Genomic DNA, 55401 nt, shown 5'->3' with positions numbered 1-55401 from the left:
CGGCGTGTCCTCCTCATTTCGGAGATATAAAAATACTAATGTGTCATCGTGTGAACTTCCGGTAAAAATTATAAGCCGTCATTAGACAGGATTCTCGATGAGCACCGAATAGGCGTAATTAAAATCTACATTTTCCCCCACGAAAGAAACCCTGCGTTATAAAGTGCGCATGAACGCCTCCCTTTGCCGCTACGTTTTGCTTGCGAGGAACAAGCGGCGGCCCCCTCGTAGCTACACTTAATCCTCCTCCATTGATTTCTATGGCCAGTTTTCAGTTTTGTCTCGAGCGGGGGAAATGTAACCCGGAAGCTCCCTACACAGCGTAAGAAAAGCTGGGTCACTCTGGGCTCTTCTTATCTCTGGTTTCCCGCTACTTCCGGGAGTGGCGCTACTCCTGCCGCTACGGAAGATGGCCGGGCGCTGATTCCTTCCGGTGCTGCAGCTGCTACAGTCGCTATTACGGGACGCCCTCTGGCGGGGTCTGGTGTGTGTCGGCGTTGGCCGCTGCTGCCTCGGCTGGTCTGCTTGCGAGATGGCGGCCGAGATCCACTCGCGGCCTCAGAGCAGCCGACCGGTCCTGTTGAGCAAGATCGAGGGGCACCAGGACGCCGTCAGCGCCGCCCTCATCATCCCCAAAGAGGATGGAATCATCACCTCCAGCGAGGACAGGTGAGAGAGGAGCCCGGCGGGAGGGAGACACACACACACACCCTCGCGCCCAAAGAGCCGCTCCTGGGGTGGGAGGAAGGAACTCGGGCTCCTCTGGTCCTGGGGAAGGGGCCGCTCTTCTGCCCTCTGCCCCGCGCCGCCGCCTCCTGCCCGCGCAGCCTCTGCTCTGGCCATCCACCATCATGCAGCCCCAATCAAGCCATAATGCAGCTGATTGGTCTTAATTGGAGGGTCTGCAAGACCCCCGTGTGTGTGTGTGTGTGTGTGTGTGTAGCAGCTTCTCTTTTCCTCGGAGGAGCACAGTGGGACACGCCCCCCCTCCTCCTCCAGCTTTGCTTTGGGCAGCAGAGCGTCCGGTACAAGGAGGGCTGGGAAGAGGACCTTGTGGTTCTTGCTTGCTTCCCCCCCACCCCACCCCACCGGCATACACCAAATGGGGGCCGGGCAGCAGCCTTGTCGGCCTCCTGGAGCAGATGCCGGTGGGGAGCAGACTTCTTGCAGCGTGAACGTCCGCGGACAGAAGGCAGCATGGGGTGTGTGAGCAGAGGTGCGTTACCTGGGGAACATCGGAAGCTGCCTTATACTGAGTCAGACCCTTGGTCCATCTAGCTCCCTGTTGTTTACACAGACTGGCAGTGGCTTCTCCAAGGTTGCAGGCAGGAATCTCTCTCGGCCCTATCTTGGAGATGCTGCCAGGGATCTTGGAACCTAGATGCTCTTCCCAGAGTGGCTCCTTCCCCTAAGAGGAATATCTTACAGTGGTCACACATCAAGTCTCCCATTCAGATGCAACCAGGGTGGGCCCTGCTTAGCTAAAGGGACAAGTCATGTTTGCTACCACAAGACCAGCTCTCCTGGAAAGCACGAAGAGCTCAATGGGAAGCAGCCGTGAATGGCTGTGCAGTGCAAGAGGGAGAAGCGTGGTCCATGTGGCACAATGAGAATTAAAAGTGCTCCCTCCAGGCTTTTCTAACAGGCTGCTGAGGAGAGTGGTTAAAAACCTGTCTGGTGGATGCTGAGTAGCATCAGAGAGAGAAAAGCACTTCCTATAGACATAGAGGCATGTGCTCTCCCTATTGCTATCTCCATTTATATATTCTGGGATGGTACCTGGTCTTGGGGTAGATTCTCCCAGAACATGAATGAAGCCCTGGTGAGACCATGTCCCAAGGGCTCTGCTTCTCTTACTCCTTCCCCCCCGCCCTTTCCTTGCCAAGAATTCACGCTTGACTTGCCAGAGTTAAAGAAAAGTGTGAATTTCTCTCTCCCCCCCCCCCCATTACTTGAGGAGATAGGAGTGAGAAACTTCTGGGTGGGAAGATGCACAGGATGAACAAAAGGAACATAGGAAGCTGCTTTACACCATGTCAGACCATTGGTTCATGTAGTTCATTATTGTCTACACCAGGCCTACTCAATTTAGCCCCCCCAGCTGCTTTTGGACTACAACTCCCATAATCCACAGCCACAGGAGCCCATAGCCAGGGTTTATGGGAATTGTAGTCCAAAAACAGCTGAGGGGGCCTAAATTGAGCAGGAGGGCCAAAGTTGAGCAGGTCTGGTCTACACAGACAGGCAGCAGCTTCTCCAAGTGACTGGCAGGCAGGACTCTCCTAGTCCTATCTTGGAGATGCCAGGAAGGGAACGTGGAACATTCTGCATGCAAGCATGCAGATGTTCTTCCCAGAGCGGCCCTGTCTCCTAGAGGGAATATCTTGCAGTCGGGGTGGGGGAGTAAAATTTGGTTACGGTATTATTCTCATCCTATTTATTGAACTGGCATAGACTCTTTGGGGAAGAGCAGCTCTGCCCGCCCACCCACCCACCCCCATGAGAAACGGGGCTAAGTTCTGTGTAACTGAATGCTTGCATAACCCTGTCTGCTGACAGTGCCCGAAAACTATTTCTGAAGTAGCCAAAGAGATATGTGGAGAGGCTCTTTCTTCTCTTCTCCCTGGCACCCTCCTGTCTTGCACAGTTTCGCTGCGGCCGCACAAATAAGCATCCCATGTCCTACGTGATGGCTAGTGCCGGCAACCATATGTTGTGCACTCCACCATGAAACAAAAAATAGTTTATTCAGCCCACACAGTCTTGGGACAATGCAGATTAGAAAGCGTTTCTGGCCTTAAGTGGATGGCATGTGTGCCTTTAATGGAATAGGTGTGACCCACCTTCCAAGAAGGGTGAGGCAGTGGACGGCGTGGGCTCTTGGGTACAGAGCAGCTGGGGTCTCCTACTTTGGCTTGGCATATAGCAGACTGGGCTTGGGGAAGGGAGCAGTGAAGCTAAACAAACTCCTGTTTATAGGAAAACACGTCCTTCCTGTTGCACATCCCTCAAAAGCTTCAGTGTTTCTGTTTCTCAGTAGAAGTGCCCTTTGACACTGGTTTGGTGTAGACAGAATTGGCTGTGTGGAATAATCCTTTTGTGTTCTGTGATCCATTCAGTTCCTGTGTAGAAAGTTTTGCCCTGTTGTGGCCTGTGAATTTGCCCTCTGAACCTTTCTTTAACTACTTTGTATACAGCATCATTAATATGCATAGCCCAGTTTCAGCTCAGAAGTGCTTAATATCTGTTCTTTAGATTATTGCTTTTATTATGAATGCTACTTAGTGCTAATGTCATTTACACACAGGTCTTCTCTTTAGGTTGAATATTGTCAGCTGCTAGTACTTAACACTGAGCTACTGACTGTGTTTGTGGTGGAATAGAGTTCATAGAGGTGCATACATGTTAGTTTTAAGCAGATGGACCATGAGAGACTGCATAGAGAAACTGCCCCTTGAGGCTGTGCCTAAATTGGATGATGATCTGTTTCATCAGACCAAAGGGTTAATTGTTGCTAGTTCACAAGAGCCTTCAGGGATTACAGCATCTGTTGCATTCAGTAGTCCCTCTAATTTTCCCCCATCTCTGTGTAGAATGAGTTTTGTTCTGGGCAGCAGTATCAAGGCAGTGTGTGCACCTGCATTCAGAATAGGGCCTTCCTGATTCAACCTGAGCAGGATCTAAAATGAATTGAGTGGACATCCAAAAACTTGTTAGTGTGCACACACCTTAGAGGGAACAGTGGTTGCACGGGATTATGTTTAAGCCAAAAGAAGAATGCTAGATCGCTTGAGGCGCATGGACTATTGTCTTGCATATGGCTTAAGGATACAAGACAAAGGATTTCATTCTAAACTTTTACTCCCCAGTGATATCTGAATTGTGAAGAAGAGAAGTTGCTCAAGGTACATTATCTGGATGGGTGCACAGGGGCAGGTCTCCTGGCATCAAGCAGAGTAGCACTCCGGATGGGTGGGGACACTACCACATATTCCAAGCTTCCTTGGGACTTAATATCATGAAGGAGGGTATACATTTAAAATAAAGATTCATAGTAAATAAGTGCCTGCTGAGAAGTACAGTAGGGTAGTGGCTGAGTTGGTTGACACATTATCTGAAATCTCACCTCAGCCTATGAAGGATCTGTTCTGTCAGCAGTATAGAGATTATATTATAACACTGTAGTTCTTGTTCTCAAATACTTGAACTCTTTTGTATTGCTGTTTTGGGTCATTGTTTTATTGTGTTAATAGAATAACAACACGTAAGTACCATGTTTTAAATGGCTTGAATCTTTCTTTAAAACATGTGATGAAGCAAGGCATGGATGAATGTCTGTTGTGCTCCCCAGAATTGTTAAAATTGTAATCTGCTATTCAAGCATGGACGGCAGCTTGTCACATCTCAATATGTGATGACACAATATGCGACTCTTAAATAAGCCTTCCCTGGACCCCTTAGCGATGGATAGTTACAGGCCAATCTCCAATCTACCTTGGTTGGGCAAGGTGATTGAGAGGGTGGTGACCAACCAGCTCCAGGCAGTCTTGGAGGAAACTGACTATCTAGACCAGGCCTGCTCAACTTCGGCCCTCCTGCAGATGTTGGCCTACAACTCCCATAATCCCTGGCTATTGGCTGCTATGGCTAGGGATTATGGGAGTTGTAGTCCAAAAACAGCTGGGGGGCCAAAGTTGAGCAGGCCTGATCTAGACCCATTTCGAACTGTGTATGGTATGGACTTGGTAACATTTAGAACCACTGTGAAAAATATCTACCTGAGTAATCTTGTTGAAAAGTTTAGCTACTGGGCCAAACCCATAGACTCAATGTTAGATAATCATGCACAGTTTGCATCATTTAACTGTTTGTATAGAATACAATTGCATATAAAAAGTCAGCTGAATGTCCAGAGAAATGTATGGCAGTGGAGGCACAAGAATATAACCCAAAGATTAATGCTCAAGATGCTCATGAAGATATGTACTTGTCCTTCACTACTTGAATTTGTTTAATTTCCTAAGTTCCACCATAGGACAGCATTTCTCCTAAGGAATTATACAAGCTCTTTTCTCTTCCTAATATTCACAGGACAATTAGAGTATGGCTGAAGAGGGACAGTGGTCAATATTGGCCTAGCATTTATCACACCATGTCATGTAAGTACATACACATGCTGTTCCACTGGCATCATTTGCAGAGCATCTCCGCAATGCAGAATCCCATGTGAACATGGGGTGCAGTATATATATTTTCATTTGGCAACAAGTTGTCCATCTTGTGTGTGCTAGGAAAGACACATGTACCATCTTTACATAGTGAAGAGATGCGTGTCTTTTTTCTGGAGCTAGGAACAAAATACGTGAAGCTGCCTTATGATGTGAAGGCAGCCCAATTTAAAGTGCTGTTCTTAACCTTTAAAGCCATAAATGGCTTGGGACCGGGTTACCTGAGAGAGCGCCTTGCCCCATATGTCCCTACCTGTACTTTAAGATCATCTTCGGAGGCCCTCCTCTGGGTGCCCCTGCCAAACGAGGTGAGGGGGGTGGCTACCAAGGAGAGGGCCTTTTGGTGGTTGCACCCCATTTATGGAATAGCAACTCCAGTGAGGTTCGCTGGCTTCATCACTTTGTTCTTTTAGACGCCAGGTTTTGTTCACTCAGGCCTCTTAAATTTGCGTTTTTTAGATTTGATTCTGATTTTTAACTAATTTCAAAATGAGTTTTTAAGCTGATCTGCATTGTATTTTGTATTTTCTTTTCACCTTTTTTGGCCTGTTATGATTCAATGTGTTATGTGTTTTTATTGTATGTTTTAACCATCTGTTGTAAGATGCCCAGAATAAACATGTCCTGAGGAGTCACATCTAACTTGGGATGTTTCTGCATCAGCTCCTTTTTGTGCAGTCTGATCCTATAAATAGCACATGAAACTGGTGCAGTCTGCACATTATCCTTTGTCATGTCATTAATTTAGAGGTCCAAATTAATCAGCGGAAGGTCAATACAAGTGTTGTTTGGTGGCCCTTCGACTGGCTACTGTTATGCTCTTTCTTTATCTTTATTGCACCTGACATTGTACAAATGCACCAGTTCAGTATAGATGTTTCTTTTGCTGAGTGAAGGAGGGATTGATGCTGTGTTTAAAGCATTGTTTATATTAGTTTTGTACATATTTTGCAGTGCATGTTGGCATTGCATACATCATGCCTGTCACGTGGTTGACTTTGCACGACCCCAGCTCTTTCACAATCCATAGAAATCTGTCTCCCTTACTGTGTGTCTTGTATATGAAAGGTGCACACATTGAAATCCCTGCTTTTCTTAGCATAGGGGCCCAGCCCATTCCAATTCTTGCTTCCATGAAAATTGCTTTTAAAAAAGCAGCTCTTTGTAAACTTGTGCACTAATTTCATCTAACATAAAGTACTGTGTTAGATGTAAAATATACATTTTTTTAAAAAAGGCCATAGATCTACATTAGTTTGTACAAGAGTGCAATGTTTTAGTAAATAGGTTATTTGGAAAGTTACTGAACACCTGTTTGCTGGCCCACTTAATGCATGCAGCTACTGTACTGATTCCTGTCAATATGTGTCAGTCAGAATAAAAGTAGACACACTTCTCTCAATTCCTCTTTTGCTGAGCTTTTTGTGGCTCTGGACAGTGCTGTTCCTAAAACTTGTAAAAAATCTTCCAGTTTTGAGATCTTTGTTGAGGTTCTGGTTTTAGCAGTCTTCATATCCACAAGACTGTCTTGTGACAGTGCTGAATCTTGTGGGTTGCTCAGGGCTCAGACCATGAAATGGCAAAATGACTTTGACCTTCTACAGAAGAATGGGAACTTTACAGCAAGAGAAAGCTGACCAGCGCAAGAATGCCCTCCATGCTTTGTGCATCTGTGTGAGATGAAACATTTGCTTCTGGAGGGCTCAGTCACTTAACTGAAGTGTTTCCTTATTTAGTGTCTTGCAGATTCGTGTCAAACAACTAACACAATGACTGCTTTTGTTTTACCACTTATGCCCTATGCTCAATGCTTGAACAAGCCCTTGCTCAATCCAAAAGAAAAAAGCAGATGGGGGCGGGGCATGCTTACTATTGATGAGGTCATAATTTTCTTGCCAAACTATTCTCAGAAGACTTGGAATCACTTAGCTGGGTAAGCCTGATTTGAATAGAATCAAACAAGTTTTTACTCTTCAACATGGTACAAGGAGAAAGGGCAGGGTTGGTCTGATCCAGTACCTTAACAGCAGTTTCACCTGCAGAATATAGACAGTGAAATTTTTCATGGCAGTAATATTTAAACATGATTGCCTGCTAAAATCTGCAAATCAAATAGCTATTAAAGGCATAGGACAGGAATAGGAACCTGTGTAAAAAGTTGATCTTTGTGGAGAGAAAGGGCTAAATCCTCCCTCCAGCTATGCCATGGCCTTGATCCAAATAGGCTCCTATGTGACTGACTTTCAACAAAAACAAACCCAACCACGCAAAGGCCCAAACTATGCATCTATGTGGCTTGGTTACATGAAATGTAAAGTATGGTTTCCAAGTGTGTGTGTGTATCATAGGATGGTGGTTTGCAGATTCCGTTCTAGTTCTTCTTGTAAGGTGCATGGATAAATGAATAAGAATGTCAGCGCAGTTTAAACTATGGCTAGCTTTTGTTACTGCTTTAATAGGCCAAAGAGATTCAGCACAGAATCATTTGATAATACTTATATTGCAAAATCATATCTCTTTGGGCAGCTCCTTGTTCCTCTATGGCTTATCATCATGACAGCAGACGGATATTTGTAGGCCAGGATAATGGAGCTATTATGGTGAGTATCTCGTTTTCTTTGAGTATCATTCTCTTACAGGAGCACAGCTGGTTTTCATTATACCCAAATTTGTATATGCAGCTTTTAAAAACTTGTAAAAAGAAATTTTTGCAGCAGTGCTCACAAGGCTGAGCTTTTGGGAGATTCTATTTGCTCAGCTATGGGTCTTGATAAAACTAAACAATGTTGTAAACTTTAGTAGTATGGAGCTTGTGAGTATAGCCATCTGAAGTGCACTGAAGTTTGTAGGTCCTTGTTGAACTCGTGCTTGTAACCTTGGAGAAGCTGCTGTCAGATTGTGTAGATAAATACTGAGCTAGATGGTAGGGGTGTGCACGGAACCGCAGAGCTGTGGTCCGGCACTGGGGTGGGGGGGTTCCACACAAAACAGGGGGGGTTTTACTCACCCCTTCCATTAAACTGTCATATTTTTTCTAGTAATCCGGCGGCAGGGTGCCGCCCGCTTCAATCTACTCTCAGTGGTCCTCATCCATAATCGGGGCGGCAGGATCGCTCCCAGTCCCTGCCGCCCCTTCAAGCTGTCCCCCTCGGCTGGAGGCCGCCCCCTGAAGCTTCCCAGAGGTCCCCCGCCGCCCCCTTCTTTCAAAATCTGCCCCATTATAAAGAGGACGGCAGGAGAACTCCCTGCCGTCCCCTTCCCCCTTGCCGGCTAGGCTGCAAATGGCTTCTAGGAAGCCTTTCGCGCGCCTGCGCGAAAGGCTTCCTAGAAGCCATTTGCAGCCTAGCCGGCAAGGCAAGCAGACGGCAGGGAGTTCTCACGCCGCCCGCTCGCTAAAGTAAAGTAAGCGCTTACTTTACTTTAGCGAGCGGGTGGCAGGAGAACTCCCTGCTGTCTGCTTGCCTTGCCGGCTAGGCTGCAAATGGCTTCTAGGAAGCCTTTCGCGCAGGCGCGCGAAAGGCTTCCTAGAAGCCATTTGCAGCCTAGCCGGCAAGGGGGAAGGGGACGGCAGGGAGTTCTCCTGCCGTCCTCTTTATAATGGGGCAGATTTTGAAAGAAGGGGGCGGCGGGGGACCTCTGGGAAGCTTCAGGGGGCGGCCGCCAGCCGAGGGGGACAGCTTAAAGGGGCGGCAGGCACTGGGAGCAATCCTGCCGCCCCGATTATGGATGAGGACCACTGAGAGTAGATTGAAGCGGGCGGCACCCTGCCGCCGGATTACTAGAAAAAATACGACAGTTTAATGGAAGGGGTGAGTAAAGCCCCCCCTGTTTTGTGTGGAACCCCCCACCCGAACCAAAACCACCCCGTGCCCGGACCGGTCTGGAGGCCTTTAGAATGGCCTCCGAACTGGTCCGTGCACATGACTACTAGATGGATCAATGGTCTGGCTTGATAGAAGGCAGCTGCTTATGTTCCTTATTGTGTGAACTCGCCCAGCATCTAAATTGTGTGTAAACTTTGTGTTTTTCTCTGCTCTTGGTTTAGGGGCATAGGCCACTATCTCGTCTCTTTTATTTATACTTCTGTTGAATGTTCTGGGGAGGAATAGTCCTCCTTTAAGACAGGATATGCAGAAGTAATTTCATGTAAGGGAGAATAAAAGTAGTGATTGACTTCCAGGCTTACAGCAAATGCTGTACAGCTGTCTACTTAGAAAAAAAGGATAATTGTCTTCAGGATCCTTTTCCTTATTTAGGACTGACTTTCATGGATGGAAGAAGAATGTGGTGTATGCTATCTAATGGCGCAGCAGGGAAGTAACTTGCCTAGAGAGCAAGAGTTTGTTGGTTTGAATCCCTGCTGGTATGTTTCCCAGACTATGGGAAACACCTATATTGAGCAGCAGCGACACAGGAAGATGCTAAAAGGCATCTTCTCATGCTGTGCAGGAGATGGCAATGGTAAACCCCTCCTGTGTTCTACCAAAGAAAACCACATGGCTCTGGTTGCCAAGAGTCGACATTGACTCGACAGCACAACTTTACCTTTATCTCCCTTCTGGGACTGTAAGACTTTGGAATGCTTGAATGGTCTAGTGTTGAAATATCCTATCACTGGAAAGCTGGCCTGTTGGACAGAAGATCTTCAGCTCTCCTTTCTCTGCATAGGGTGTTCATATGAGGGCTGAAATATCCCAGCATGTGATTTGCATTACTGCCATTCTGAAGTCCTACAGTCTCAACGGAGTTGTGCCACATACTTTTCTTGAAAGAGTTGGTGAATCTTGTGTACGGGACATATAGGCCGCTCCTGCTGGATGTCCTCTGCATTTGTATGCATTGCTGACAGAGCAAGGAGGTTATCTGAGGTATTAAAATGGGAAAAATAAAGCAGTGGTCAGTAATTTCAGGAGCCTCATGCTTGATTTGTGTAATGCGCTCAATTGTACTGCACAGCAGTTCTTAAGATGTCTCTCAGGTCATTCTTCAAAACCCCAAATGAAGCAGAATGGATGGCAGTTAAAAGAGAGTTGGCATTAGCTAAACATTCCTCAGTATAAAACAACAACTTAAGCATATGCAACTTCATCCATGAGGTGTATATTCCATTTTAGCCATCCATACCCACTTTTCTGGTTAGTTCAAAGTGGCTTAAAGTTAAATGCAAATATGTAAACATTGCTATTGTAACACTGTCTATAATAGGCTTAAGTGGCCTACTTGAAAAAACAAAATTATGGTACCAGGTAGGTTCACCCTCCTCCCCAATTGCCACCAAGAGATCTTAAAGGACATTGTCCTGTCCCAAATAACTAATTACCAGAATCTCTTCAATAAATCAGTAAAGCCCAGTCCCTGAAGGCAAACAGCCAGGTTTTGCAAATGACTGTAGGGATCCACTTCTGCTTCTATTTTGTATTTGAGGGGTATTTCTTTGCTGTTGGCTAATGGAGAATATTTCATTACCTTGATTTTGAGAGAATATTGTGCTTCTCTTAGTAACTGTTCTGTTGTTTGCTTTCAGGAATTCCATATCTCAGAAGACTTTAATAAGATGAACTTTGTCAAGACTTACCCAGGTAATGAAACAGTGAAGTGTGCCTTGCTTCACAGGTGAGAGATCTTAAAGGAATAAATTCAGATGCTAAATCAGTCTTCAGCTGCATCAAATGTTCACATAGATTACTGTTCGTTTGGAGGCATGAGTATAAGCTGCCTGTAACTTCAAAAATTTTAAAGTTGTTTTTTTTAAAAAAATGATATAAATATTACAGTAATTAAGGGTTCGCAGCAGGGTCCTGGAGTCAAAGTGTAGACTTCCCTGTTAGAGTCCTCCTATGTTCATAACCCAGAAATTCTGCTAAGCCAGGTACTTCAAGGGAAAATTAAGTTCCCCTCTTCTGTGTGCATGCTCCTATAAAATAGCCTTATCAACTTGGATGCTTTTCTCCTCCTTGCACTTTGTTTCCAATTCTTGTTCTCCCAACGCCATTATTCTGGATAGTAGTGGTGGGATAGGAGCTACTTGATGCAGATAATTTATCAGCATATTACATTGCCCTTTTCCTCCTCAACGTCGTCATCATCTTTAGTAAATCGTAAGAGGACTGGTAGAGGAGGGACAGGACAGGATCTGCCATTAATGGAAGTATCTATTGTTTCCCACTGCTCCATCAACCACAGGAAATGTAGGATAACCAAGACCCCCTCCTCCTTTTTTCTTCTATAGCCTTTTACCTACACGCCATTCACATGCAGTGACAGGACTCTTCTCTTGACTGAATTTGTATACCTCACTCTTCTGCCTAATGTGTCAACATGGGTTAACATTCACAGTGACCATGGGCAAGAATATATGTGCAGTGTCGAATAGGGAAGATGTGGGTTTAGAATAGGTGATAATAGAGAAGACATAGTACAGAATAGTTCCTGTGCACAGGGAGTGGGGAGGAAGAGTATACAGCTGACCTTGACCAATTTTCTTAGGCTCTAGAAGCCAGGCTGCCCTCGGTTGCATTGGGGGTGGGGGGAGGAGAGGGGGAGAATCGTCCAACTTTGCTAACAGCTAATGAGATTGTAGGTCTGATTTGTATCAGATACTGCTGGAATGGGGGAACTGAGGAACTCTCTCCGATTCTGCAGGCCTTTGGTGTATGAGTTGGCGGCAGCTCTGATTTTTCCCCTTTTTCCTTTTTTGGGAGTGGGGGATTGTCTACCACCATCTTTGCTGATCCTGGGGGAAGGGTTGGAGTGTGGTGGGAGCAGAAGCTGTGTTTCCCAAGTCTCTCCCATGTTCCAAATGGGAGAGGACCCTGAGCTCTGGGAGGGCCAAGAAGACGAAGATAGGAGCAGGGCAGGAAGGGGCTGGCGAAGAAGTGTGGGAAGAGTAAAGTGCCTTTTACTTGTTTGGTGGAAGGAAGAAAAAGGCACGCTTCACATGTGTTGGCACCATGTTAGCTATTCCTGGGTTTTTTCTTCCACCATTTACTGCCGAACTGTTTCTTGCATTACCGTTAACTGCAGAGTGTCTTCTCTTCATCTACCTAAGAGCAGGGATTAAAGAACAGGGGTTCCAAGGCAGATAGAATCTTTCTTGGCAGAGGTGGTAGTTGTGGTATCCCTGCCTTAATTTAAGTGGTGTCACAGATCTGTGTGATATCTATTGAGCTGAAGCACCATATGATCAGAGTTCCCCCCACCCACACCAAACAAATAAAAAGGATAGTGGTAGGGAGAGAGAGAGAGAGTTCCTCATCCTCCCCCAAATCAGAGCTGCAGCTGCCTCATACACCAAAATATCATAGAAAGAGAGAGTTTCTCAATCCTCCCACCTAAATTAGAGCTGCAGTCTCCTTATTAGTTGGTAGCAAAGTCTGAAGAATTCCACCCCCCTCCATATCCCCCCCTCCCATGTAGTTTCTCACTTTAATAATTTTAGGGCCTGTTAGCTGGCAGCAATGGAGAAGGCAGAGAAACCCCAGCAGAATAAACGGCAGTATCTCTGCCCTAGAGAAGAACAAGAAAGTGATGTAGTAATTGCATCAGCGAATGAGGTGTGTTTTCAGTCTCCACTGTTGCTAGGCTAACTTTAAAATATATTTTGTTTAAAACTATAAAGGTTACCACAATGATTCTTTTTTTCTCTACCAAATGATTATGTGACTGAATGCAGTTATGGGACTGATACAGAAATCTGAGAGTTAGGAAAATCACCCATTACAATGAAGGCAATCCTTTGTCTTTCTGAGATATGTGACTTTCTGAAAATGCCAACTATTTTTGGAACCATCCAAAAATATTTTAGAACAAAAGATGCATTCAGTACATACTTCAACTTGTGTCAGACACTTGCCTCTTTCCCATGCAACTACATAGGAGGTAAGCAGAGGAAAATGTAACACAACAGTTGTTTCTCTCTCTACTTTTTTGCTGATACCACTGACTACTTGCGTGAATGCAAGTAACTAGCCCTATTCACCCCCAGCACAGTACCTCCAGTGACTGTTGCTAGTGTCTATCTTGTGTTTTTTTAGATTGTGAGCCCTTTGGGGACAGGGATCCATCTTATTTATTTATTTATTCCTCTTTGTAAACTGCCCTGAGCCATATTGGAAGGGCAGTATAGAAATCAAATAAATAATAATAATGCAATCAGTGGAATTTCATCAGCCAGCCAGACTTTCCTTTCTCCTCAGGAGCCACAGAAGTCTGGGAATTCAGATGCATCTTGCATTCCCTGTCTCCAGCTGTCATTATATAAGACAGGGGCGAATCTGACACTTTGTGGAGGTAGCAAGTTATTCGTAGAGTAACACATAGTATATCCCTACTGGTTGCTACCCACTCCTCTAGAAGTCTGGGCATCCTTTATTTCTGTCCAAATATATAAATGTTCAAGCTGAAGTGTTGTACTACTTGTTTTTCTCTGCAGCTCATCAGAATAGAGTGTCTGCAGTCATCTTCTGCTTCGAAGCAGAGTGGGTTATCAGCACTGGCCATGATAAGTGTGTCAGCTGGATGTGTACCAGAAGTGGAAACATGCTGGGAAGACACTATTTCACTTCCTGGGCCTCTTGTCTACAGTATCCTAAAGCAATTGTATCATGAGGAATGTGGGTTTCCCCCCTATTTCCATCATGTATTCTGTCAAGAGACTAAAAGAGGTTTGACTCTCCATTGTTTGTCTTCATTACTTTTATAGAGCTTTAAAAACTCAGTTAAAATGAGTAGATAGAGGTGCCAATTTTAACTATTATTATTTGAGCCAAGTCTTATAGGTCTAAGACCAGAATGCTATTCACTGGATCACACTAGCTCTCAAATCTCAGCTTTTTAAATTTGTAGGTTTTAATTTTATACTGTTTTAAAATTGTTAATCTGTTTTAACCTTTTATATTTGTTTTAATTGTTTTTATGTCGTTGTTAACTGCCCAGAGATAAAAGTTTGGGTGGTATGCAAGTTAGATAAATAAATAAATAATAAATCTACTAAGAGTACAGTACTGTAATATTTTTCCTAGAAGGCCTTTTGTCTTTTGCTGCCAGTTGCACAGGTTTTTTGTTCTTCAGATGGAATTTCTTCCTGGCACCACACTTCTTTCTCAAATCATTAACAGCAAGGCAGTGACTATCCTTCCAGTACCTTTTTGTCAAGAGTCTCTAAAGTACAGAAACGAATGAGCCGGTTAGTGAAAGTTAAACAAACATGAAATGCTACAGCACCAGCGGGTAGAGTTAAGCTGCTCAGAAAAGAAAATGGCGACAAAATTTTACAAGTGATGATGGTAGAAAAGTGGACATGGCGATAAGTTGGTTAAATGCATATACTATTGATCTAGATGAGTGGTGGATGACCTTTTTGATCAAATCCAAGGTTTGAGGTATTGTACTATAAAGCAACCAATGTACCTCTAAATGATTTTAGTCTCTTGTGAGTTGGGAAGCAGGCCTGTGAGGCTATCTCTCCTATCCATGAGTATTGCCCCATGTCAGTGCCACTTATCACACTAAATCGCAGGTTGGCCAGCCCTGCTGTAGGTCTTAAGATCATTCTGTACATAGTTCCTGGCATGGGATTTACATTGTTTGCTTAAAGAGAAAGATGAGAACAAACAAAAGGCAAGCAGATATGGCTTTCTGAATTAAATCTTGGCCAACCTTCTAGGACAGCAATTTGAGAATTCCTATTTCATTTGTGTATTAAGACCACCGTAAAACTCTTACCAAGGCGGGCATAAGTATATTTTTTCAGAAGCAAGCCCTGTTGAATTCAGTGGGGCTTACTCACAAGCAAGTGTGCCTAGGACTGCAGCCTCTTTGTTGTAATTCAGGGTACTATCAGCTATTGTCCTTGCTTTTCTTTTAGCACATGCCAAATGTGCCAAGGTCTGACCATATTCCCTAGTTTTGGGAGTAAAAGCTCAAATGTGATTTTTAGGATTATGTAAATGTCCATGGTTTTGGATTGTCACACATCAACTGGCATGTTTGAGTTAGCATCTGAGATGATGGAGGAGGAAATGAGATTCAAGGTGTTCTAAGGAAATTGGATGTATAGGGGTTAATCAGTTGAAATACCTGTATCCTACCTACTAAGTGAAGTTATCTGGGTAGTTTGCAGTATATTTATAAAATACACCTCACCCCACCCCAGATTTTAGAGTCCCTTACAGGGAGTGTTTCTCCCAGGTTGACAGTGATGGCTTATGGTTCCAAGTGGCAGGCACAAGAGACAATGGGGTGAGGTGGACGGGGAAAAATGTTTACAAGCCTATCTCCAGTCTCCAGATATTCCAACTGCCACTCTGTTGCTGCCTCTTTAGGCCACAGGAAGTTTTTTGAGAAATACCTCAGCCAAGAAATTGTTTTCGAATCAGCCAGATTAACCCCTCACAAGATGACTTCCTCACTTGGGCTGCAGCTGATATTTCCCCAGCCAGCCAAAGTTGTTCAGGAACGAAGCCCTTAGTGCAGAGGTAAGGAATGACTCTGGCACCCTTCCAAGCTCTCCCTTTCAGCAGGACAGAGCGGTAGCAGGTTCCACTTCCAACTCATGCTGACTATGTGGCCGGCATAGAAGTCCAGCCACACGTGCTTCCTCCCATCGCTCCAAAGCCTTGTGAGGCTTCCTGTTTGCACTGACAAGCTTGTTGTCCTGTAGCCCAGGAGATGGAGTTAGTTTTTCTCATGCTGCCATGGTAGTGTGCTTGTTTTTCACTTCCTGCTTTCAGGGCAAGTGGCTGCAGAGACCGAAAACCATTAAAGTAGGTATATAAAGTGAAACTCCCGCATGTGAAAACACTTGCCCATTCTTCTGTTGTGAAGCTTTTAGCTTCACAACAAAGCCTCAGCAATAACTTTACTGTGTGTGTTGAGGCTTTTGAACATAGTCATGAGTAGAACATTTTTATTTGCTTTAAATAAAAGTAGCAGCCACTCAATCAGTGCAGATATGCACAGCATCACTACATTGTTATACATTGCTACTTTGAGGACAAACTGAGGTGCTGCAATTCTTACCTGAGAGTAAGCCTTGACACAGTGAGACCTATTTCTCAGTAAATGCTCCTAGGATTGTGCTGAAAATATATTACTTTGGTCACAACCAGCAGACACTCAGCCCTCTCTTTCCCCAGTTTTTATAACACTCAGGAATGCGTTTTAGTCTGCAACCAGAAATATGCAGTCTCAGTGCATGAATCTTAATCGCTTTGTCTTTTTGTTGACTCCATGTTTTTATTGTCCAGGTAATGCAAAGTCTGTGCTGCTTGAGCAGTCAAGACCTAGAACCTTACTAGTTGCTCCTTGACTTGGCTGTGCTCAGATATGACTTTGAAACCCAACATGCTTTTATCGGTGACTATTCTGGACAGATCACACTGCTGAAGCTCGAACAGAACACCTGCTCGGTGATCACAACTCTCAAGGGCCACGAAGGTAAAACTTACTCCACTTCTTTTCTCAGCGAAATCGGCTCTTATTAGTCTGCTTATGTTATTTAATGTTAAGGATACTTTTTGCTAGTGCATTCCAAAGTGGGTACTATGCTGTATCACTTGCTATGAGCATTTCTTGTTGAAAAGTAGCATATAACATTCTTAATACAGCATAATATAATTAAATCGGCAATTAAAAGCAGCAAATGCAGTATATCTGCAGGAAGAAAGGCAAATGCATGCTGAAATGGCTGAGAACAGGGGGGTGTTTTTCTTAAGCTAAAAACAGGCGTGGGCTATATGAACCTCCCAAGGGAATGGCTTTCCAGAGCCTGATGTGTCCACCAGGAAGGCTCTGTCCCACATTTTCAGCCTCCTCTATAGTCTTTGCAGAAGATTTTGGGTCGATTCACATCTGCCTGGGTTCAGGCCTGAAATTGTTTGGTGAATGACTTAGGCCAGCAATTAACAGGAGGAGTGCATCCCTCTTGATTCTACTGGACTTCATGACTCCATTGATCATGATATCTTTCTAGATCGCCTTTCTGGATTGGGATGTGTCGGGGAGGATGGTGATATGGTGGCTCTGGTCCTAACTGGAACACTTCCAGAAGTTGATGCTGAGGGATGCTTGCCTGGCACCTTGGTCTTTGACCTACAGTGTCCGACAGAGTTCAGTCTTGTCCCCCTTGCTTTTTAAGGTCTACGCAGAACTGCTGGGAAAGTCCTCTTGGGGTCCAGTATGAGGTGTCATAGTGCATTGATGACAGCCGGTTGTATATCTCCCCAGCTGCAAAAGGAATTATTGTTCTGAATCTGTGTTTGGAAACAGTGAAAGTCTAGATGTGGGCTAATGAGTTGACATTAAATCTGGACAAGATTGAGGCCCTCTTAGTCATGAATGCTGATGCAGCGATGCGGCACTGTTCTGGAGGGGGTTCCACTCCCCTTGAAGGAACAGGTTTGCAGTTTGGGGTCAGACCTGGATTTGAGCTATATGATCCAGTGATGGCTGTGGCTCGGGGCTTTTGACCAAGTCTGGTTGCTATGCCAGCTGCATCTGTTTCTCTCAGTCAGACCTGACCATGGTTATCTATGCCCTTGTAACATCTAAATTACTGTTACACACTCTGCATGGGGGTCCCTTTAAAGAAGCTGCAACTTGAACAAAATGCAGCTGCTAGAATCCTAACAGGGATAGGATTCCAAGAGCATATAACACGGGTTCTGTGGCAGCCACATTGGTTCTTGTATACTTCTGAGTGCGATTCAGAGTGCTGCTATTGACCTTTAAGTCTTAAACAGTTTGAGCCCAGGGTACTTGGACCACTTTGCCCCAAATGAATCAGCTTGTCCATATAAGAAGTTGTAGAGAGACCCTCCTCCTGCATGTTCTAGCTTTCTTGTAGCCTTGTCTCAAGCTGACATGGAAATATTTATTTCTGTCGTTGCCCCCATATTGTGGGTGATAGTGCCCAGATCTGCTTGACCAACTTAAGTATATTTAAATACAACTGACCTCTCACCATTTATTTGAGGAGCAGGATTGGCCAAGCTTCCTTGAGTTGTGCCTGCCTCCTAGTTTGTCTGCTACCAGTTCTTTGTGTGTTCAACATGAGATACTGTTTTCCTCAGTTTACGTCTCGGCTGGCACAGTTAGTTTATCAGTAGTGACATGCTCTTCCTTCCTTCTCTAGGGGAGGGCTCTTAGCTCAGTGGTACAGTACATTTTTTTTATTTAGAAGATGTCTACTGTACTGTTCAGGTCAGCAACCTCCCAAGTGGCTAACAGAATTAGAATCACAGCCCCAATCAGTGATCCCTCAAATTTTTTCCATCTCTATGTGGAATGAGTTTTGTTCTGGGTGGCAGTATCAAGGCAGTATGTGTGCACCTGCATTCAGAATGGGGCCTTCCTGATTCAATTGGAGCAGGATCTAAAATGAACTGAGCAGACATAAAAAAAACTTGTGAGTGCATGCACATGTACAGAGGGCCCAGTGACCCCAATAAATATAGTAGCAATAAAAACATAAACAAGTAAAACAATCATGCAGTAAAAGCATCCATAAGATATTGGGTCCTATCGCCTGTTAAAATCTTAGGTAGCTGAGCCATGAAAGCTGTGATGGCTATATGGAACCTCCATACTGCTTTCTTGTAGTGCTTCTGAGTTTCTTGGGGCATCTGGTTGGCCACTAGGGGGAAAAGGACATAAGAACAGCCCTGCTGGATCAGGCCAAAGGCCCATCTAGTCTAGCATCCAGTTTCACACAGTGGCCCACCAGATGCTGCTGGAAGCCACAGGCAGGAGTTGAGGGCATGCCCTCTCTCCTGCTGTTACTCCCCTGCAACTGGTATTCAGAGGCATCCTGCCTTTGTGACTGGAGGTGGCCTATAGCCCTGCGACTAGTAGCCGTTAATAGACCTCTCCTCAATGAAGTTATCCAAACCCCTCTTAAAGCCATCCAAGTTGTTGGCTGTCACCACATCTTGTGGCAGAAAATTCCACAACTTGATTATGCGTTGTGTGAAAAAGTACTTCCGTTTGTTGGTCCTAAATTTCTTGGCAATCAATTTCATGGGATGACCCCTGGTTCTGGTGTTATGTGAGAGGGAGAAGAATTTCTCTCTATCCACTTTCTCCACACCATACGTGATTTTATAGATCTCTATCATGTCTCACCACAGTTGTCTTTTTTTCTAAACGAAATAGCCCCAGGTGTTATAGCCTTGCCTCATAAGAAAGCTGCTCTAGGCCACTGATCATCTTGGTTGCCCTCTTCTGCATCTTTTCTAGTTCTACAAGGTCCTTTTTTAGATGTCGTGACCAGACTTGTAAACAGTACTCAAAGTGTGGCTGCAACATAGATTTGTATAAGGCCATTATAATATTAGCAGTTTTATTTTCAATCCTCTTCCTAATGATCCCTAGCATGGAATTGGCCTTTTTCACAGCTGCCGCACATTGCGTCAACACTTTCAACAAGCTGTCCACCATGACCCCAAGATCCCTCTCCTGGTCAGTCACTGACAGCTCAGATCCCTTCAGCATATATTTGAAGTTGGGGTTTTTTGTCCCTATGTGCATCACTTTACACTTGCCAACACTGAAGCGCATTTGCCATTTTGTTGCCCACTCACCCAGTTTGAAGAGATCTTTTTGGAGCTTCTCACAATCCGTTTTGGATTTCATTACCCGAAAGAGTTTGGTATCATCTGCAAATTTGGCCATCTCGCTGCTTACCCCCACTTTTAGATCATTCATGAATAAATTTAAAAGCATCAGTCCCAGTACAGATCCATGGTGACCCCACGCCTTACTTCTCTCCATTGTGAAAACTTTCCATTTATACCTACCCTCTGTTTCCTGTTGTTCAATCAGTTAACAGTCTACACATATACTTGTCCCCTTATCCCATGACTGCTAAGTTTTCTCAGGAGTCTTTGATGAGGAACTTTGTCAAAAGCTGTTTGGAAGTCCAGGTATACTGTTTTAATTGGATCACCTTTATCCACACACTTGTTGGTGCGCTCAAAGAACTCCCAAAGGTTTGTGAGGCAAGATTTACCTTTGAAGAAGCCATGCTGGTTCTCACTGGACTAGATGGACCTTTTTGTCTGACTCAGCTCAGTTATGCTAATTACCTCTTCCTGAGATGTTGGAGAGAGAGCTACCTATGGGATTGGGTAATGTCAGGCTACATGGACTAATGAAGTGACTCCATATAGGCTGCTTCATATGCTGACAAAGAACAACAAAGGACCGATCAATTTATTAGGCTCTGTGCATGCTGGCAGTTTGATTATTTTATAGATCACATTATATACTTCCCCATATAAGATCTCTGGGTGATTTACTATTAAAACTCAACAATATCTTAAATCTTATAAAACAAATTAAAATAACTACCTATAAAACTTTTAACACATCACAAACTAAAAGCCTGATAAAATAGGTGCATTTTCAAAGGTTGCTTAAAAACAGTCAGAGATGGGTGAGGTTCTGATTTCATGCAGAAGCATGCTCCAGAACCCTGGGGTAACCCTAGAAAAGGCCCGGTTTTGGGTTGCCACCAAATGAGCAGGTGGTAACCACAACCTGACCTTATTAGGCATCAACCTGACCTGATCTTATTAGGCATCGGGGTTCATGAATAAGGCACTCACCTAAATAGAGGAACTTGTTCAAATGGCTGGTCCTCTGATAGAAATTCAAATGTGGCTGATGGCCAGGCTGCATCTGAGGCAGGGGGGCATCGTTGGGACTTTGAACAAATTCTGAAATGTAGCTCTCCCTGGCTTCAGGACTTTGTGTACTTGAACAATTTAGCCACTAGATGGCCACCTTTCAAATGCCATAGCTCTGCGTACATCCATGAAAGCCATGTATTAACAGCAATGTATGTTCCGTTTGTTGAATTGTGTTTACCCAGGTTATGCTGCTCTGTATGAAGCAAGTGCAGGGACATCTGCTAAGCTGTCTGGGGTGACACTGCCTTTTGCATATAGTGTAGAAGCCCTTGGTCTTGGAAGCTCTGTTCCAGGTGTCCCCCGGGCTCATTGCTCCCCAATCCCTTTTTGCTGCCTCTCCTCACCACCCCCCTCTTGATGTGGTGTTTACTCATCTGATGCTAATCTTCTCATGAGGCTTTTGGTACCATGTGATGTTTCTCGGGGTGTCACAAATTCACTTGACTATGTGCTAGTGAGCTTGACGAGGCCTTGCCTTCAGCCTTAGAGAAAGCTGGAGCTGAGGGGTTTTCTGGAGTCCTTGTGCTGTGCTGTATAGATGCTCCAAGTGCTTCAAAAGCTTGCCAGATGCTAAAGACAAGACCTCTAGCACTCTGCTGAGTTCATTGGAGACAGAGGCAGGAATACGGCATCATTAGCTATGTCTGTCTACTAAGACCAGCTAATATTTGTGGGCCCTTGCCGTGTGTGAGAGCACCCTCTTATATGGAATTCCCTCTCGGTTACCATTTATTTGGCTGTTTCCTATAGATTTTTTAAAGCACCATTAAAAACTCATCTCTCTTTGTTTGCTTTGATCCTATCTCTCTTCTCTCTCATCACTCTTTCTTTGTTCATTGTTTTAGTCTGGGCCAGCAGTTAGCAAACTTTGCTTTCTCCCTCCTTTGGGCTAATGTTTAAATTGGTGCCTAACTTGCTTGCAGTCCCTAGCACTTCTTGGCCTTTCTAATGGTGGTGGTCTGGTCTAAATCCTTCATTCAGCTTAACGGAAAGCCTTCCCCATAATAAACCATGCACACGCCGCTCTATTCCTATTAAACCACATCATTCAGATACTCTGCCATAAATAGCATCTTCATGCAAGACATATCTGCCCAATTCATGACATGTTTTTCTCAGACAACTTGGAGTTCCAGCAAATGGGTCAAAGAGACACAGTGGCTTGCATAGAGAGTGATGCTTGGCAGAATGCGGAGTTGGTTGAACCACTGCTGTCCCCTGGACAGTCCTGTGGACGATGACATGGGCAGCTGCAGGAGGACGTGAGAGGGCTGAGGGGAAACACCTGCTCCATTCATGGAATGTGGTCTAGCTTCTGAGGTCTCTCCTTTCCACTGTAGTCTACACCACAACTCATGGCATTGCCAAGGTGCCTCAGCAAGGGTTTTTGGGGAGCCTCCAGAGGAGGTTATGTCTGTGTATTCTGTATCCTGTTGGCATTGCTCTGTATTTCAGCTGGTATAAGGAAGAACAAAACAATACTGGTTTTTTTTAAAAGGGGACCTGGGGAAAATTTCCTTAGACTTCCAAATAAGTCAACTGCTAAAACTGCCTTCTGTGTGTGAAGGAAGACTTCTCCATCAATCCCTTTGCAAGAAGCATTCCTTGACCTGCCTCAGCCCACCTGCCTTCATGACTTGCTTCTAGTCATAGCAATATATGCTGGCTGGACAAGAATTCATTTTAATTGTTTGTAGATGTTTTGCCCTACACTTACTGGTCTTCCTCCCCACCCCCAGTTTGCATGTGAGTTCATGACAGTATTGTTCTTTCTTCCAGGACACAGAATGACATTTGTGGCAGGAATGACATGCAGTAGGGGCATGATAGCTGTTTGGGATGTGATTCTGGCTATTGGGGCATTACATATCAACCAGATTCCCCCCTCCCCATCCCAAGAAGTGAGATCTTAATATTGTAATTAATTAAAAAGGCAGTCTTAAGAACAGAACATAAAAACAGCCCTGCTGGATCAGGCCCAATGCCCATCTAGCCCAGCATCCTTTTTCACACAGTGGCCCACCAGTTGCCTCTAGGGAGCGCACAGGCAAGAGGTATGTGCATGCCCCCTCTCCTGCTGTTGCTCCCCTGCAACTGGTATTGAGAGGCATTGTGCCTCTGAGGCTGGAGATGGCCCACAGCCACTAGACTAGTAGCCATTAATAGACCAGTCCATCTGTCTAAGCCCCTTTTAAAGAGGGGCTTTATAAGAGCCCCTGGTGGTGCAGTGGTAAAACTGCCGCCCTGTAACCAGAAGGTTACAAGTTCGATCCTGACCAGGGGCTCAAGGTTGACTCAGCCTTCCATCCTTCCGAGGTCGGTAAAATGAGTACCCAGAATGTTGGGGGCAATATGCTAAATCATTGTAAACAGCTTAGAGAGCTCCGGCTATAAAGCGGTATATAAATGTAAGTGCTATTGCTATTGCTAAGTGCTAAAGCCATCCAGACTGGTGGCCATCACCACATCCCATGTCAAGGAATTCCATAGATTAATTATGCACTGTGTGGAAAAGTACTTCCTCTTGTTGGTCCTAAATTTCCCGACCTTCAGTTTCATGGGGTGACCCCTTGTTCTAGTATTGTGAGAGAGGGAGAAAATTTTTTCTCTGTTCACCCTCTCCACTCAGTGCATAATTGTATACACCTGGATCATGTTGCCTCTTTTCCAAGGTAAAGATCTCCAGGTGTTGTAGCCTTGCCTCATAAGGAAGGTGCTCCAGGCTCCTGATAATTTTGGTTGCCCTCTTCTGCACCTTTTCCATTGCTAAAATGTCCTTCTTAAGATATGGTGACCAAAGCTGTACGCAGTACTCCAGATGTGGCCGCACCATAGATTTGTATAAGAGCATTATAATATTAGCATTTTCATTTCCAACCCTCTTCCTAATCATTCCAAGCATGGAATTTGCCTTTTTCACAGCTGCCGCACACTGGGATGACACTTTCAATGAGCTGTCCACCACAACCCCAAGATCTCTCTCCCAGTCAGTCACTGACAGCTCAGATCCCATCAGCGTATATGTGAAGTTGGTGTTTTTTGCCCCAGTGTGCATCACTTTACACTTGCTTACACTGAACCACATTTGCCACTTTGTCACCCACTCACCCAGTTAGGAGAGATCTTCTTGGAGTTCCTCACAATCTGTTGTGGATTTCACTAGCCTAAATAGTTTAGTGTCATCATCTGCAAATTTGGCCACCTCACTGCTCACCCCAACTTCAAGATTGCTTTGAACAAGTTAAAGAGTACTGGTCCCAGTACCGATCCCTGGGGAACCCGACTTCCTACCTCGCTCCATTTATTCCTACTCTTGTTTCCTGTCTTTCAACCAGTTAGCAATCTACACATGCACTTGCCCCCTTCTACCATGACTGCTAAGTTTACTCAAGAGCTTTTGGTGGGGAACTTTATCAAAAGCATTTTGGAAGTCCAAGCATACTATGTATACTTGTCTTCATAGTTACCTTATTTGGAGATGGAAAGCAATGACATGGCAAATAAAGTGCACATTCTTCTAACTTATCACACATGGAACCAGAGTCTGAATTGTATTGCCACTGGCTGGTTCCTTGCCACCACCAGTTCTTTCAACCCAAATAATTAAGACGGGCTTTCAACCTAAAAGAGTGCAGTTTGGATTGAAATAAGTGGAGGTTGCAGGGAACCAATGGAAATTCAATTCCCGCTCTGATTTATCATATTAGATGTTGGCAGAATGCTCCTAAAAGATGTATTTTGTTCATGTTGTTCCTTTCCATTTCCAAATAAAATGCCTCCCTTTTTAGTGCTACCTCCTTCCATGTAGTTGAGTGGCTTATTTAATGGTTTCCAGTGCTCTCCAGCCACTGCTCAGATCAGGCCCCTTTAGCTTTATCAGTGGAACTATATCCTGTGCCTTTGGACCATTTTCTGGGACAAGAACGTGTATGGAGTTTATTTATCTTCCTTTATGTGCAAACTTGCTAACAGTGATGTATGGGCCTGCCAGAGCAGATGATTAGTTTCACAGCTATAGTTGCACACTGAGGCGAGAAATAAGGAACCAGCACTGATTAACCAATGATGGTGTGCTCCTCTGAAAAATGGTAGTTTCTATGTACATCTGTAGTAGACTATATAGAATTGGACAATAGAATTTGGTAGCAACAGAGTCAATATTGGGGGACTGCTGTACAAATAGAGGTAATAACGCTATGATTATACAGCTGGTTCAGGTAAGCTGCCTTGATAAAGAGCCTGATCTTCCAGTGTAAACTTCAGAGGTTATTGTTCAGAGCAAGTAAAGCTCTCATTTGTAAACATAATCTGGTAACTAGTCAAGGACTGCAAAGGTGAGACTCTCCAGAAATGAAATCACTTTTGTTTTAGACCACTTCTGGGATCTTGCTTATCAAAAAAGTGCTTTCACACATGGCTGCTTAAAAATGTAATCTTTAGAGGCCATATTTATTTGGTTGAATTGTGTACTGTTGAGGGAGATAATCCCTCAACAGCAAAGATTATTCTTCCCCTTAACTTCCTTGAATAGGGTGAAGGAAGGAAATTTAGCTCTTGTCAGTTTCAAGGAGAACTGATCTAGGGATGTGCACAAACCGATGTTCGTGCACAGATTTGGAGCTCTGGGGAGGGGAGCGGGATCTCACTGCCTCTTTAAAAAGAGAGAGAGAGCAGCTTCTTACCTCCTCTCTGCCACCACATGTAGCTTCCTGCTTTGGCCCAAGAATTGCCGCGTGGTGCCAGCACACATATGGTGCCTGGCATGTGCGGGTGCCATTTGCGTGGTCCGCATGGTGTTGCTGACCATGCAAATGGTGCCCACACAAGTGTGGGTGCCATATGCATGCTAGCACTGCATGGGGGTTCTTGGGCCAAGCTCTGGAAGCTGTATGCTGTGGCAGAGAGCAGGTTAGGACCCGCTTTCCTTTAAAAAGAAAGAAAGAAAAGAAAAAAGGATTCCACTCCCTCCCTGTGGCACTGAACCAATTCAGACCTCGTTGAACCTGTACACGAACCTTGGTTCATGCACATCCTTAGGCTGATTCCTGCACACTATACCATCGTAGTGTAGTGGTTACTGTTATACTAAGACTGGGGAGACCAGAGTTCAAATGCTCACGTGTCATGAAACTTGGTGATTCTGGGCCAGTCACTTCTCTTAGCCTAACCTGCCTTTCTGGGTTGTTATTAGGATGAATATAACCATGTAAACTGGTCTGGGCTCCTTGGAGGAAGAGGGGGGTGGGGGGGAGAGAGAAATATATTTTAATTACTCTTAGCCCTCCCTTGACCTATTTGAACTGGAATTAAATACACTGAACTTAAGTGTATTGAGAGCTTCCTGTATTCCAGGTGCTTTCCATCTGCTTTTGCCTAGAATGCAGGAAAAACTTTCAAGTCACCACAGATCCATGCTTTCAAGTACTATGCTTTTTAGAATCGGAAATTTGCAACATACTTTATTTTCGATCTCTTTCTATATCGTGTTAAATGCCTCTCTGCAGTTGTGTGCATAGTGTGATATAAAAAGAGATTCAGAGTTACAAAATAGAATTAGTTCTTTTAAAAGGAGACTAAATTTTCTGAAGAAAATGTGAGTGTCCATTGCTAACATTACTTCTCTTGTCCCACTTTGCTTTGATGGGTCCTGGGTTGTAGGGCTGAGTCCAAAATTTATGAGAGAGAAAAATGAAAATAACATTTAAGTGTAACTGCTCACGTTCTCTTCTGAGCACGCTCACTTCTAAGTGGCAATTGTAGCAAAGTTACCTAATGTTTCCTTTGAAGGGAAGATATCAAAAGCCATAATTATTATCTTGAAGTGCTGTTTGCTCTGTTAAAGTTATTAGCTTAGAGATGCCTCAACTGGCAACTCTTGGTTCCCCAATTCCCATCTAACTTAATTACTCTTTCACCCCCTTCGTCCCAAATATAGGAAGTATTGCTTCTCTATGGTGGGATCCTGTTCAGCGGTTACTTTTCTCTGGAGCATCTGATCACAGCGTAATCATGTGGGATATTGGTGGAAGGAAAGGTCGGACGCTGCTTCTCCAAGGTCATCAGTACGTAGTGGTTTATTTTCACAGTGCATGTTTTTTGGTTGCTGAATTCCACACAGATAAAATGGCAAATGAACTGCCTGGGAGTGGATGGTTGAAGAAGTAAGAATTCTACTGTGGCAACAGCATCCTTCCATTTGGGATAGAAAACAAAATGGTTTTGAGCTCAGTTATGGTGATTGATAAAATCAGAAAAAATGAAAGGAGTAAATGTGGTGTGGGTCACCCTGATTTAATTTGATTTCGCATTCTGGAGTTACCTGTTAACTCTGCTCTATTCCACTCACTTCTTGCATTATTGGGGTTCTCTGCATTAATGAAAATTGAGTGCAACTTTAAAAGTGCTACAACCTGCACTGAATGGCTTAAATGAATATGTGAAAATCTCTCCTCTTCTCCTCTCCTCCTTTAGGTTTGCCAGATCATAATGCTGCTTATGATACCCGATATAAGATAAAGACAAATTCTGTAAATGATCTGATCTTAAACATTTTTTATACAATACCGGTCAAATTTATGCAGTTGTATACATGCTGCAATACTATTGTGTATTGTGTGATGAGAAAAGGGGTGCCCTTGAGGTAGCACTGTAAAGGCTCCAGGACTGTGATATTGCTAAGTTTGCTTTCTGCTTAAGAAGAAATTAGCTGATGAAAAGATGGATGGAGAAAACTTACTTCCAAAACATTTTTGTTACATGGGACTTAGTTTATAAAAAAAGTAGGAGGAGGAGGCCAGGAAGGACAACAACTTGAGACCTTACACTGAAGCCTTTAATGTAAAGTTGACTGAGAACGTCTTTATGACAGTTAGTAGCAGTTGTTTCTACTCTCTCTGAAAGCTAAGGCCACTTTACTTGTGATGCTGGGAACCTTCCACCGTAATCATTACGCTAATTTGTTTCAACTGCAATATACAAAACATGCATTAAAAATAACCATTTTAAAAATAAAACAAATTAAAAAAAATATTATTCCCAGCTGCAAAACCATATGACAGCCCTGGAATGTCATCTCATTTATGTTCATCCTAAACAGTACTTTAGTTTGTTTATAGCCCACCCATACTCAAGGCAACTAACATTCAAAATGGAGACATTTAGTATAAACCAGCAGATAGCATGCATAAACATGCCAGTGAGGCCACTTTTTAAAAGGTTGAAAATCTCACTTAAATAATAACTTAATAGGTGGTGAGTGAGGGACCAGGTGTGCCTCTTTAGGGGTGCCATTCTGTAGTTTGAGTGTTACAGCTGAAAAGGTGGCTCATCAGTTCTAATTTATTGCACTTGAAAAATGTGGTGGCTGAACTGATAACAGTTAACATAAGAACAGTTTGGCTGAATCAGGCTCAAGACTCATCAAGTCCAGCACCCTGTTTCCCACAGTGGCCAACCAGATGCCTCTGAGAAGTCCAAAGGCAAGAGGTGAGGGCATGCCCTATCTCTTGCTCCCCTGCAACTGGTACTTAGAGGCATCTTTCCTCTGAAGCTGGAGGTGGCCTATAGCCACTAGCTTAGTAGCCATTGTTAGACCTGTCCTCCATGAATTTGTCTAAGCCCCTTTTAAAGACATCCAAGTTAGTGGCCATCACCACACCTCATGGCAGAGAATTCCATAGATTATGTGCTGTGTGAAAAAGTGCTGCCTTGGTTTGGACCTAAATTTCCTGGCCTTCAGTTTCACAGGATGACCCCTGGTTCTAGTGTTGTGAGAGAGGCAGAAAAATTTCTTTCCACACTCTCTACTTGATACATATGTCTTCTATACCTCGATCGTGCCCCCCTGTAGTCGTCTCTCTTCCTCACTAAAAAGCCCATGATGTTGCCTTGCTTCATAAGGAAGGTGCTGCAGGCCTGTGATAATCTTGGTTACCCTCTTGTACACATTTTCCAGTTTTACAATGTCCTCCTTAGGATAAGGTGACCAGAATTGCACGCAGTACTCCAAATGTGGCCGCACCATAGATTTGTAGAAGGGCATTATAATATTAGCATTTCTATTTTCACTCCCATTCCTAATGATCCCTAGCATGGAATTTGCTGCAGACTGAGTCGATGCTTTCAACAAGCTATCCACCACCACCCCAAGATCTCTCTCCTGGTCAGTCATTGACACCTCAGACCACATCAGTGTATATATGAAGTTGGGGTTTTTTTGCCCCTAGATGCATCACTTGTTTACATTGAACCACATTTGCCATTTTGTTACCCAGTCCGCCAGTTTGGAGAGATCCTTTCAGAGCTCCTCACAATCCGTTTTGGATTTTACTACCCTAATTAGTGTAATCTGCAAATTTGGCCACTTCGCTCCTTACCCCACCTTCTAGATCATTTATGAACATGTTAAAGAGAACTGGATCCAGTACAGTTTCCTGGGGAACTCCACATCTTACTTTCCTCCATGATGAAAACTGTCCTTTTATTCCTACCCTCTGTTTCCTGTCCTTCAACCAGTTACCAATCCACACATGAACCTATCCCCTTATCCCAGGACTGCTAAGTTTTACTCAAGAGCCTTTGGTGAGGAATTTTTTCAAAACCTTTTTGGAAGTCCAAGTATGCTATGTCAACCGGATCACCTTTATCCACATGCCTGTTGACACTCTCAAAGAACTCCAAAAGGTTAGTGAGGCAATGCTGCTTATCCCTCAGCAAGCCTATTCTTCTTTCTGTATAACAATTTTATCCTTAAGTATGCTTTCTATCAATTTACCTGGCACAGTAGTTAAGTTAACTGGCCAGTAACTTCCCAGATCTCTACCCACCCCCCACAATCCCTTTTTGAAAATTGGGGTACATTAGCTACTTTCCAATCCTCTGGTACAGAGGAGCCTGATTGTAGGGCCAAATTACATATTTTTGCTAGTTGCTCAGCAGTTTCATATCTGAGTTCCTTCAGAACTCTTGGGTGGATGCCATCTAGCCCTGGCAATGTTGTTAATTTTTATTTTTTTCAAGACAGTTCAGAACATCAAATTGGCCCAGTTCTCCTCCTCCTAAGCCTGAGAAACTCAGTTCCTGAGCAGGTATATGGTCAATATCCTCTGCTGTGAAGACAGATACAAAGAACTCATTCAGCTTCTCTGCAGTCTCCTTATCCTCCTCTAATAATCTCTTTTACGCCCACATCATCTAAGGGTCCAACCGCCTCCTGGGCAGGTTTTCTGTTTCTGATATATTTAAAGAAGTTTTTGTTATTCCCCTTGACACTTCTAGCTATATGTTACTTACTCACACTCTTTTTGCATCCCTTATTGTCTCTCTGCATTTCTTTTGCCAGAGTTTGTTCTTTTCCGTTCTCTTCATTTCTGCAGGACTTTCATTTTCTGAAGAAAGGCATCTTCCCTTTTTATAGCTTCCCTCACTCTACTTGTTAGCCACTCTGGTGTCCTCCTGAACTTGGTGGTACCTTTCTTCCTTCTTGGTATACATTCCAACTGAGCTTCTATTATTGTGGTTTTGAATAAGTTCCATGCTTTGTGGAGTCATTTGACCCTCCTGACTTTCCCTTTCAGCTTCCTTCTATCAATCCCCTCATTTTTTAGACGTTTCCATTTCTGAAGTCCAACACATCTGTGTTGGACTTCCTTGGCAGTGTGCCACTCGCATATAAGCTGAACTGGCTGACCCTATGGTTGCTATTCCCCCAAATCTGATGTCTTGCACTGGGTCCTGGACACCACTCATGATTAAGCCCAAGGTTGCCTTCTCTCTGGTTGGTTCTTTGATCACCTGTTATAAAGTGTTCATTTAGCATGTCAAGCAGCTTGGTCTCTCTGTCAGTACCCGCACATGAATTTGCCCAGTGTGTGTGAGGATAATTGAAGTCATCCATTATTACAGCTCTGTCTCTTTAACACCACTCTGATTTGCTTCTCTAACTCCAAGTCAGCATTTTGATCCAGAAGGCGATAGCACGTCCTTTCATATCAGTCCTCGTATTGTCACTCATAATGACTCTGTGGAGGACTCCGGTCCTCCTAGGTTTTCTAGCTTGTTGGATTCTATCTTTCCTTTAATAATATATAGTGCTACTGCACCACCAATCCTTTCCTCCCTGTCCTTTCTGTAGCGTTTGAATCTAGGAATAAGTGTCCCACTGATTTTCTATCTCAACCATGCATTAAAGCCCCCTCAGCTCCACTTGTCTTGCTGGCTCTGTGTGTGGAACAGGTAGCACTTCAGTGAATGCTACCCTGGGGTTCCTAGACTTCAGTATGCTGCCTAGCAACCTAATTCTAGCTCCCAGGATCTCCCGACTGCATTGCCCAACATCGTTGCTGCCAACCTGAACCACGACAACTGACTCCACCCCTGTCCTGCCTGGCAGCCTGTTAGGTGTTTCAGGCCTGCCATATTGCTTGTGGAGGTATAGGGAAGCGTAGTAGTAGTAGTAAGTAGATGATGATGATGATGATGATGAAATATGGTGCTGAAATACAAAACACTGTCCATTTTCCTCTATAGTGACAAAGTGCAGGCCCTTTGTTATATCCAGCTCACACGGCAACTGGTATCTTGTTCAGCTGATGGAGGGATCACTGTCTGGAATATGGATATCAGCAGAGAAGAGGTAGGAGCTGTTACTAGATCAAAGGTTTTGCCAGTTTTCCACTTGTAAACTAGCTGCACACTGAGTTACCATAATAAGTGAGTTTGAGCAGAGCAATGTCATGATTGCAGCACACTAAATTATTTTAACTTTTATTAACTAAAGTTAATAAAAGTTAAGAAATATGTTTGTTACTAAATCAAAGTTAAAAATTAATAAATTTGTCACAATGACATTGCTCTTGAGTAGCTCAAACTCCCTCATTCTGGTAGCTCATGTGCAGCTAGTGATAGTCAGTATTGGCAATTATAAAGAACAAAGCGATATTGGACTGGCACTTGTAAAAACTAAGATAGGGTGAGGGAAGGTGTTCTGTGTGTTGCCTTTGCAACTGCCTCTCAAAATAAAATTTTAAGATGGGATGACTCCAGAAATGACCTTTCTCCATTTTCAACTTGAAGGAGCTATATATAAAAAATAACTCTGAAATCCAAAATTCCTACTGGGAACATCTCATGAGCTACAATTCTGTATATACATGTACCTTGGTAGTGTGACTGATTGCCCAACTAAGGTATATAACTGTTTTGTAGACTTTTAGATCAAAAAATGATTACTAAGAGTAAAATATGTCAAGTCACTGCTTATGGACACATTTATTTAGAGGAATTCATACTCATTCAGAACATCCTCTCCATAGTATTGACTCTCTTTAGGAATTTTAATCTTCAATTTTGTTTGAGCTTCTAGCTTCTGTTGAACTGTTCTAACTGCTGTTCAATGTTTTCAGCAGCTATGAAAGCAAAAAAAAAACTTGTTAAAAACAAAACACAGGATAGTGGTGAGAATTTGTAAGCTATCTTAAAATTGCTTGCAGGCCACAAGTGCATCTTGCATTGACCAGCTCTCTTCTGTTATGAATATGCGCAAGACTTCTGTTTTTAAAAGGTGCTTAATTCTAATCTCCTCATAGATGTCTAAGTAGTCCCACTTTGCAGTGAGGACAGAAATAGAAGCAAATGTACATATACAGAAGATGGACCTTCTAAGTAGTTCAATTAATTGCTGTAAAAGGCATCTAGTGCTTGGAAATGAGAACAGGACATGTTTAACGTCAGATTATGAGTGAAAAATGGAAGACATAATTATTAGACTGTGGAAGCCTTCAGCTTTTCCAGTTACTCAGTACCTCTTCTTAATCATCTAAACACTGAGGACTGGGGAGCTTCAAACCCCACAGCAATCTAATAATTCAGACATGGCTAAGAAGGGACTCCCTCATTAACAAGGTGGTAATGAAGCTATGGGCACAGCTAAGGGCAGAGTGTGGGAGGCACAAAAAATTCAGGAAAGCAGCCACAGTTTCAGCAGTTTCTCATGTACACAGCTTGACACTTGAATTAGTCTAATTACATCTGGAGAGTGGCAAATTTTATTAGGCACTCTTGTATTTCATGGACACTGCTTTGAGGTCTCGAGATGGAAGCCGTTAATGTATTTCCAACTTTGTTAATTATGCAAAGGGGGGAAAGCCCCTCCTTAGTTCTAGTGACACTTTATGGGGTTTGTGGAAGATGTGGTTTAGTGAGGGCATATTTAAGTCTTACATTGCCTTTTTCTTTCCAGGCCCCTCAGTGGTTGGAAAGCGACTCCTGTCAGAAATGTGAGCAGCCTTTTTTCTGGAATATAAAGCAGATGTGGGACACAAAGACCCTGGGACTGAGGCAGGTAAGGCTGCACTGTTGCTTAGAATTTTATTGCCAGTATTATTTGGTATTTAGTGAAGTTGGTAGTGAGGATTGATTTCTGGTACTATACTTTACAATCTCTGTATTTAGTCACTACCCTAAGAACATAAAAACAGCCCGGCTGGATCGGGCCAAAGGCCCATCTAGTCCCACATCCTGTTTGCACAGTGGCCCACATGATGCCGCTGGAAGCCTACAGCAGGAGTTGAGGGCATGCCCTCTCTCCTACTGTTACTACCTTGCAGCTGGTATTCAGAGGCATCCTGCCTTTGAGGTTGGAGGTGGCCTATAGCCCTCTGACTAGTAGCTGTTGATAGACCTCTCCTCCATGAAGTTATCCAAACTCCTCTTAAAGCCATCCAGGTTGTTGGTGGCTGTCACCACATCTTGTGGCAGAGAATTCCACAAGTTGATCATACATTGTGTGAAAAGGTTTGTTGGTCCTAAACTTCCTGGCAATCAATTTCATGGGATGACCCCTGGTTCTAGTGTTATGTGAGAGGGAGAAAGATTTCTCTCTATCCACTTTCTCCACACCATGCATATTTTATAAGACCTCTATCATATCTCCCCGCAGTCATCTTTTTTCTAAACTAAAAAGCCCCAGCTGTAAGCCTCCATCTGTTATGTGGGGATAGAATATGTCTGTTGCAGGAATTATAGCAGTATAAAACTTTAAAGATCTTTACTGGCTCCTCTTCACTTTCCAGGCACAGTAAAATGTTGGTTTTGATTTTGGATCAGCATGTCTAAAGAACTCGAAACAAACTTGCCTCCCAGTTAAGATCTCCAGCTGAGGTTCTTCTCCAGATACCTTGGGCTTTTGGAGATTGGTGGCTGGCAACCAACTAACCAAAGAGAGTTCCTTTTTCTGTGGTGGTGTCCCAGATATAGAAACGTCCCCACCAAACAAAAACACACTCACTCACCTGGGCTGTCTTTCTTAGATGCCGTCAAGATCTGTACTGCTTCCCTCTACTTTTAGTAGCAATTAACATCAACTACAAACCATCTTCTTTTGTTCCTTTTACTCTTTCTGCGCTCTTATTACTGTTTTATACTGGTTGTGTTTAATGCATTATTGATGACCTTTTGAATTGTATTGAGTAAATTTGTATACTTTCTTGAAGGGCTATTGTGACACAGAAAATGGGATTAAAATGTCTTATTTTAAAAAATACAACTCCCATGCACCCTATTCATTTTTCTTTTTTGTAAATTGGGTAGGGTGAGTTATCCAGCACGGCATAGCATAGCACGGAGTATTCCATCAGCAACAAACCTGTTTGAAGGACTGCATTAAGCAGCCAGGTATTTCTGGAGGAGCAGTTAATTGGCTTTTTAAAGTCAGCACTGCTGAAGCATCCTGAAGAATTGGGCATGGCAAAGTTATCATTTGTGATCTTCTGTAGGGACCTAGGAAACTTGTATCACAACATTACATGTAATTATTACAATGAAAAAGGATTGCATTTTCCCAGTTATCAAAATATTGCTGCTTGGCTACTGGGAGGGTGTGATAGCCCAGTAGGAAGAAGCTCTTAAGAAAAGGTGTCTGGTTCCCACACAACAAATGGGTTATGCAAAATAGTTATCTTGAAAGACCCTATTGAGGAATCACTTTGGTTTGGGCTGCAGACCTGCTGCTTTGTGTGAATTAAGATGTCTGTATGACTGTTTCAGTCTTAAGAGATTACAATCTATAGTGAGCTGTAAAGACAAGAAAACAACTTGAAACAGATTAAACCATATTCCGAGCCCAGGTGAGCATTCTGAGTCACTCTCCCCAGTTCTCACTATGCAGAATCTTATTTATTATTAATTTAAAATATTTATACCCTGCCCCTCCAGTACACTATTGCGCAGGGTGGCTCACAACACATAAAATAGTTAAAATATAAAATCAGACTAATAAAATTAACCAGATTAAACAAGTTAAAGATCCAAGCTAAAACCACAATCAGAATTAGCTTTTAAAATTTCAAATTAAGTTATTAAAAAAGCTAAACACTAAGAACTATAAAAACTAAAGAACCTACCAGATATAAGCAACAGTTGAAACATTAAAAAGCCTCTTTCAAAAGATGTATATTTAGCTGTTTTTAAACACGGAGAGAGGGAGTATGGTGAAGTGCTTCAGGGAGGCTGTTCCAAAGCTGAGGGGCCACAATCAAAAGGGCCCTGTCTCTAGTTCTCACCAACCAGATATCTGTTAGTGGCAGGGGTATTATGGTAGGTTCATATGTGTGGATGCAGTCCAACAGGTACCCTGGCCCCAAGCTGTGTAGCGCTCTAAAGGTCAAGACCAGCACCTTGAATCTAGCCCAGAAATGGGCTGGTAACCAATGAAATTTTACACTGGATGGGTGTAATACTCATGAAGTGACTTGTGCCCACGAGTATCCTTGCGGCAGCATTCTGAACCAGCTGAAGCATCTGAGATGTCATCAAGGGCAGCCCCACGTAGAGCGCATTGCAGTAGTCCAATCTGGATGTTACCATTATGTTGGTAATATGCTTCCAGAGATTAGTGGATGTTGAATATCGTCACCTGCCTTGCGTTAGATCATAATGCATGGTTTATTATAAGATATGAGGTTTTACCTAATGCTGTTTGCCTGGAATGTCCCCTGCATCTGCTTTGCACCAGAAATAAGTTAGAAGTGTGTTGCTTCCATTCTATTCATGTCTGTACTTAGGGGTCAAGTTGGCTTTGTGAGTTGCTGGTGTTACACACCCCTTCAGTCCTCAGTCAATGTCTTTTCTCAGATGTCCAGATACTAGGCTGTATCAGCGAGCCAACTTAATGCTCCTGCATACCAAGTTGTATCTGCAGGCTTAAAGGACAGGTGCTCAAGGTACCAGCTTATCCTGTGAGCCAACTTAATGCTTCTGTGCAATACTTGCAAGCCAACACACACTTCTCCAGGAACTGGTTTACATCAGCAGGCCACCTTAACACCTCTGCGTACTAGTTTATTATTTAATTTAATTCATTTATATAACGCCTAGTATAAAAATCTCTAGGCGGTGTACAGAATTAAACACAAAATATAACACATTTAAAATTCATCAAAAGATAAAAATCAGATAAAAACACATTAAAATTTAAAAATCGAATCTCAGTTGAAGGCCTGGGAAAACAAGGACATCTTCAAGGTCCTCCTAAAAGCAGACAGAGAAGGAGATGCTCTTATTTCAGCAGGGAGTCCATTCCAAAGCCCTGGGGCAGCCACAGAAAAGGCCCAGTCCCAACTTGCCACCAAACGCGTCTGTGGCGCCCGTAATTGGATCTCTCCAAGTGATCTTAATAGGTAACAGGGTTCACGACAGAGAAGGCACTCTCTTAAATATTCTGGTCCTAAGCCGTTAAGGGCCTTATAGACAATAACTAGCACTTTGTATTTCATTCGGAAACCTATCAGCAGCCAGTGCAGTTCTTTTAGAATCGGTGTTATATAGTACCTTCAGGTAAACTCAGACCAGTCTGGCTGCTGTATTCCGTACCAATTGTAGTTTCCGAACTATGTACAAAGGCAGCCCCAGGTAGAGTGCATTACAGTAATCAAGCCTAGGGGTTACTATAATATGTACCACCGTTTTAAGGTCACTAGTCTCCAAGAATGGAGGCATCTGGCGTACAAGCCGAAGCTGATAAAAAGCACTTCTGGCCACTCCCTGGTTTCTCAACCTGAGAAACCAGGGAGAGTTGGGGATCCAGGAGCACTCCCAGACTATGAACCTGATCTTTTAGGGGGAGTGTAACCCCATCCAGAACAGGCAAATCTAAACAATCTCTTGGATCCAGACCCCCTATAGACAGTACCTTCGTCTTGTTTGGATTCAACTTCAGTCTGTTATCCTCATCCAGCCCAGTATCGCCTCCAGGCAGGCACTTAGTGGGGTCATGCATTTGGTATAGAGAAATAGATCTGGGTGTCATCATCACATTGATAGCATCCCAGACCAAACTTCCTGACAATCTCTCCCAGCCGTTTCATGTAGATGTTAAAAAGCATTGGCGACAGTAAGGAGCCTTGTGGAACTCCACACTTCAGCTCTCACTTTTCAGAGCAATAGTCTCCAAGAGACACCGTCTGGAATCTGCCAGAGAGATAGGCATGGAGCCACTGTAAAACAGTGCCACCCAATCCCACTTCCTTCAAGTGACCCAGCAGGATACTACGGTCAGTGGTATGGAAAGCTGCTGAGAGATCTAAAAGGATCAGCAGAGTCACACTCCCTCTGTCGATTGCGAGTTGGAGATCATCCATCAGGCTGATCGAGGCAGTTTATGCCTACAAATTCCAATATTCCAAATACCAGTTTAAACCAGTAGGACAACTTAATTCCCTTGTGTACTAGTTTATATCTGCGAGCTCGTTTTCAAGGTCGTCTGAGGATTCCTGCCTAATTTTAAAGAGGGGTTCAACCAGTGGATGCATGAGGAGATACAAGAAACCAAACCAGAGATGTCTCTCATAATTGTATTTAAATAGATTTAAAGAGGTACAATAGGTATAAGGTCCTGGCAAACAAAGCTAATTTAACGAACTCTAATACAAGCAGGTTACCTAGCAATGGACAGAAGGAGGGGAAGGGGAGCAGATAACGTTTGTTACCAAAGGTGCACAGAGACCTTGAATGGCCAGTTCAAGGTATCTCCTGATGATTACAGATGCTAGGGTTCGATGAGAAGATGGGGTGCATGATGCTGGGGTGCGGAGATGCTGCAGTGTTGGAGAGGGAGAAGTGCATCTTCAGGACCTGCCCTCTAACTTGGGTCTGGAATATTCTGGTTTTATACTCTTCTGGGTCTTTGATTGCTCTTGGAGTCAGCTCCTTACATCCATTAAAGTGTATAGTTATGACAAATCCAACGCCACCTGTCTGGGCTTGGGTCTTCAGATGTTCTCCTTTCATCCTCTCATCCTTTTAGCATACACAGCCTCTTATCTGCTGCATCCCCAGATATTCAAAACAAGTTTACATTTTCCATTTAATTCAAATATTTGGCCTTTGGTCACAAAGTCTTTATCAGTCTTTCTAGTAAAGGAATTTGAGGAAGGAGGGCTTAGGCAAGATTACAACTATGCTAAATTGCTATAAAGAAAAAAGATGCCAGGTGTCTTGAAGAGAATACAGTAATACATAAAAGTACAGAGTTGCAAGCTGATTATTTCTTACAGAATTAAGGCTCATCCCCCCCCCCCCCACCTTATGACTAAGGCTAATAAGATAACTGGGACTCTGCCAATCTAATACTCGCTTTGTGGTTTGACCCAATGAGGTCATTCATAAACCTGCGGCATGTTCAGTGTCTGGTGACCTTTGATGTGGCTTTCTTTTCTGTGGTTGCTGCTGATACATTAGTCCACTATTTTTAACATGAATAGAAAAGAGCTGCAAAAGCCAAGAAATTATAACAGACAATTCCCTTTGAAGCCAGGGTACAAAATAACAAAATGGCAGAAGTACCAGGCAGAATATGGAATATGGGGGTTCGTATCACTGGGTAACTGTACGGTTGAGTGCAGTCATGTTCACTGTCTAATTGGGCAAGCTTGGAACAACACATCTACCTTACAAATCCCTCCCCTGCCACTGTACAAAGCAACCCAAAGTGAGACTCTGTATGTGCTCCATACAGACCAGATAGGTCTGCAAGAGTTGCTCCTGGTTTTTTCTTTCATCTTGATTTGTTTGGAAATTCATTTCCCCCCTGATTTTTTAATCCCTTCATCAAGCATCACTGCAGGAAATGTGGAAAAGCTGTCTGTGGCAAGTGCAGTACGAAACGCTCCAGCTACCCCATAATGGGCTTTGAATTCCAAGTCCGTGTCTGTGACTCCTGTTTTGATTCAATCAAAGATGAAGAGTGAGTATCCTTAGAACTGCTGACCCATTTGTATTCATTATATTGACACTATGGAGGGATTTGGCTTGCTGACACTTAATGGAGATCATCATGGCTGGAGGATATTTTTCCTGGTTTTGCTCACAAACGGGGACGCACAGCCCTGTTTATGATCAAAATCCGGCCAGCACAGCATTTGCAGTGTGGCTGGGAGCGGCTCTCCCTGCCTTTTAAAGGCAGAGAGAGCCACTCCGGCTATGCTGCAAATGTGGTGCCAGCCAGACTTAGTCCACAAGCGAAAAGAACGCCCCTGCTTCTGACGTCACACAGGAGCATGTCTGGGGTGTGGGGCTCAGCCCCTGAAGTGTGGGGGCCAGGGTTCTTCGCACCCATTCGCGCAATGGTGGCTTTGCCTGTGATCTCTGCAAGTTCTAAAGGCAACAACAGATTTTACTTAGGGCTCAGGTCAGCCAAATAACCATCTAAATTTAATTTACTCAAAGTGCTGCAGCATGCATACTGTGGAGGAGCATTTTTAGGAACAGGCGGATCATCAGTCCATGTCCCTCAGTATTGCCTATGGCAGACTGGCAGCAGCTTCTTCAAGGTTGCAAAGTAAAAGCATATCGGATTAAATTATGTTCTTCTCATGTGCAAAGACTTCCACAGATCGCTATGCGGCCAAAGGTCAGCAAGCATCACTCTTGAATGTTTAGAATCAATTAGGACTTTAACGAGCTGCCTAGTTCTTTAAAAGTCATTCAAATGATGATGCTATTCTCAGGCTTGACATATTGGCTTTTCAGAAACGTTATTTCCCTGAAGTGATTTCTTTAAGTAATTTCCTTTGCCTGGCTTGAGCTGTTTCTGGTGAGTGGCCCTTATTAAGCTCTCTTCTTTCTTCAAGCCGTACATCTTTGGCAACTTTTCACGAAGGCAAGCACAACATTTCCCACATGTCCATGGACATCTCGAGGGGACTTATGGTGACATGTGGAAGTGACCGTATAGTAAAGGTACGGTATTTCTTCGCTCTCTTCTCATATCTTGGCCAGAAAGTTGCAGACACTGGAAATAAACACAAATACTGTCTTGGGGAGTGGGGAAAGAAAGGGGTGACGGGTGCAGCAGAGACAGCGTGCCTGCCAGAATCTCTTGCACGGGGGCCTAGGATTTGGTGGGTGCATGCAACACCACAGTGGTGACACTCCTCTCCCACACACACACACACACACACACTTTACCTGGGGCTGGTGCAGGATTGCACCAGCTGTCTTTGGACTATTCCTGTGAGGCTCCATGTTGTGGAAAAGGCAACACACTGCCTTCTTTCCACTAGTGTTCAGCAGGCAGTTTTGTGTACTGAAATGGGCATTGAGTCCACTTGTGTGGGTGTGTGGTTCCACAGTTGAGTGATAGAACCTTTAGCTGCCACTGCAGCTAAAGACAGGAAGACTGTCTCTTCCTTTATTATGGTCTTTTGACCAGATGTAATATAACATAGTGGCAAAATGGAGAAAGATGATCTGTTGCCCTGGAGGCATGCAGAGAATACTTGTTTTTCTCTGAAAATCTTATTTCAGTTAATCTCCTTTGTTTTATGTAGACTGATATGGCTTTCTATCTTAGCCTTCGTTCTAGCTAAACCAAGTTCAGTGTAGAACTTTTGTCTGAGTACCTAGCTTATAGTAAGACATTTAAACAGTAAATATGGATGGCACAAATTTCTCGGTCTTGATATCTGACAGTAGGCTGATCAGGACAGATATGTCAGCCCTTCTGTTTTACATGGAGAATGTGTGTGTGCTTGCATGTTTTCTCCCCTCCCCACACCAACATGCCCTCCTCCTACCCCACACTCGTGTTTAGGGGCAGATGGGTTGGGCCATTCCCCTCATGCAGTTATACAATGGTGGGATGAGTTGAAGGGGGAAGAAATAAATGTGCACTTGTCCTATGTGATGCAGATGAGCCAGTGGATGTATCATCCAAATAAGCCCTCATGTGAATTTGTATGATGGTATTTTGTCTCATGGCCTCTTTTTCCTTTAAGTGTGTTGTTGTAATGACCTGCAATATGTGGACTTGGCTTAATGAGCTATAATTTGTAGTAAACCACCCTGGAGGCCTATATCTGGTTAAAAGCAGGGGCGGGGGGAGATAAATGTTTAAAATAAGTGGCAAAGGCTGTAGATCACTTGGGTCTTCTATTACTTCTGGATCTTGTTCTTCAGATCTGGGACATGACACCCGTCGTGGGTTGCAGTCTTGCAACTGGCTTCACCTCACGTTGAGTTGGTCCCACCACGATAATTTACCTCATGCATCAAATGGATAAACTCCCTTCTTTGACTTTGGCCACAAGAATGCCAGCTGCTTGACTCTGTGAAAACTGTTTTCCCAAGACAGACAGCCTCCTTTTATGGAGCAGAATTCCGCTGTAAGGCCTACAAGGATGGTAGAAGGTGCAGAATTACCAAGTTCACAACCTGTGGAATGAACACAGAAAAGGCTTTAAGTGCGACAAGACACCCTAGAAAGACTCCTCAACTTGACTTATTTGTAGTGTTCAATGTGCTTTTCTCTGCTGAAATAATACTGTACAGTGGCTAAAGGTTAAAATAAGTCTAGTGACAAAAAATGTGCAGATAATAGTAACTTATTTTCAGTCCTAGTAAAATATCCCTGTAGACTAGTTTTGTCTTATGAACAGTCACTGTGAAGGCTGCCTCACAAACAATGAATACAATTTTGACAGAACTCCACCCCCCACTTAGGCAGAATTTCAATAAAGGTGGGGGCATTGATAGAATTTATTGGAGCATTTTCTACAAATTCAGTTGTTGATCCTTTGAGAGTTGGGGGCTGTTGGATTTTCGAAACTGCATGAAAATGACCTTGAAGGCATTATCTTTGAGCAGATTTTTGTACCTGGCAAAGTACCAAAACACAGCACTCCTTTTCCATAACAGTGAAAGCAACCTATGCCTTGTAGAGATGTGTTAAAATAGAGGCTAAGAAACTCATACAAAATGGAAATGGTAGCCTGTGTACTTTGAATGAATGAGTCTCTCTGTTCTGTTCTCCTAGAAACATGGTTTGATGCTTTTCCCAACTAAGGCATATTAATGAAATTGTAGATGTAATCTAGATTTTACTTAAAGCTTGTGCTGAACATGGCTTTAAAACATTTCAGCAATAACTAGCATTGTCCTGGGGCCTTAGACATTGGCTTCTGCAATTTAAAATGAATAGTAGCAAAAATTGCAAGATTAAAGGTCCTCATTAGTTTTGAAAATGAAGCTAATTCATCATGTTACTCCACATAATTGCAAGGAGAAAGGGGTTATTTTTTGTAACCTGAGCACCACTTCAAGTCGGTGCTCTGCTCACCTTGAGAGGTTGTATCATTAGCTCTACTGCTAAGTTCAATTCTTGGAGAGATGTAGTTTTGTAAAAGCTCCTTGGGGTGGTGGTGTCAGCAAGATCAGTGAAGTAAAATCATTTTTGGCTGCCTGAAACCCAGTTAAAGTCTATGGCAAAGATTAACTTGTGTATGTTAACCTCTAAATCATGATATCCCTTGTCTCATTGATAATTGCTGTTTTATTTCTAAAGGTCCTTGCAGAACATACTATGCTAAATGGTGGGGGAAGAGGGAGAGAAGAACTACTCAATGTTTCTCATGGAACGGCTGTCCTAAAGCCAGTATTGATTGTCTACTGTCTTAGGTGTAAATCCCTGAAAAATCTAGTGTTAAATCTCTTTGTTTTAGGAAGATGTGTAATAGGAAAGGAAGTGGTAATTATCTGAAATGTTAAAGGTGAAATAATGTTTCTGCTGGAGATTGTCACAAAAGATAGGAACAAATCAATGTTGTGTGTGAGTTTTGTGAGATGTTAGTTTCCTATACTTTTCTGGTCTCAGAAAAGTCTTACCATTGTTCTTAAACTTCTGAATTAATATGGAGTTTAGGAAAGAGATGGGGAGGAAGGCATTTTTAATGGAAATAAAAAACTGGTAAAAAATGTTCACTTAGCTGTTTAAAGAGGATTTAGCATAATCTATATGGAAAACATCCCTCTTGTGTAGTTCTTAATACATTGAAAAGACAAGCAAGGTGGCCCCACTGAACTGGTAAACTTGTACTACTCAATGCCTTATTGGGACTATTGCATGAAAAGTGGTTTCACTTTTATGAAATACAGCAGAATGAGTCACTTCACCTCAGTGCCCAGAGAGAAATGTTACCTTATCTGGAAACTTACATCTGTGTTATAAAAACACTACCTGACTTGAAGGCATTTGTATCTGTTGTTGTTAATAAATGTCCATTGTGTGCATATTTCCCCTTTTATAGTCTTGGACACTTGGGATAATTTGCTGGCAGCAGGCACATGTCCATTGCATTTCAACATCTATAGTACTCATGCATACAGAGTAGACTCTTACCTGATTGTCTGCCGCCTTAATGATTAGTGATATAAAACACAGAATAATAGCTTTCACCTCTCGGCAATCGCACTCATATTCTTCCATTAATAATTTGCCACAGGATGCTGAACTTGCTTCATGACTAAGGAATATATCTATATTTTTTGTAACAGATAGAATTAATATTAATAGTGTTAGCTTCAGCTAGATATGTAGAGGTAAATTTTGTTGAGACAACACCACTTTGTTTGCCTGTTTCTAAGAACTGAAGTTTTCCAAATGAGTCATAGCCTGCTGCTTATGACAATATAGCTTGCTTGTATAGAAACATGATTTTTTGTGGGGTGAGAGAAGGATCATATTGTGCATTGTAACAACTGTCTCAGTAACTTTAAATGTGCAATTTCTTAGACTTGAGTCAACATACCCCATTTTCTTTTCATAAAACCTTTCTTTATGGGGGAGCAACAAGTACTAATGTATTTTTGTCTGAGAGTAGCTGTGTTCCTGTGAAATGCTGTGTCCATTATCTGAGACTGTCACTTGCTGTCTGTTGTTATCCCTCCTGTCTTTTGAAAGAAAACTTTGAATATTGTACAATAAAAATTATTTCCTGATAGTAAAATTTTTTCTCTTATGAGCCATCTTTCCTAGGAAATAACTACTCACTGTATAACTTATGCTTTCATTAACGGAATGATCCAAATAGATAGATAAAAGGCAACTTGATTCCTGAGTGTGTGAGTAGAGGGAACAATCTTGATGATAAACCCCATTACTGATGGGATGTGCAGCAAAGAACTTGGTGTAAGAACTACTGCAATGTACTGTACGTGGGGCTGCCCTTGAAGATGGCTCAGAAGCTTTAGTTAGTCCAGAATGCTACTGCAAGGATACTCATGTGTGCAAGTTGCTTCATGAGTGTCCCAATTCTTGTGGCAGCTTCATTGGTTACTGGTCCACTTCCAGGCTAAATTCAAGGTGCTGATCTTGACCTTTGAAGCTCCACATGGCTTGGGGCCAGGGGACTTGTCAGCCTGAATTCGCCCATATGAACCTGCCAGGGCCCTTGGCAGGTCATCTCAGACCCTGCTCATGGCCCCACCACTAACAGAGATCTAGTTGGCGGGGCCTTTCCAGTTGTGGCCCCTTGGCTTTGAAACGCTCTCCCTGAAGAGCTTCACCATGCTCCCTCCCTCAGTGTTTTCCAGTATTTTTAAAAAATAATTGAAAATATCTTTTTAAAGAGGCTTTTAAACGTTTTATCTGCTGCTTATATCTGGTAGATTCATTAGTTTTTATATTTTTCAGTTTTTTAAATTGTAACTTGAAATGTTAGGCTGGTGTTTAACTTGTTTAATTTTATTAGTCGCTTATTTTATATTGTGAGGCTCTTCACGTGATCCGTGTGAAGCGCCAGAAGGGGTTCAGCAGGGAAGAGAGGGCTTAGCCCCGCTCCCTGCAGATGAGCAGTTGCTCATTGCTGGGTGGCTGGATCAGCTGCCCAGGCAAGCGGCAGGCACTCCTGTGCCTGGCTGCAGCTCCATCGGGAGTGTTGGGGGTCAGGGAGTGCCGCCGCACGGTGCCCTGGCCCCCGAGCCCCAGGAAGGCACGATGTGAGTGCATGGTGCCTTCCTGGGGTCCCCCTCACCTCCCCCCCCCCGAGTGTGCCAGCCACGGCTGACACATGATCCATAAAACAAGCCAGCGCTCCGTTAACCTCATCTAAGGGGAGGGGTTGTTCGGTGGGCTAGCCACCAGGCTCACCTGCAAGCCCAGTGGTTCCCATGATTGATCAAAACCAGGCTAATGGAGCCCAGCCCAGTTTTGAACAATCATGAGAATAGTTTCTGTATCTCTTTTATTAATGTGAGCTGCCCTGAGCAGTAGTGTACTGGAGGGGTGGTGTATACATATTTTAAATAAACTTGGTGTGCAGTGAAGAACTTATGTTGTACAAGCCTGGTATCAGTATAATATTGCATTTGGGCTCTTAAGTAGTGGAAGAATAATGAAAGTACTTCTGCTGTGGAGCTTTCATCTTAACTGAATGTATCTGGGAGCCCTATGCTAGTCCTATTGAAATGGAGAATGCACAGCATCAAGTACTTGGGGGAGTACTTCATGCGGCGGGGGGGGAGGGGAGAGAAGAAAATTAAACTATTTTAGCTGTAATACAGTAGTTAATAATCACATAGTTCTAGGATCTCTTCTAGGAAAAAACTTGAGGTTGCAATGCTAAGCACAGTAGATCACGTGTGGTTAAATAGGTATGGAGTAGCAAAGTACCATGGGACTAAATTCTGAATAAACAGCCATAGGATTGGGCTGATCGATCAACATGCTGTGGAATGTTTTAAAATATGAGTTCATAAAATGGAAGAACATCCCCCCCCTCAAGGGAGGGGGTGGGACAGATTTTAGAAGTTGGATGTGTAAGCTGTCTCCTCCTGGAACAGTCAGCTGATAGAAACTGCTTAAGTTATAGGGTTGAAATGAATGTACTCTGCTATAACTGCTGTTGTAGAAATAATGTCCAATTTTTCTGACTAGTGTTTTCCACTAAGATTATTTCTGTAGTGTATTGTGGTCTGTGCTTCTGGAGGGGTGGGGGTGGGGGTGGGTGAAAGATGAATTCACTTTAAATTTCTCGAAGTGTGTTTTATTTGCAGAGACCAGTTTTTCCTGTTTCTCAGAAGACTGCTACATTACTTCATGTGTTCCCTGTTCTATATTTCTAGCTATTATTACACCTGTACTTTGTGTCCCTGCAGAATTTGTTCATTTGCTGTCCTGAAAGCATAGTACAGTTTTCCTGCTTATTTTTGCATGAGGGATTTTCTCAATTTATGGCAGGTCCTGAAATCAAGGAAGTGAATTTTCCTCATGTATGGTAAACCTCACCTGTATTCTACCAAAAGAAAACCACATGACTCTGTGGTCGCCAGGAATTGACACTGACTCGACGGCACAACTTTGCCTTTACTTCCTCAAAGAGCCACCTAATGGCACAGTGGGGAAGTAACCTGCCTAGAAAGTAGGAGGCTGTTGGTTCAAATCCCTGCTGGTGTGTTTCCCAGAACATGGGAAACTCCTATATTAGGCAGCAGCAATATAGGAGGGTACTGAAAGGCATCATCTCATACTGCACGGGAGATGGCAATTGTAAACCCTTCCTGTATTGTACCAAGAAAACCACATGGATCTGCAGTCGCCAGGAGTCGACACTGACTCAACAGCAGAACTTTTCCTTTCCAACTTCCTCAAAAGGAAGTACATTTTTGCAAAATGCATAATTAATTAACCTCTGGAATTCTCAGCTATAAGATAGGGTGACAGTCACCAACCTGGGGTTTAGATAAATTTATGGAGATCAGGTCTTTCACTAGGCTGAGGGATATAGGCCACCTCCAGTCTCTGAGGCATGATGCTTCTAAATATCAGTTTCCAGGGAGTAACAGCAGGAGAGAGGGCATGCCCTTGGCTCTTGCCTGTGGGCTTCCCAGGGGCATCTGGTGGGCCACTATGTGAAACAGGATGCTGGACTAGATGGGCCTTGAGCCTGATCCAACAGGGTTGTTCTTATGTTCTTAAGTGAACCTCAAAGAGGTGTGTATGTTGGTGGCTTGTACTTTTTAAAAAAAATCAAGTTCATTAAAGCCAGTCAGGTATACCTAGCTTGCGGTGTGTTGGTGTGTGTTTTTAAGGGCCTAACATCCTGATGAAGCACTGGTGTAGCACCAATGCTCTGGGTTCCACATTAGTGACTTCAGCCAGTTCCTTTTCCAGCTCCTGCTTTAGTGCTGCACCAGTACTAATGTATGTCTGAGGGAATTTCAATGACTTCCCCTTCACCCAGAAGCCCTCTGTGTTGCCTAAAAATATGTCCCTGAGGGCTGCATGATGCTTAGGGTCATGTTTTGAGGTGGCACAGAGTGCTTGCTAGGGAAGGGGAGGCTGTTGCAATTTGCCCCCACTACGGAGTAAACATTCACCTTGACTAACAAGCAGAAGTTTGCTGTTTTGAATCGCTACTGGTACTATATCAGGCAGCAGCAATATAGGAAGATGCTGAAAGGCAACTTTTGATTTTGTGTATGAGATGATGCTATGGAGGCAACGGTAAACCCCTCCTGTATTCTACAAAAGAAAAGCACAGGGCTCTGTGAGTGCCAGGAGTCGAAATCGACTCGATGGCACACTTTACCTTTACTGAGTCAGTGGTAGAGCTGAGCTAGTTAGGCCTTTCAGAGGTACCAGTACTTTGTTAGAATGTCAGCCCGGGTGGCATTTTTAATAAATAAAGCTATTTTTAAGCTGTTTGCTAATTTGGTCTTGGAATTCTGGATTTTCAGCCTCTGTAAGGATGAGCTTATAACATGTATGTGTGGAACAGCCATCAAATCTCAATCCCTCCACACACACAGAGCTTTCATCTCACTGACATCCCCTAGATTTCAATGTGTTCCAGTGAAAGCAGTTCATAATTTGGCTGCATGACGTTGAGTGATGAAATACTGCTTGAGAACTACCTCTAAACCAGAAATGGGACACTTCTGCTTCCCAGGAAAGTGTGCTGCATTCTGTATTGAATGGCTCATATTCCCAGTTATTTTTTGCACCAGCATCAATATAGGTGGCTCTGCCATTGTGACTGAACTCTCCGAAAATGCACAGTATAATTTTCCTGCTAATTCTTGGATGAGGCATTTCCCCCCTTTTGGTTCAGCTAAAGACTTCATGGAAGGTCCCAGTTTTAAAAAAAATGAGATTTAAGGGTCACCTTTTAATAGGGTGTTTTAAACATTAAATGCTATAATTATACTATTCTATAATGAAAACAGAATGACATTCCAGTCCACCAGAGTATAAAGTAAAAGGTAAAGTGTGCCATCAAGTTGGTGTCGACTCCTGGTGCCCACAGAGCCCTGTGGTTTTCTTTGATAGAATACAGGAGGGGTTTATCATTGCCTTCTCCCGTGCAGTAGGAAATGATGCCTTTCAGCATCTTCCTATATTGCTGCTGCCCGATATAGGTGTTTCCCATAACCTAGGAAAGATACCAGTGGGGATTCAAACTGGCAGCCTCTGGCTTGCTAATCAAGTCATTTCTCATTGCACCATTAGGTGGCTGTATAGATGCTGTAAAAGTAACATCTTGTGGGTGTTGTCCTTTAATATCTCCACTAATTATATGGACCAATCTTAAAAAACCAGGTGCAGTCACTTCTCTTGCTTCTGGTCACCCAAAACACCAGCCCTGACTGACAGAGGCCAGCAAGAAATGAAGAGAAAATAAGAAAGGTACAAGCAGCAAGAGATGCACCTGACTAATAAGCAGTGACAAAGGCTACTGGAGTGTCATGGTGCTGCTATAGAAATAGGCAAATCACTAGATCTGTGGGGAATATCAGCAAATGTCATCAAGACACCAATTAAAAATGAATGAATTCTCTCTTGGAATGAACAGAGGATGGCAGCTGAATAGAGAAGTTGTATTCTAATCCTAATTATAAGGAATAAGGGGTACAGACATGACTACAATAACAGGCGTGTCAAACTAATGAAGCATTAAAGATGGGGCTAATTAATTTTGGTTCCAAGTCAGTGCAAGTGCTTCTGAAGCCACTTAAACACTAAAACAGAAACAAAAGCAGCAACATATTATGCATAGCCTTTCTGGAAAAGATTTTGACCATGGGTCATGGGAGATCCAGTGTGGTGTAGTGGTTAGAGTGCTGGACTAGGACCGGGGAGACCGGTAATAAATAAATAGGTGTCTGAGCAGAGAGGGGAAAAACTAGAATTGGCTTGATCTAGAACACGCCTGACAAGAGCTCCATGCAAGTGACAGGCCTGGTGGAACCAAGAAGCTTCCAATTTAGGTATGAACAGAAATATGTCTGTCTCTCTGTTATGTGGATAGGATGACCCTTTCTTCTAAGCACAAACCCACACCCCTACCCTGATACTACAAATATGATGGAAGGACCATGTGTCCCAAATATAAGGAGGATTTGCAGGGGAATTGATCACAACTACAAAATGTTATGGAGGATCACTTTTATTATTTATTTTACATTTTATAGTCCGCTCTTCCTCCAAGGAGCCCAGAGTGGTGTACTATATACTTAAGTTTACCCTCACAACAACTCTGAGAAGTGACTGGCCCAGTAAGTATCATGGCTGAATGGGGATTTGAACTCAGATCTCCCTGGACCTAGTCCAGCACTCTAACCACTACACAACACTGGCTGAAGATAGCCACAAAAACAGCTGCAGAATAGGATTTCCCCCCTAACTTCTCAGTCTGTTTAGGATTTTGGAAAGAAAGTCTCTCTTTAAGGCAGTCCAATAAGAATATTCCATGAGAAAGATATTTATCGAGAAGTGTTGGAATAAATTTCATTCCACAGCTACCCCCACCCCACCATTCCTGATCACATGACTGGTTTGGACAATATTCCCGCCAGCCTCTTTAAATACAAGGGGGAAGAACCAGGTGCATGTCTGCTGTCCATCTAATATATGATCATCTAATCATATTAGTCTGAACCATCCCTCAACACGTTGGAGTACACCAGCCCCTTGATAATTGGTTCAGTTGTCAAGCTGCTTTTACCATTAAAGAGATACTCTCCTAAAGTTCAATTGAAATCTTATCCTCCTATAATTTATGCCCATCGGAGCTAACCCTGCTCTGGGGCAGCAGAAAACAAGGCTGCCACTTTCTATGAGACAGCCCTTCTAGGTTCAGTTCTCCAAGCTAAACATATACAGTTCCTTCAACCTTAAAAAAAAAAAATTAGTTACATTTTAAATTGTTACTTTTAAAAAACTTTAATGGATGTATTTTAATTTTGTTGTGAGCCTCTTTGAGACATTGGTTGTACATCTCCATTTGGCCGGCAGGCGGGTCCCCAGAGGGAGGCTGTGTTGCCCTCTCTGCGCTTCATATTTCAGCCCCAGTGCCTTCCTTTGGGCCAGCAGGCGGGCTGGAACGGGAGGGCCATGCTTCCTTGGGCTGCCAGGTAGACCTTTCATTCGCTGCTGCCGCTTCCTCACTGCCCACCGGCTGGCCACTGTTTTCTTCTCTGCCCGCCCACTGCTGTCTTCCCCCCAGTGGCCTGGCTGCCATTGCCATTTTCTTCCCTCCCACCTGTGCCCATCACTATCCAGGCAGCTGCTTGCAAACTCTCACTGCCACATATGGGATTAGCGATGGGTATGTTTAAGAAAATTATATATATAGCAGAACATATTCACAGCATTCTCACAATCCACTTATGTAGTAACCTGATCAAAACACCCAATAAGATGAGTCTGGTATGACTTGTTCTTGACAAATCCATGCTGGCTTCTACTAAACACTGCATTGTTCTGAAGATGCTTAGAGACTGACTGACTTTTAGGGCAGGTTCACACATAACAACAGTACCCAAGGTTTGTACAAGCACCTGCAGCCCCAGAGGAGCGAGCACGCGTGCGCACCCCCCCCACACACACTCTCCAATCCCCCATGAGCCTCTACTTCCTGTCCAGGTTCCAATATGCTGAGCTTGGTAGTAATGATTTCCAAACCCACTTACCTCAACATATCCTGCCCTACATTCATCAGGAAACCTGACATCTGTAATTTACTTCAAATCTTAGTTACAGACATTGGGTTTTCTGACAGAGGTAGAGCAGGATCTTGCCATAGCAAGATGGGCAAGTTTGAATGTCACAACCAATCTCAGCATATCAGAACTTGGACAGGAAGTAGAGAGGTGGGAGTGGGGGTGGAGAAGCATGCACTCCTGGAGTTGGGGCTGCTTGTGTGAACATTACATATAATGTTACATATGAATTTGCCCATAATCTGTTCTGAGCTATTTGGAAGGGCAGTATAAAAATTGAATGATGATGATAATAATAATAATAATATTTTTACATTTATATCCCGCTCTTCCTCCAAGGAGCCCAGAGCGTTGTACTACATACTTGAGTTTCTCTTTCACAACAACCCTGTGAAGTAGGCTAGACTGAGAGAGAAGTGACTGGCCCAGAGTCACCCAGCTAGTTTCATGGCTGAATGGGGATTTGAACTCGGGTCTCCCCAGTCCTAGTCCAGCACTCTTAACTACTAGTATCTTCCTTGATATTAAAGTCAAACTGACTGCTGTTTACTTTCTTGGGTGCTTCTTTCCCTCCTTTTTGGCATTTGGGATGACATGGGCTAATGTTGTCCCAGACTCCAAAAGGGAGGGAAACCGCATCTCCAGAACCTCATCAGTTCTCCAGGAGTTCTTATAGTTGACAGAGTTTCTGAGAGTACTTTAGCAAATTGTTTTAATATTCCAGGATACAATTAGTTTGGCCCTGAAGACTTTAACTCACTCAAGGTTGATAGGTGTTTCCTAACCAACTCCTTATTCTTCATCTGTAATCCTGTCTTTTCACCATTTCCTCTGCTTTTATGGGGTTCCACACAGTTATCCTTCTGAAGGTGGAGGTAAAATAGAAATTGAGCAGCTCCACCTTCTCTTTGTCATGTGCTAACATTTCAGTATCCTTACAGAGCAGCAGGCATACTATTTTCTTCCTCTTACTTCAAACATACCTGGGAAAGCCCTTTTTGTTGCTCTTAGCATCCCTCACCAGCATTAGTTCATGCTGAGTTTTAGCTTTCTCGATACTGGCTGACACCCTGAAGCAGGCCTGTAAGCAGCAGTTGCAGGGACTTAGTGGGTCATCAGCTGTTCTGTTTGCTTCCATTAAACATGTGTCGTTCTGCAACAGAGTGATCATGCACCTTTAGCTTTTCCACAAGATCCGGAATACCAGCATGAAATGGTTGCTCCTCCCATCTCTTCCCTGTTAGTTAGGATCAAATCAAGGATAGCTGATCTGTTTATTCCTTTTCACCACCTTCTGAAAGAGTAGTGGTGTAAAGAAGGCACAGTGGCAATTTGTTGGATATCCAAAGTTTAGAGGTTTGACTCCCAAGAGATGTTAGGGTAGCTGAAGCTCATTACTACTCATCCTCCCTCGAAACATCTGATGATTTGTTTGAGGAAAACATTATCCATATCTTCTCCTTGACACAGCATTTTTCGCTGCAGTGGACTCCAAGTACAATGCCGCTTCTAGTTTCTTCTCCACTTTTTACCCTGGCATACTCCACCAGGTTACCATGCTCACTCTCTTACATTTCAGTGCAGATGTTCACATTTTTGCTTATTTTCCCTCTGCATAGAGTTTTCAAGCCATGGATATTATGTTCAAAGGTCTGTGCCATTATTTTATCATGGGGTTACAAGGCAACCTGCATTACCTCACTTTCTCTTGTAGCCACCAAGTCTCTCTCTTTAATACAGTACTTACCTTTGTACAGTGTACAGGTACCTTTCTACCAATCAAACTATGGCTACTCTTTAATTCATAAATAAAAAGGCATAGTGAGAGATAAGAGAGGATAGTCAAAGCTACGAGTAAAAGATACAAACCATGTGCTCCATGGTTATGTTATAGTTGAAATGTGTATAAGCAGTCAGTTAGCAAATTTTAGTCTGTCACTTTAGTTTGTCATTCAAAGTGCTGCTTTTAACCTTTAAAGCCCTAAATGGTTTGGGACAAGGTTACATGAGAGAGTGCCCCTTGCCCCATATGTCCCTACCTGAACCTTAAGATCTTCAGACGCCCTCCTCGGAGTGCCCCTGCCAAACAAGGTGAGGGGGGTGGCTACTAGAGACACAAGTTTTGGGCAGTATAGAAATATTTTAAATAGATAATAAAAATATACTAGTGACAGGGCCTTTTTGATAGTTGCACCCTGTTTATGGAATAAACAGTGAGAATAAACGCCTGGCTTCATCACTTTGTTCCTTTAGATGCCAGATAAAGACCTTTCTGTTCACTCAGGCCTTTTCAATTTAGATTTTAAAATTTGATTTTGGACTGATTTTAAGAGTTTTTAAATTGCTTTGTATTTTCTTTTTCTCCCCTCCACATTTTGGGGTCTTATGATTTAATGTGTTATGAGTTTTAATGCTGTGTTGTGAGCTGCCCAGAGAACAATTTGTTATGGGACAGCTAACAAATAAAGTTTTTATTATTATTAATAATAATAATAATAATTAATTAATTATTATTACCCAATGGCAGGAACACCATACAAGCCATCAACACCTGGGCTATACCTGTTATCAGATACAGTGCAGGAATAATAGACTGGACCTAGGCAGAGCTAGAGACGCTGCATCGTAAGACCAGGAAAATCATGACCATCAATCATGCTCTGCACCCCCGCAGTGATGTTGATAGGCTATACCTCCCTCGCAGCTCAGGTGGAAGAGGAATGCTGCAAGTCCATCAAACAGTAGGGGAGGAGAAAAGAGGCCTTGAAGAATATATCAAAGACAGTGAAGAAGATGCACTTCAAATGGTCAATAAAGCAAAATTATTCAACACTAATGAAAGAAAGCAGGCCTACAAGAAAGAACAAGTCAAGAACCGAGCAGAAAAATGGAAAAATAAACCTCTGCATGGTCAATATTTGCACAATATAAGTGGAAAATCAGACATCACCAAGACCTGGCAATGGCTTAAGAATGGTTGCTTGAAGAAAGAAACAGAGGGTTTAATACTGGCTGCGCAAGAACAGGCACTAAGAACAAATGCAATAAGAGCAAAAGTCGAAAAATCCACCACAAACAGCAAGTGCCGCCTTTGTAAAGAAGCAGATGAAACAGTGGACCACCTCATCAGCTGTTGTAAAAAGATCGCACAGACTGACTACAAACAAAGGCATGACAAGGTAGCAGGGATGATACACTGGAACATCTGCAAAAAATACAAGCTACCTGTAGCCAAACATTGGTGGGACCATAAAATTGAAAAAGTGGTCGAAAATGAAGATGCAAAAATATTATGGGACTTCCGACTACAAACAGACAAACATCTGCCACACAATACACCAGATATAACTGTAGTTGAGAAGAAAGAAAAACAAGTCAAAATAATCGACATAGCAATACCAGAGGATAGCAGAATAGAAGAAAAATAAATAGAAAAAATCACAAAATACAAAGATCTACAAATTGAAATTGAAAGGCTGTGGCAGAAAAAGACCAAAATAACCCCAGTGGTAATTGGTGCCCTGGGTGCAGTTCCAAAAGACCTTGAAGAGCACCTCAACACCATAGGGGCCACAGAAATCACCATCAGCCAATTACAAAAAGCAGCTTTACTGGGAACAGCCTATATTTTGCGACAATATCTATAATAACCAACAGTATTGATAATAAAATTCAGCCATCCCAGGTCCTTGGGAAGGACTCGGTGTCTGGATAAAACAAACCAGTCAATAACACCTGTCTGACTGTGTAAACAAGAAATAATAATAAAAACCAAAGTGTTTCCAGTTTCCACATTCCATTACTGATTATATGGGATGGGTGTTCATCCAATATAACCGTAGCACTCTGAATTATATTTTGGATTATAATGTTGGGTAACTAGGACGAAAGATGTAGCCTTTCTACATCTAAGATGTAGCATAAAGATAAGCAACAGAAACATGAAAGCTACCACAGATGTTATGATTAACATGAAAGGCATGTACAAGAAAATAATAAAAGGTGAAGAAAATCCACCAACCAGTTCAGCAGGGTTAGCTGGATTTGTGGACATTTAATAGCATGGTCCTTAAAAGGACAACATTTGTTTGAAAGGAAGTCCTCCACCTTAGCTGGTTTGTCAACTGGGTGGTAAGCACAGATGAAATACTTTATATAGATCAAAGACGCTGTGCTAACCATTGGCTTGCACAGAATACCTCCTTCCCTCCTCC

At 43.2% G+C, this 55401-nt stretch overlaps 1 protein-coding gene across 1 annotated transcript; it reads left to right on the top strand.

The window, feature by feature from the left end:
- The first annotated feature begins 382 nt into the window (after positions 1 to 382).
- Positions 383 to 44193, top strand: WDFY1 (WD repeat and FYVE domain containing 1). The gene is made up of 12 exons (XM_053310107.1): positions 383 to 669; positions 5092 to 5159; positions 7755 to 7828; positions 10753 to 10807; positions 13660 to 13810; positions 16552 to 16664; positions 26853 to 26979; positions 31445 to 31550; positions 33156 to 33257; positions 39025 to 39155; positions 40042 to 40150; positions 41369 to 44193. Exons 1-12 carry the CDS (start codon positions 533 to 535, stop codon positions 41426 to 41428), a joined length of 1233 nt encoding a protein of 410 aa, XP_053166082.1. The 5' UTR covers positions 383 to 532; the 3' UTR covers positions 41429 to 44193.
- Positions 44194 to 55401: the final 11208 nt, after the last annotated feature.

Source organism: Hemicordylus capensis, chromosome 3 (assembly GCF_027244095.1).
Source record: "Hemicordylus capensis ecotype Gifberg chromosome 3, rHemCap1.1.pri, whole genome shotgun sequence".
Classification (NCBI taxonomy): Eukaryota; Metazoa; Chordata; class Lepidosauria; order Squamata; family Cordylidae; genus Hemicordylus; species Hemicordylus capensis.
This window is presented reverse-complemented; position numbering and strand designations above follow the sequence as displayed.

Excerpts from the sequence above, each read along its gene's own strand:
- WDFY1 (XM_053310107.1), top strand. The coding sequence starts at position 533 with ATGGCGGCCGAGATCCACTCGCGGCCTCAGAGCAGCCGACCGGTCCTG. Across the intron at positions 5,160-7,754 it reads CATTTATCACACCATGTCAT|CTCCTTGTTCCTCTATGGCT; the intron begins GTAAGTACATAC and ends CTCTTTGGGCAG. Across the intron at positions 40,151-41,368 it reads GAAGTGACCGTATAGTAAAG|ATCTGGGACATGACACCCGT; the intron begins GTACGGTATTTC and ends CTTGTTCTTCAG.